Raw genomic sequence first — 67,489 nt, 5'->3', positions numbered from 1 at the left:
CAGCCCCGGCCCCTCCACGCACGCTCTCCCCCCCCCGGCCGCCCCCACGCCGGCTTTTATGGCCTTCCTCGTCGCTCGGAGGAGTTGAGCCGGGCTACAGCGAATTGCCACACTTTCTGCTGGCTTCCTGTTTGTTCATCGCAAGCGTCTGTGGTAAAATTTCCATTACACACTGGACAGACAGGGCGGCAAAGAGAAGTGAAGAAAAAAAAAAAAAAAAAGTATTAAAAAAAATGCAGCCCCTGTGTTTCGGTGGTTCTCTCGACCCGCCCGAAAACGAGAAAGCACGCAGCCGCTGCCAGCGAGGAGGGGAGGAGGATGCCCGGGGGTCCCCAGCTGTGGGAGCTGCCGAGCATCCTCCGGTGCCCGCGCTCAGCCTGGGCACGGAGCTGCTCCGTGTTCCCCTCCCTGACCCTGGGGGCGCGGAGGGGCCTCGTTCAACAAGCAGAAGACCTTCATTTCCATCCCCACCACCAAAAAAAAGTGCGTTTCCTAATTGCCACCTCTCTGAGTGGAGCCGGAGCACAAGGGGAGGCTCCGTCCTGACCGAGGGCTGCGGCACTTGCCTGCATCCCCTCCGCCAGCAGCTCCTCCACAGGGCCAAAACTGGAGCGAGGAGCAGCTCCTGCATCTCGCGGCTTTACGAGTGCAGATATGAAGGGGAGCGACTTATTTCTCTCTCTTGTCGCCCGCTGGCAGGCCCAGAAGAGCAGTTTTGGCTGTAGAACTTACGTCCTGTGGATGGAAAACAAAGGGGAAGGTGGAAAACCACCTGCCACGCAAGCGCTGGTGCTCGCCAAAGATCCCCGGCCGCGAAGCAGCAGCCCTTGGCCAGAGGGGCACGGTGTGGTTCCTGCGGAGCTGCAGCACCGTGTCTATACGGGGGACACAGTGCTGCGGGCAGCTGTGGTCCTGCCACCTCTGCAAAGGGGCATGACCCTCGGCTGCTGCACTCTGGTCTGCTCCAGCCCCTATTTCTCCCTTGGCCCCCAGCTGGCTCCTGGCTCTGCGCTGAGCCCTGCCTTAGAGCACGTAACCCCCCCCCCACCATGCTGCTTTCTGCAATGGGGCTGAATGGTGAGCGGTGTTACTGGTGGAGGAAGGCACCCGGGGGCTGAGGGACCCGTGCTGGATGGGCCGTGGTTTCCTCGGCACCCCCGTGCAGGACACCCCGCAGCAGCACACCCCCGAGCTCGGGGGGCAATGCCACGCTGCCCTCGGGCAACGCTGGGTGTCTGGGACCTCGCTGTGGCACCACCCGCAGTGCCCATAGCACGGCCACCGTCCTGCTGCTTCCCGCACGCTCTGCCCCTGCAGCCTCCCCTTTCAGGGGCTGTGGGGTTTTCTCTCCTTTCGGGGCAGAGGAGCGAGTTGCCCCAGCCCGGGCTGCTCAGGGGCCATGTGGTTGCAGCCATGACCTGCTTGGTGCGGCTCAGCGAGCTGCTCCCGTCTTCTCTTATCACAGCTATTGTTGGCACGAGAAAGGATGGGAAGGGGGGGAATTTGCATGTTTTTTGCTTTTTCTTCCCATTCCCAAAAAGCAGAGAAGGAATACTCCAGGTCCAAGGTTTCTTTCTCTGCTCTGAATGTGTGCAGTTTAACACCCGTGCTTTTTCTCCAAGCGGTGCCCTGGTTTTGGCTTTGGTGCGATGCACCCCATGGATCCGGGGTGCAGGAGGAGCCTTGTGCCCTTCGCTGCTGCCCACAGGGAACCCCACGGCCGCAGCCTGCAGGGATGGGGGCTCTGCACTAAACCTGCCCTCCCGGCACGGCTTGTGGTGCAGCAGGGGAAAATAACCGTCAGCTAAGCAATCCGGCTCTCTCAAGAGCTACCTGCCTTCCTGGCTACGGTTTTCAAGCCCTAAGACTCTGCTAGTTAGCAGTAAAGTAAAAATATAATTTCTTCATAATTAATATTAAAACAATTGTAGCAGCAAGGAGGACAGACGAAACAGGACGGTTTTGCAAATATATTGCTGGGCACTGGGAAACGAAACAGCAGCTGAAAAAGTCCTGCCACATTTTGTGGATGCTGTACTGCGTTTCAAGGCACATTGCAATTTTACTGGCTAATGAACCACATAAAACACTGCAGGATGAGGTTTGGAAGAAAAAGCAGATTAGCTTGGACCAGCTGCTAAAAGCTACGAAAAGCGTGTGTGCAAGACCCCGTGGCAGTCTTTAACTAAACGCTGCACCTCCTGGACCGCCGTGGCCGATGCCGTGGCCGTGCCGATAACGGCAAGGCAGTTGTACAGCCCTCCTCTGAACGGGATTGGGAAACTATCTGTGGGGATCGTGAAGGAGTCCCAAAACAAGGAGAAGCTTCCCAACATGCAGCACCGTAAAATCCCAAACGATCAAAGCTTGTGTCCCGGGCACTGGGGAGGACTCCAGGTTTTGCTTATGCTTCGGCTCATTTTATTGCACTCTTGCCCAACCCTTTTTCTTCTTATTGCAATTCTTTTTTTTTTTTTTTTTTTTTTTTTTGGCCAGTGGGGTCAAATGCATCTTCAGCGTATGTTTGTTGACATCGAGTAAAGTATTTTAAATGTCTTTGATTGTTATAAATGTCTCTGCGGTGAGTGAACATGACCAAGGGTTGCTTTCAGTGGCAGACAGAGTTAATTCAGCTTAAGGTGTAACTGAAAAGTTTCCAATAATTCTCTGCATCGGCACCAGCTAAAGATGTTCCTGCATCATGTATCACATACATTGTCTGATCGCTGTGCTCAAACATTCCTCATACAACAGCTTCAAAATACACCCCATTTTCCACTGCCGTTTTGATGCTGACGTCTGAAAAAAACGCCTCTGTGAGCAGAGCGGTGTTTTCAATGCACTACCAGAGGCTGTTCGCGACAAATGTCCTCATTTAGAATACACAGAAATTGAGCTTTTTTTTTTTTTTTTGCGATTGGCTGGGGCTCTGCCCTGCTTCTGGATGAGGTTTGAGGCCTGGAGCCCCGGCACGCTGCTGGACCCCAGCGCCGGGCAGGAGCCACGCGATGAGCTGCTGAGTTTTTGGATGGGTGGCGGGGGGGAGTGCGCGGGTTTCAGCCCACAAGTGCTGCCTCTTTCTGTACAAATAGGAAACCAATGGGTAGACAGCTCGAAAGGAAAATTAGTCGTTTGTTCTGACCTGAGAGAGCACTACTGGCTTTCCAGCCCCACCAAGCCCACAAATGGGGCAGTAGTGGAGATGCCTCAGCCCAAGGCTGGCAGCTGTGAAGCATTTCCATCTCTTTCAGAAAAACCCAGGCCTGCCTGCTGCAGAAAGAGAAAAATATAACCTGAAAGTTCTCCTTGCAGGTGCTTCTGCCTCAAAATGTGCGCTTTCTCTTTGATGGTCAAGCAGACCTTTTTTTTTTTTTTTTATTGTTCTCTGGTTTTGTGTGGTTGTTTTTTTTGTTTTGTTTTGTTTTGTTTTTTAACTGCTCTGGTCTATTTTTAGTGCCTAGGGGATAGCGTTGAAGAGCCTCTGCTGCTGGTCATGTCACCTGTCGTTTGGGTTGCTCCCAGAGCAGGGCCGGAAGCCAAACCAGCCCCTGGGGCTGCGCGGGGTCTGCAGGCGCTGCAGAGAGCTGGGGTCCATGGTGGGGTGGGATCCAGTGCTGGGGGGCTCCCCAAGCACCTTGAGATAGCAGGAGGTGGCAATAGATCAAATTCCTTCAGGGGATTTGTTGGCTGCTCTAATTAGCACACGAAAGAGCTGGAAGTGTGGCATTATCGTGATGTGTAATGAGAAAAAAAAGTGGTGTTTATTTTTTTTCCCTCTTTCCTCCAGTACCTCCATGCTTCAGGAGGAGGCCAAGGGGCTGTGGCTGCCCAAGTGGCTGCCCTGCAAAGCGTCCCCCTGTGCTGCATGGCTGCAGGCAGGCTGGTTAACAGAGGCAGCAAGCTGGAGCTGGAGCCCTGCATGACCACAGCCCTTGCTTGTCGCCTTCAGGGTCTGGGGAACACTTGGCCGTGGCAGCTGGACACCACACCACATCTCAGGGCCTCTCATTGCTCCCAAAAGCACAAACCAGCATGTTTACTCTTTCTTCCACTAAAAAAAATAAATAAAAAAAAAGGGTGGTGTGACCTTCGCAGCGCTTTTTGGGCTGTCGAGGAGGGCAGTGCTGCTGAGGGCTGCAGCAGCAGTGCGGGCAGCACCAGCCACCCCAGTGAGGTGCAGCCTCGTGGCTGGGGCTGTCTAAAGAAGCGTTAGATCAATATCTTGGCAAAAAAAAGGTGGTTTTGTTCTCGCTCTCACTGCCCAGGCCCATGAGCGGCCATCACGGCCGCCCTGGTGAGCGCGCATGCCTGTCGGCCGGGCGGACAGAAAGGCAGAAGTGGGGAGGGGAGCAGTCCGCCGCCCACGCGGTGTTTCCGAGGCGGTGTGTTTGCCGCCGGCAGTTTGTCGCAAACAGAAGAAAGTCAATCTCAAAGTGCTGGCAATGGCGAGGCGGGGAGAGGGGGCCCAGCAGCCTCGCCAGATGGCGGCTGTGGGCGGCTGAGGGGATCCAAGATGGCGCCGCAACCTGGTGGCGAGGGCAATGGCAGCAGGGATGGGGCTGCCAGCCATCGAGGCCTCCCGCCACGGTGTTTTTTGCTAAATTCACCATTGCCACCACAAGCAGGGCAGGGTTAAGGCGGGCAAGGTTAAGACAGGCAGGGACGGGGAGGGAAGGCGCCATGTCCTCAAGTGGCAGGAGCAGTCTGCCCAAAGGGGAAGCGGTGGCATGGGTGCACCGCCAGTTTGCTGAGGTAAAAGTCAGCTCTGTGGTGGCAAAACACAGGTTTACGGGGCTAAATGTGGGTGTGCTGAGGAAAAACGTGGATGTAGTGAGGTAAAACAGATCGGGTGAGAAAAAATATGGATCTGCTGAGGACAAATGCAGATATGCAGAGCAAAATTATGGATGTACTGCAATAAAAGTGGGAGCTGCCCAGGGGGCAAAGGTCTCCAGGACCTTTGGCCTGTGTGATCCCCGCAGCCATGCCTGCGGGACAGGGTGTGGGTGCTTGGCCCTGAGGCCATAGGGCGCCATGCCGTGCTCTGCTGTGCTGTTTTGGGTGTGCCAGCTGCCGTCCATGGGTGCTGGGGCTGCCCGGGTGCGTGGGTGGCACGCAGCAGCCTGGAAGTGCTGCAAAACAAGATGTGGCAGCCCGAGGCTCTGGTGATGCCTCCTCCCCTCCACCCCAGGTTTGTTTTCCCCTCCCATGGCGGAATGTCCTACAGGTGCTGGCTATGTTCATCACAGGCTTCCTGAGGTCACGGGCCAGACCATTGGTACAGGAATCCCTTTGGTGTTCCCCATGGGAGGTCACAGCCCCACTGCACCCAGTTCTTCTCCAGTCACACAGCTCTATGGGCTGCTTCCTGCGTGCTGCTCGTCTGGGGCTGTGATGAGAGACCCAGAGCCACAGCACCTGTGAGGTTTTGAGGAAGTTGGGATGAAAGATGCTGAGTGAGAAGGGGTGCTTTGCTCCCCACCGGGGAATTGTTGTGGGCTCTTCACCCCCCATGATCGACCCTGGGAACAGACCCTGCTCAGGACCCACATGTGGCCTTGTCGCCCTCAAGGAGGCCAAGGGCAGTGCTCAAAGCTCTGCTGGAGCTTTATGCATGAAGAATGACAGGGCATTCATTCATGGGGTTGCACATCGTGTGGAAAGCAGACACTGGGCTCCTCCAGCACTGCCCTGCGCAGCCTGGAGGCAGGATGGCTGGTGCAGACATGCTCCTCCACGGGCCTGGTGAAGCTGCAGTCCCTTGTCCCACACCTCGTGCCATTGCTCACCTGGTGCCCCAGCCCAAAAGCCCTGTGTCTGCCTATCCTCCTGTGTTTGTGCTTATGAGCTCTCCTTCCACCTACGCAAAGAACTATTTTTAGCAGGCACTAATCAAGTGTCAGTGCTGGCTCTGAGCGTGGCTTTCAAGAAGAGGGCTCATGCTTTCACTGAGTGCTTGCAGGAACTTGGGCGTGTGCTTTCTTTTAAATTTAGTTGAGAATTTATACAACGTGCCACAGAGCGGTGGCAGTTATTTTGGGCTCCTCACACCTGAGCCCACACTGAGCTGGCACCAGGAGGCTCTGTTTCAGCAGATCATCCCCCTCCTGGTCCCATTGCCCTGGCTGCTTGCCTTGCCCTAGCCCCGAGGGGCCAGCTCCGAGCTGGGGTGCCCAGACGAGGGGTGGGCTGGCTCCTCTTGGCCCGTTTACCTCCAGCACAAGGATGTCGCACTGGTACTTTGAATCAGGCAGGAAGGGAAAATACTCTGCGTTCAGCCACAAGGGTCACAGCCTGCTCTGACTAAATCCACCTCCTGGGGCTGGCTGTCTCCCTTCCGCTGAGGTTATGCTGGCCTGCTAACAGCTTCCTGGAGACCGTTACGAGACCCATGCCGCACCGCATCTCGAGCAGCTCTGATTCAGCAAGAGCAGCCTGGTGCTTGCGTGAGCTGTTTCAGTTTGGCTGCTGAACTGAAACAAGGGCTTGGTGCTTTTTAAGCTGAAGTGTGACGTGATCCAAGCTGAACTACAGCTTCCTTGCAGAAAGGAGGAACGGCTGTTCCTCTGGTACCAGCCCTTCACCTGGATCTGGAGCACAGTATTTCTTCCCTGGAGCAAGGCAGCAAGAAGAGGGAGCTGGGGAATGGGGGTGGTGGGTTCTCCTCCTGCCCCAGCTCTGCTTCAGGAGGAAGGCCTTGGTTTGAGGGGTGTTATCCTACCCTTGCAGCAAGGCCACAAAATGCTCTCTGTCCCTACCAGCTCTGAGGAGGCTCAGAGCAAGCAGGACTGAGGGCATGTGCTCCACGGGGCTGCAGGGGTGTAAGGACTTCCGTGCTTACTGAAGGGATGCAATGAGCAGCCTGCTGTAAATAGCACAGCCAAAAGACACAGCTGCAAGAACCTCTCTATGGCTGCAGGGTCAGCCTCCCTCAGCAGCCTCCACCGCTACTTGCAGCATCTCCCCTCCCAGGGTGGCAGTCCTGAAGGGTTACGACTTCTTGTCAACCCCGGGGCTGTGACAAGCAATGGCTCCATTCAAGAAAACCAGAGAAAAAATTTATTATTTTTCTTTATAAAATATCTCCAATAAGTTATATAGGCAAATATTTAAATTAAAATAAATTAACTCCACTCTATGCTGGGACACGCAACTGTCCACAAAGTCAAACTAGGATTTGTGTATCTTTGAAAAAATATGCCCTAGATCTCCAATGTAAGATTTGAAAAAAATATCTATGCTTGGTGAGGAGAAAGGAGAAATCTTTGCAATGGACAGAAGGGGTTAAGGTGCGGTGCTGAAGCTGCCTGTCACCAGAGGCACCTCCACATCCAGCTAAGTGCTAAGAGCGTCTTCATCATCACTCCAGTCAGGAGGAGCGTCCGTTCCGAAGTACCGATCACCAAAATTCCCTGTGGGGAGAAGAGGAAAGATTGCAACCGCGGTGCAGCTCTGCAGGGAGCCTTGGACCAACCCCCTCCAAGCTGCTGGCCGCCCAGCAGGCGAGGAAACAAAAGCAGGTTTATCTGACAGCTTGAACGGCACTAAAATTTGTGTAGCAGCAAAACTGGAGCAGCCTGGAGGCTGTTTTAGCACCCCAGAGGCTGTTTTAGCAGGGTTGCTTCCTGGCACAGCAGAGGTGAGGACAGAAGAACACGGTGAGCTTGTTCAGGACAAGCTCGTTTCAGGTGGCAGCTTAGGAAATGAGGTGGGCACAGGTCTGCCCCAGCTGCCCCAGCCTCGCTTCTCCATCTCGGGCTGGATGAGGCTCGTGGCACGTGGAACAGCTCCCTCTGCTCACGAGGCTACGGCTGCCTGACAGTGCTCAGCGTGCACGTTGATCCCACCACCCTCACGGCAGCAGGACCTGGGAGAAGCCCTCAATAAAACAAGGCCAGACTAAAGCAAGGCTAAGCTGCTGCTGGCAACCAGGGCTTCACCTCTTTGGGGAGTGGGCCAGAAACACCGAAAATTCCTCTGAAACTGCTCATTTCTACCCCCAGGTACTCACCAATGCCAGGGATTATCCGGAAAAGGTCATTCACCTTCTTGTCCACAGCTGTGGTGATGATCTTCACCCGGGGGAAAGCGTAGGCGACTGAGTGGACACCCATCTCTGCCATAAGCAGGGAGAGGAGGAAGATCTTGTCTTCTGGGACATCGTGATCCTACAGGAGAGGCGCAGAGAGAGCACAGAGGTGTGTGGGACGAGGAGCCAGGGTCAGGGTGCTTTCAGAGTCACTCCAGCTCTTGCTGTAACCCACAACACCCTCCTTTGCAAGGATGGAACAGCTTCAGTGAAAGACCCCTCAGAGGGGCTGCAGCTGGCCCTTCGAACTTTGTCTGGGGGCAAAGCCCACCTCCGGCCCCGCACCCGCCTGATATCCCCCGTACCAGCAGCACCCGCACTGCCATCATGGCCGCTGCGCCTGTGGAGACCGTGCAGTCCATCAGGATGACGTGGTCTTCGCTGATGTCCTTCGGCAGCCGCAGGTAGTGGAGCTGGGCAGGGGGGAGAGAGAGACGAGATCAGCTCCGGGGCTGCAGGCTGCAGGCTTCACGCAGGGATCTCTCCTGATGCGCAGAGTGGAGCAAACGCAGCAACCCCAGCCCTTCTTTTAGAGGAGGGGAGGATCTTTCGTGCCCCTCCGTCCCTGGGACCCAAGCTGCCAGCTTTGGGCCGGGTGCTGGTGCAGACACGTGGGCAGCAAACCAGCCCCCTGGCGCACAAACGTGCTGGCAAAGCCCACTTGGGCAGCATTCAAAGCACTCGCTCCCTAAGCACTCACCCCCAATCCAGACCAACTCTCAGATCCCCGAAGAGCTCTCAGAAAATACCCGAGCCAGCCCCTGCGTGCACCCCAAAGGGCAGGAGACGTCTCGGCAGCCCAGGCCCCCGGGGCTTACCTCCGGCTCGCCCGTGTTGCAGTTGGTCTGGATGAGAATGGTCCCGATGCGCACGTCCTTGCAGACAGCTCGCAGCGCTGGCTCCATCGTCTCGCCCGCCCGCAGGATGGACACCCCGGTGATCTGCAGCACGGGAAAGACGAACAGGAAGGCACGATGCTGTAGGTACACGCGGCGTGCCACTGGGCCTCGACACTGGGGACCTCTCACGGGCAACCCCAAAGCACTCCCGGAGAGGGCTGTGCTGCTCCTGGCTCGGGCTGCCTCCCAAAACGCGATGGCAGCGGTGGCACGGTGACACTGCTGATACACGGTACCGTACTCGTGGCAGCAGGCACCAACCCCAGACCCTGTGGAAGCCCTGAGAGGCCGGGGCTGTCCTTCCCCTGCAGGCAGAGGGCTTTAAGCGTAGCCCCACCTGGCACTTTGAGTACACAGTACCTTTTGCTTCCACTTACTTGCTTCCCACTGTATGTCCTCCCTTCGTAGTCCTGTCCCTGAGGGGTCTGGACTGTGCAACTCTACAAAAAACACACAAAAAGTGTTACCAGAGGCACTGACACGGCTCTCAGACGAGCTCTGGTGCCAGGGGGACAGCCAGGGGCTGGTCTGGCCCCTCGGAAAGCAAGGCTGGACAAGACGTCGTCACCCAGGTACAGCCCTGAACCCACCTGGAAAGGGAGAAACGAGAGCGCGTGCTCAATCAGCAACCGCATCAGCCTCTTGGAGTAGAAAATGAACTCGTCCCTGCTGGTCTCCTTGTTTCTGGAGGGGAAGGAAAAGAAACGTAAGCTGGGGACCAAAACGTGTTCCCCCCAGCACATGGCAGGGGCTGTGTGCAGGAGGGCAGCCCCTGCCACAGCTGGCTGTCGGCTTCTTGTTTGCACGGGGCCCACAGGCTGAGGTTTAAGGTGTTTTAAGTTAAAAAGTTCTAAGGTGAAAAGCAGAAAAATCGCTGGCAAGATGAGAGAGCGCTTTCCAGCCAGCGAGTGCTTCTGAGAGCACCCCCAGCAATGCTCCTGCACCCAGGCCCCACTCCCAGCTCCCCTGTCCCATGTCCCCAAGCCCCGGGGCAGGGCACAGGTTGAGCTCTGGGGGTTCGGGAGCCCAAACCGAGCCAAGCCCACCCCAGCCGAGCCCCATCCTGCCCCGGGGGAGGGCTTTACCTGATGATGGTGTGCATGCCCCTCACCTGAGGGGTGCTCTTCAGCACGCTGAGGGTCTGCGGAAGAGGGTGGCACTGGTGGGCAGAGGCCAGGGCGGCCCTGAAAACCAAACACCCGGTCAGAAGGGCTCTGGGCGAGGCTGCCCGAGGGCTGGTGCACAGCACACGGCCGGAGCCATCCTCCCAGATGTCAAGTCTCCTGCAAACGCACACCGAGGCCATCTGGCCGAGCCGAACCAGCGGCCAGCCCTGCCCGGGACCCCGCGGTGGCGGAGGGACCCGCTCCCGCTGAAGGGGCAGGGGGCGGGTGCTCAGAGTTCACCAAGAAAACAAAATCCGGACGTCCTCCTGCTCGGGAGCCGGACCCGGCGGTGGATCCTCGACCCACGGGGTGAGGAGGAGCCATCGCAGCGGTCCCTGTCCCACCAAAACAAGCGCCAAGCATCGGATGCGGGCCAGGTGAGCCCCGGGGGGCCGTGCCCCGGCTCGCTCGGGGCCGTGCCGCAGCGCCGGCTGCACCGGGAGCTTCCGAGCGCATCCGGCCTGCTAAGGGCTGCTCGGGCTGATACCGAATTGGGAACAGCTTCAAGGCTCTGCCGCCGGCCAGGGCTGGCTGCGTGTGACTCATCTCCACATAACTAATAGGGCCGGGAGCTATTCTGGGATCAAGGGAACACCATTCACGGGGAAGCGCACAATGGAGCCCCATTAGTCACCTCTCGGTTTGAGAGCGGCAGTAATGAGCTGAAGGTCACAGCCATTTGGCTTCCAGGAGGCTGGGCAGGATGGGCAAGCGACTTTGTCTGGGAGGAGGGCTGGGGTCACAAAGCCACACGTCACACCACAAACGTGCCAGCGGCCGCGTCCGGTCAGAGAGATGTCGGGGAGGAGGAGAAGAGAGCAAACAGACAAAAGCACCGGGTGATTAAGATCTCCAATCAAGCAGAAACCTGGATTAATTGCCCACACACGCACACAGAGGCACACAAGCGGAGAAGGAGGCAGAGAAGATGACTGGGTAGGAATGGAGGAGGGCAGGGCTCGATGGCTTGAGGCCTCCATCCACAGAGCCATCTCCCGGTCGGTGCCAAACGAGACATTCCCAAGGCCTGGGGGAACTTAAGGGCTCCTTCTTGCTTTTGCCAGCCAAGAGCCCCCACGCGGGGAACGCTCCTGAGAGCTGAGGCAGCTCGCGGCCACCGCGGAGCACACGGGGCAGGCTGTGCCCCCACTGCGGGTCTGGAGAGCCCGGCTCGGGGGGCTCCCAGCCCAGCATGCTGCCTCGAGCCCCCCCTGCCCCTCTGGGACCAGCAGCCCTCAAGGCCCCACACCAGCCGTCAGCGAAGCGAGCTCACTCCGTTAGTCCCCAAAATTCAGGTTAGCCGCTCTCGGGGATACGCCCCACGCCGGGACCGCGCTGCCAGCAGCACCGTGCAGCTCTGCCCCCTCCTTCCTCCTGCAGGACCCGGCCCAGGGACAGGTCCTGGGGACACGGCCACCACCCAGCCCTGCCGGACCCCTTCCTGGCCCCAAAAACACTGACCCACGCGGCGTGAGCCGCCGATGCAAGGGGTGAGCGCTGCTGCCTGCTCCCGGGGCGGGGGGCAGAGTTCAGCCCCCGGCACAGCACCCGCACCCTCCTCTCTCAGCCCCAGCGGGGTTTGCTGGGCTGGAAACCGCTGTCCCCAAAACCAGAGCAGCCCCGGTACTGGGGGCGCAGCCACCCACCGCAGCCCGTGCTGGGGCTTGTGCCCGAGGAAGCGCCGTCAGCGGTGTCTCGCCGAGCCTCCCGCACCATCCTGCGACACCCGCGCGGTGCTGGTGCTCGGTGCGGGCACCGCGAGGTCTGCGCGCAACCCCGTTCCCTGCGGTGCTGCTTAGCGGCAGGGCTCATTTATGGGGTTAGAAAAAAAAAAAAAACTCTTGGGACCTCCACCCCCCCCACCACCCCCCAAGCCCCGGTTTGGCCCGCGAAGCCCCCCAGCAAAGCGGGACCCTGTGTGCAGCCCGGCCGGAGACCCCCGCCCGGGTTAGTGACACGGCTCCCACTGCGCAGCCCTCGCCCCGCTCCCCGCGGTTAGTGGCACACCCAGAACACTGCCGTGAGCGTTTTGTCTCCTCACATATCCCAGCGCAGCTTCCTCTGGTCACCGGGTGGGAGGGACGTTCGGGGAGACAAGACGGGAAACACCAGAGTTTTAAGGGGAGAGGGACAGGCACAACATGGAACAAAGGAGAAAGCACCGGCATTAGTCAAAGGGGGGAAAAAAAAAAAAAGCCCTAAGTGATCTCTCGGAGCTGCCCAGTGCCCGGGCCGGCACCATACAGCCTCCAACGCCCCTTCCTCGGTGGCCAAGTCACGTCATCGCCGCTCTCCATGCCCCGGCTCCAAGTGATACGGCCCTGTCCCATGTCACCACCCTGGTGCCACCGCAGGGACTGCCACATCCCTATCCCAGCCGGTACCGCAGCTCCTGGAGCTGCAGGGCGATGCCTCCAGGGCTCCTCGAACCGCCGCAATCCCAAAGCAAGTGCAGGAGCTTAAAACCAAGCCTTGTCCCACCCGCCCCGCACGCCAGCGGGGCTGCCCCGCTCCTGGCACGCGGCGGGGGGCTCTGCCCCAGCCCCGGAGAGCCGAGAGCACTGGGAGCACTGGAGAAAGGCAGCCCTGAACCCACCACCAGCAGCTGGAAGACCTTCGGGACCTTCACCCGGACCTGCCATCCTTGCAGAGGGGCTCGCGGGCAGGGGGCTGGGGGGGTCTCAGCCCTGCCGGGGGGGCTGGAGGCGGCCGGTCCCCGCAGCCAGCGCCCGCAGCCTGCCTGCGAGCTTCCTGCCCCCACCCCCCGTCAGGGCAGGACGGCGACGGAAAATTCAGACAGGCAGCCCATGAGCACGTCAAGAAAACGTCTCAGTTTGGAAACTTAATTTTTTTTTCCCCCCCAGAACAAAAGGTTTGAAGGTAAAAAAAAAAAAAAAAAAGAAAAAAAAAGAAAAAAAGAAAAGAAGACGAAGAGAAAGAGAGAAAGGGGGTGACCATCGCTCAGGAAGGCTTCAGGGAACATCAGCTCTTTGTCGAGCACGCTATCAAACAGGAAGCAGACAAGAGACATCCAGCTACAAAGGAGCTGATGCAGTCAAGGCATTTCAAACACGTACAGCAGCTGGCTTTCACGGCTGACATTTCAAACAAGGGCTATTAAAACTGCACCACGGGCTGATATTTAAAGACACAATTGGCAAAGGGCATGCCAAGCTGATCGAGACCTGGAGCGGAAGAAGGATCGATCGGCGAGGGAAAGGCAGCTGAAAAGAGCAGCGGCTCCGAGAGCCGGGTTTGTTGCTAAAATGGTAGGGCAGGAGGGACAGAAAACAGGCTGAGGGACCCACGGGTCCCGCTGCTGCTGCTGGGCACGAGGAGAAACACCCGGGCATGGGTGGAAAGTGGGCATGTGAAGGTAATCACGCCTCCTGCACCGCCGTGGTTAAACGTGAGGGAAGCTAGATGGGAGGCATCCCAACTGCAGAGCCACCGAGACCCGGCCTGCTCCCTGAGGGGACGCACGGGGAGGTGGAGGTGCTCCTGGCAGCCAGCAGTGGCCGAGGAAGGCCTGCAGGCTGCACCATCCTCTTCATCTCCTCAGAATTCACTCATTTCACAGAGCCACAGATCGGTTTGGGCTGGCAGGGCCCTTAGAGCCCACCCAGCTCCTGCCCCTGCCATGGGCACGACCCCTCCCGGCACCCGCAGCTCCTCCGGGCAGCCTGGGCCGGGGCCTCGCCGTCCTCAGAGGGAAGGATTCGACCTGCTGGGGTCAGGGAGAGGCACCCCCTGCCCGCCCAGCCACCCTCAGGACCAGGACAGCATTTATCCTACCAGCCACAAAGGCCCGGCTGCGTCCCCACGGCCACCAAAGGGCGGTGGCATCGGAACGACGAGCGTGACATTTGGATGAAGCCATTCAGGACGGGGAATTGTTTTCGATGGCACCCCAAGAGCATGGAGCCCGGTGCCCACCCCTAAATCCACCTCGCTCCCCTCGCCAGCGCAGGGCTGTGTGGGGCCGCCGGGAGCTGCACCGGCTTCGAAAGCACCGGGATGCCGGGAGCAGAAACTGAATTTTGCAGGAATTTTTTTCCAGACCCTCTGGCAAAGGCATAAATGGAAACCAGGAGCCTGAAACGGAGCATACACATTTCTGCGGCCTTGATTACCACAGAGGTCAGCGTTATCCTTCCAAATTTGCTATCGTTACACTACTCACATCGTCTCAGCTATCGCTGAATACTTGGTTTATAGGGTGCACAAAAAGTTCAAAGATCACCTCTGCTGAGTGCCAATTTGATAAAAAGGAAAATCAATGGAGAAAGGAAATCATATATATATATATATATATACACACACACATATGGGCATATATACACACACGCTAGCCTGCTCTCTGATGTCATCTCTGCAAGTTTTTAAGTAACAGACTTGTCTCCGTGCTAAAGAGCAACTTCCCACCTGAACTTCCAGACACCCGAGGAAGCTTACGTAGGGAACGGCAGCGTTTGTATGGAAATGTCAGGCCCCGTGGTGTTAAACAAGCAAACAACAAGAGATAAAATAAAACGTCCAGTCGCTTAGTCCAGGAAATGAATGGCTTAAGCAGAAATAAGTAAAGCGGAGAGCCTTTTCCTGTTCATCTTAGGTATTTTAAAAGCTTTTTGTATGCCACATGTAAATCTTGGGGTTACTTGTGCTAAGTGTCTCCATAAAACGATGGAGATCTAAATGGAAACCCATCTGCAGAACCGCATCCCCTCCGCTTCCTACAGAAATACCCATAAATTTAGCTGGCTGCCTAATGGAAGTAAGAGAGCCTCAGTCCCACCCGGATCCAGACGCTGAAGAGGCTAAGTAAATCGCTTTATACTCTCCAGCATCCACCTGCTGATACTGGGAAATGAGCAATCCTGCTGGATTGTGGCTGAACTGGCCGCCTAGTCCCCCGGTGAGGGCTGCGGTGGGCTCAGAGCCCGCACCCGGTGAGGCACCCCGGGCTGTCACCTCCCTCCCGTGGCTTCGTCCCCAGGGCTGGGGAGGGAGAGCGGCTCTAAAACCGCTCGTCTTGGAGGAGGAAGGGAAATGAGAGCAAAACCCGGGACGCGGAGCCCCCCCTTCCTGCAGGGTCCCGGCTACAGACCTGCCCTGCCCCATTTTCTCAGGCTGGCGGCACCCCCGCAGCACGGACACGTCCCCGAGGACCGGCCCCGTCCCTGCTGGTCCCAAAGGCAGGGACCGGTGGCCTTTTGCCATGCGTTTCGTGAGCTGTCGGTCTCGCCAGCGGGTCAGGGTTAGGCCAAGCAGTGCCTGGCATTGGAAATGCCTCGGGCTGCACAGACAGGACAGAGTGAGGGGCTCTTACCTGACACTGAGTTCACGCTGCGGCAGCAACACAAAGACACAACGCAACCGGTATTAAGCATTGTCAACACCACACGGTCGTTTCAAGACAAAAGAAAAGGAAAAATAGGAATATTTTCCTGCATTCCCATGTAGCTTTTTCCCCCTTCTTCCCCTCCCCAGGTAAACGTAAGCCCCCCATCCAACCCCTCACCTGGCTGACAGTATTTGCTGGCTACAGAGCTCTCCCTGCCACGTCTCGGGGGCTGGAAGAAAACTTCCATTCCCCCTGCCTGGCCCGACACCCCCCTCAACCTGCCGCCAGCGATGATGCCAGGGCTCTGGGCTTTGCTCCTGTGCCCGAGGAGCAGGGTTTAGCAAGAAAGCAGCTTCTCGAGCTCTTGCCAGAGTTCAGCGCTGGGGTGTCCCCAGGGGAACCTTCCACCGTGGTTTTGTGCCGGAGCAGCCGCCCCTGGGCAGGCACAGGAGGCACGGTGCCGTCACAGGCACCAGAGGCTGCACAGCTCCTGCAGGAACCGAGCCCTTGGCTTTCGAGTGCCTCCGTCCCCAGGCTGCGCTGCTTCCACCTCCTGGAGCATCGCCCCGAGCATCTTCACAGCTTGAACATGAAAGCTGCAAACCAGCCCGGCACCGTGGGGCAGGAGGGGGCTGCGCTGCCCAGGGAATGGCAACGCAGCAGTGTCCTTTGATGGGAGGGTCCCAGCCTCAACCCCCTGGTCAGGACCAGCCCAGGACATGGAAAAGATGACTTGCTAAAGCCAGCGATGGGGAAGGGCATGGCTCAGGCTGGGATTGAAACAGGACAAGACTTTGGGTTTTGCTACCCACGGGATGCACCCAACGAGTGGGAAACGGGGCTCTGGATTGGGAAGAGTGCAGCAGTGGCTGCAAGGGGCGAAGAGGAGAAGCCAGAGCCAGAGAGCAGGAGTGCTGCAGGGCTTGGCGTGATGCTGGACGCAGGAGGGCGCATCCCTCGGGTCACTCGAGGGTGGCTGCTTTGTCCGTGGACGACTTGCTGTCCCGGGGAGATGGACGCTGCTGCAGGACCGCAGCGTGCAGCGTGGCTTTGTGCTCACCAGAGCACCGGGACGAGGCAGACTCCTCCGGCCTGGAGGAGCAGGGCTCAGAGGAGTTCATGGGGACAGCCCAGGAGCACGGAGGGAAGCCAGCCCGTTCCCCACCTCGGCACCCACCGCCCCGCTGCGCAGCGAGGGTCCCCCCAGCGCTCCCGCACGGGCAGCAGGCTGCTCTTACCTCTTCCAGCTGGCTGTGGACGTGCTGAACGATCAGGTCGATGGCCACCGTGTTTCCACTCCCTGAAGCAAAAGCAGAACAGAGAAGGCCTGGTGAGGTCCATGGTGCTAACCATGCCTCAAACAAGCTTCTTCCCCAAGTTCCCCGTTATGTTCAAAGATAAACCCTACCCATTTCCCTAGCAGAGCATCATCCAGCAGGAGACAATCCTGCTGTTACTACATTGCTGTTTGGTAATCTATTAGTGAATATCTAGAAGTCACCTCTATATTTTAAATTGCTAAGCTACGGGTGCTTGCAGAGCAGGACTCGTTGAGGGAAAAGCAGCACGAATTCCCCAGGAACCTGCTTTTGGCCAGTGTCTGGGGACACTCGCCTGCAAAAACCTTTGCTTTGCCATGGGACAGCCACCCTCCTGTCCTCGCCCGCTGGTGGCAGAGCTGAGGGCAGGGGGACGGCGTCTCCCAGGTCCCGCTCAGGACCCAGGCACGTGGCAGTACCTCGGGGCACGACGATGTCGGCCAGGCGCATGGTGGGCTGGATGTACTGGTCGAAGGCGGGCTTGACGAACTTGTTGTACTGCTTGATGACGCCCTCGATGTCACGGCCGCGCTCGCTGATGTCCCTGCGCAGGCGGCGCACCAAGCGGATGTCCGAGTCCGTGTCGACGAATATTTTCAGGTCCAGGAGCTGGAACGAGAGGGGAGGGAAGAAATCCCACCGGGCTGAGCGTGTAACAGGAGCTGACCTCCAGCAGGCACGGCCAGGAGGCTGAGCCCAAGGCACAGCACGGCTCCGACCGAGCTGGGCTCTGCCCTGCACGGCTCCGGGCTGCGGCGAGCTTTGCCTCCGCAAGCACTGCCAGTGCAGACGCTGCCACTTGCCCCCAAGGACCTGTCCTGCTCCAGAGCATGTCTCTAAGCACCCCCAACGCTTTGGCGGGATGGTATTTAAGAGCGAGGAGGAGATGGAAGGACAGAGACCAACGGGTTAACCCGGGAGCCGCGGCTCGCTGCTGCTGGAAGGGAGCCAGGCACAGCAGGTCAGCTCTGGGGCTGGGATCCGTGACACTGCCCCGAGCCTCCAGAGACAGAGCTGAGGGATATTCGGAGGAAACGCTCCTCGGGGATTTACCCAGCTGTCCACTGGAGGTCATCGTTGCTCCAGGAAAGCGCAGCGCAAACGCTCACTTGGCAGGGGAGGAAACTTCCTAGACTGAGCTTGGCTAAGCTTGTGCATGGCTCACTCCCCCCTATAGCATTTTTCATGTATCCAAACACTTCCCAGGAATGCCTGAAGTGCTGGATGAGTCCGCCCTGGGAACACAAACCCTTGCGGAGCAGCAGCTCAGCCAGCTTTGCTTCTGGCTGTGCAAGCTGAGACGTGCGGCGCGGAGGTGTGCTATTTCTGGTCGTATTTACGCGCCGTCGCTGCCAGGGACCAGGTCACCACTTGGCTCCGCGTTCCTGGACACGAATGGCAGAAACCAAGGCCTCTGCTTAAACCCTGGGGCTCTTCCCCTGCTGCTACCAGAGCCCAGGCCTATTTCTCCTGCACGCTGAAGATGCGGCAGCTGGGCTCACCTGGATGAGAAGGCCACCTCCCTGCCGCTGAGCCTCAGCATTAGGGAGGACAGGAGCCGTGGGAGGACAGGAGCCCCCCAGCAGCACACAGGGTGCTGGGACTGCCTGCCACGTGCTGTGATACACGACTCACCTTCAGGAGCTCCTTGTCCGCGAACGCCATGATGCCTTCAAAAATAATCACGTTGGCGCCGTACAGGGTTTTCTGCGGAGGCAGAATTGACGTGGTTAGAGTTCAGAGATATCCCATTCCAGAAAAAAAAAAAAAAACAACAACAAAAAACCAGAAGAACGACAGCTCCTTCTCTATTTCCAAGGCTTTGGGGTGACTAGGAGTACCCAAAAAGCTGCTGGTGGGATACTGCACATGACACAGGCAGGATCCCTGCAGCTGTCCTCCTCCACACAGCCCGCTGCCCTTGCAACGTGCCAGCTTCTGCCAGCAGGCTGTAGGGACCCACGAGGACACGCAGTGGGGTGGAGGGGTGCCAAGAGCACCCTGCTCTCGCCCTGGCAGTCCCCCCGCCCCGTCCCACGCCCCTCGGTGTCCCATACCCATTCCTTCTTCCGGCTGTGGGTGGTGAAGTCGTAGATGGGGATCTTCACGCTCTTGCCTTGCTTCAGCTTCTTCAGGGTCGCGATGATGAGGTCGAAGTCGAAGGCATCAGGGTGGTCGAAGTTGAAGTCGTTGCTGGCCGCCTGCTCCTGCTGCTGCTTGGTCAAAACCTGTCCCCAGAGACGAGGTCAGGGCGCGTGGCCGTCCCCCCCCGGCAGCCTTTAATCCTCCTGCCCCAAACACCCCGGGGCCAGGGGAAGCAGGAGGCTGTCGCTGAACCCACGCCGCGTTTCCCCATCGGGGGGTCAACCCGAGGAACCCGGCAGCCTCACCTTGTAGAAGGAGTCCATGGAGAGCAGCACCACCCAGGGGACGTCGAGAGCCTCGATGATCATGGTGGCCACCGTGGTCTTCCCAGAGGCGCTGCCTCCTCCCAGGCCTGCCAGAGAGAAAGGGAGGAAGCCAACGAAGCCACGACCTCCCTTCCGACCCCAGGCAGGGCCCAGGGGCTGCTCTGATGCACCGAGCTGGGGGCACGTCAAGAGGGAGACGCTACGAGAGGTTATCCTTGAAACGCCCGACGTGCTGTAACTGCCGGCAACGTGCATCGTTCACGTGATGCTTGTGTAACAAGGGGACAGCTGGCACGAGACCCAGCCAAGGGTAAATCCCTGGGAACTCGTGACAACTCAGGCAACAAGTACGGGAGCTGTGAGAACAGCCAGGAGGGGCTGCGGTCTGCCCAGCTCTAATCCATCCCCCCCACCCGCAAGCTCTGGGAATAACCGCGAGGACTCTCCCCGAGGCTGAGCAGCTCAGGACGGAGCCAGCCTCCAGTTTCTGAGCAGGTTGTGGGAGCGTGGGGGAAGCAGAAACCCCCCCCCCCCAGGCCTCCAGGAGGGCAGCACCGACGCTGCCGGAGCAATTTGAGCTCCAAAGCTAACACGAGGGCGCTGAGGCACAGAGGTGGGACGGTGCCGGGCCAGGCGCTGCCTCTGCCTACCTATGACAAAGGCCTCCTTGGACTGGGTGCCGTGCTCGTTGTACCAGGGCGGCCGGCCCGCCGTGTAGATGGTCCTCTTGCTGGTCCGCAGCAGGGGGGGCTCCGACTTGCACTGGCTCGTGGTCCGCTTTCGGGGCGGCTTGGAGGACCCCACCGCCGGGTACAGACGGTCCAAGGACTCGGCGCTGCTGTTGCTGGGGGTGGGAACAGGGGGTTAAATAAACACCGCGAGCTCTCCTAAGCACCGAGTGCCATTGCAGAGGGCAGCGAGGTGTCCCGAAGGGCCAGATGCCTTTCTGAGGGACGGAGGCCAAACACGAGCTAGAGCTCAGCCAGCTTCTGCCGCGCACCCCGTGCACAAACCCTCTCCTCCCCGCTTGGAGCTCTCCAGCCTCACCCCAGCTCCCACCCTTTAGGGCTGAGCCCCCTTGGGACCAGCCTGCGAGCTCGCCAAAGCCAGATTGGGGCTGCAGGGACGAAAACCCTTCCCGGGGCTGCAAAGCTGTTTGTGCCTGCTGTGCAGCGTGGGCAGGGCAGGGCTGGAGCCCTGGCGCTGGTCAAAAGCCTCTCCCCGATCTGTCCTCCCACGGCGGGGAGGGCCGGGAGCAGGGGGAGCCCGGAGGCTCTGCGCTTGGCAGCGGGAGGCGGCGGCCGCGAGGCGATAAAGTGGCGGCCGGCCAGGAGATAAAGCTGCAGCCGCACCGGGAGGATGATTTCCACCCGCTGCGGCTCCCCCGGGGCACCAAGTTCTGCACAGCCAGGCTGCGCTGGAGGAGGACGGATCCCGGCTGGGAAACGGGGCTTTTTCCCCCAGACACCGGGGGCTCTGTGAGGCCGAGGGCTGCCCTCCAACGCCACCCCCCCGGCACGACCACGAGGCGCCTCGAGGAATCACCAGGTGGGGATAGAAACTCTGCCAGCTCAGGGAGCCCCGGCGCCGAACGGCCAGAAGGGCTTAAACCGCAGGGCTTTATAGATTTTTTTTTGCTCGGTTTTAAGCCGTTTTGGTACGAAGATTAGTCCCCTCCTCTCCCGCAGCCCTTTTTAGGATAATTCCAGATAACGACCAAAATTCGAGACCGGCCGTCTGTGCGCAAAGCCGCCCGGCGTGCCGCCGGCACCTCGCGGGGGGACGGCCGTGGTGTGGCCCTGCGTGATCCTCCCAGCAACGTGCAGCGCCTTCCCCAGCACCGGGAGCTCCTGCAGTGGTGCCAGCACCACGAGCGTCGCCTCCTGAACCTCGCTCAGCACCCCTGGAGCCTCGCTCAGCACCTCTGGAGCCTCGCTCGTCTCCCCATCGCTCGTACGAGCCCCCGGCCTCCAGCTCGCCCAGAAGCCGCGCACGTCGGAGAGGTCACGTTATAAAAGCAAGGTCCCGGGGTGGGACCTGCTGGGGAATCACCCTCTGTGCGAGGCGAGAGGGCTCCATCCCCGGAGCTGGGGCACTTCGCTCTCCTCTCCCCGCTCTCCCCTCCCGCTGCAGCAGCCCCCAGCCGCCGCGCACTGCTCCCGGCACGGGGCTGCCATCAGCCGCCGGCGCAGAAACAAAATCGTTTGGGCTCGCTGCAAGCAGAGGTGACAAAGGCACAGTTGTTTCCCAGAAAACAAAACCGCTCCTTTCATCCGCATCCCTGCCCCGCTCCGGGGACCGCGGGTGCTCGCGGGCCGTGCCGCGGCGATGCCGCCGGGGGGGCCGCTTCCCTCTCCCGTTTTCCTCCGGGGCTGCAGGCGTTTCAGGGACGCGAGGCGCCGGCTCCTGCCCCCGGTGTAACGCAGCACCGAGCCCAGCCCGAGGATGCTGTGGCTGAAAGCACGATCCCCAAGCCAGGCGCAGCCACCGACTCGACCCAGCCTCCGAAGAGGTTCCTGGTTTCGGAGCCCGCGCGGAGCGGAGCGGCAGGCTGGGCTCCGCAAGGCGCGCTGCCGACGCCTCCAGCTCGGATCGACGTAGCTCAGCTCCTGGCGGCGACAAGGAGGCTCTGCCCCCGTGGCTTCGGCCGTGCCCAGGATTCCAGGCCGCGGTCAAGGTTTTCCTCTCCCCGAGGTGCCCGCAGCGCACCCAGGCTGCTGGCACCGAGGGCACAAACAGCAGATCCGTCCTCCCCTCGCCCTCCCCGATGCAAGGAGCGCTTTAATCCCGTTCCCGGCACTCGCCCGCTTCGCCTCTTCTCCTCCAAGCGCTTCTGGACCTTTACATAAACTGTGCCCCACCTCTTAAACCGACGCCCCCCACGATTTATCTCAGATAAACGTGGCTCCGGGGGCAGTGACTGCTCTGGACTCCTGCAAAGGTCACAATTTTTCTCCTAATGCCAACTTCAGGCTTTGTCCTCGCTCCACGGCCCCCAGGGCTGCCTTTGCCAGGCCGGGGCTCTCCCCTCTGAAGGCCCAGCGGCCCCCGGCCGCCTCTCAGTTCCCTCGCTCCACTCCTTGGTTCTTCTTTTGCTTTGTACAGCTCCCCGCAGCAGGGCCAAAGCCCGCTCGCTGCACCTACTGACGAGGGAAGTGCCCGGAGAAAGGCGACTATTTATAGCCAGAGCCCCTGGGCTGCTTCGTGCGCCCGGCGGCGAGCACGGCCAGACCCCGCCAGGACGGCTGGAGCGGAGCACAGCCCTCGTCCTCGTCCTCGTCCTCTGCAGCCCCGCCGTGCGAGGAGAGCACGTCCCTGTGCTAGAACAAGGCAGGTACAGACAGAAACCTCTCCTGGGCTCGGGAGCCCCCTCCCGCAGCGCCTTTCTGGGGGCAGCCACCCCCGTCTCCCCCAGGTTTGGGGACATTTCCCTTCCTCGCTGCAGGTGAATCCTCCCCGGCGTCACCGGCGCTGCTTTGCCAGAATCCCAACTGGGTCGGAGACCCCCCCCCGCCCCGTGCCCGCTCCCCACCCGGGTGAGTGCAGTACATCCAGGTCCCGGCACCCCCGCTGCAGCCAGCGAGGAAAAACCCCAAACCTGACCTTGCCACGGCGCAGGGGAGCTCCCCCTTGGTCCCACGCCCTGCAGACACGGCGCCAGCCTCAGCCTTCCAAATCCTCCCCCCGACCCCCCCCCCCCCCCCCCCCCCGCCCCGGGGAAGCCGATCTTTCCCCCAGCTGCCGCCTGTGATTTCGCAGCCCCCCCCCCCCCCCCCCCCCCCCCCCCCCAACCAGGACAGCTCCAGGAGAAAAAAAAAAAAAAAAAGGGAAAAAAAAAAAAAAAAGAAAGAAAACCCCAAACCCACCCCAAAAAGGGGCAGAGGAGGAGCTCACCTGCCTTCGGGCCCGAGGGCCCAGCAGCCCGATATGCGGACGCTGGCGTAAGCCGGGGGGCTGCTCATGGCCGCGAGCCTCGTGGGGTGAATTTTGGCTCGGAGGCTTCGGGACGAGCCATGCAGGGAGCGTCCCCGTGTGGCTGGGGGGGCACCGACCCCAGCAGGACCCGGGGGTGTGGGGGGGGACGGGGGGCCGCGGGGCCGGAGCCCGGCGGCGGGAGAGGAGGTGTTTTGCTGGGAGCCGCGGAGCGGCCGGCGTGCATAAGAGGATAGCTTAACCCAGAGCTTACGTTCATTACCTGATATTAATAGCACCGGCTTGATTAAAGAAAAAGCCGGGGGGGGCGGACAGGAGGGTGGGAGGGGGGCGAGGTGACACCTCCTCGAACCGCCCCGGCGGCGGACGAACGACCTCGCTTTGGGTCCGGGGCTCCTTCAGCTGCTTCTGACACTCAGCGCGCGGCCCCGGGGGCAGCGGCAGCTCGGTGAGCGTGCGGCCGGCGGCGGCGGGGGGGCACCGGGGGTGGAGGCGGAGGGGGGCCCGGTGGGCAGCGAGGGAGGTCCCCGGGGGTGGGGGGTGGCACCGGGATGGAGCAGGCACCCCGGGGGGAACCGACGGGGCTGCACAAGGCTCGGTGCTGCCCGTACCGGGGCTGTCGGTGGGGGTTTGTCACCCTCCTGTAGCCCCCCCCCAAGGTGGGGGCCGGCTGGATCTGAGCCCCCCCCTTTGCGGTGCCCGGCTGCTGGGGGGGGGGGCGGAAAGCTGCCCCTTGCCGTCCCCGCGAGCTCGGCAGCCCCGGAGTAAACAAGCCCTCGAAACTCAACACCCCGGGGTGGCTAAGAATAACGCCGCCGCCGCCGCCGCTCGGGATTTGTTTTCCTGCGGCGCCTGAGAAATCGCCCACAAAGTCACGGCCACCTCCGTGCCCAGCACGCAGCGGGCACGTTTTTTGGGGGACCAGGGGCAGCGGGGACGACGCTCGCCCGGCGTCAAGCAGGGGAAGGCGCGGAGCTGGGGCAGGACCTTCCTCTGGCCCCGAAGCACCGGGGGCACACTCCGGAGGTGCGGGGGACGCCGGTGTCCGTTCGTCCTGTGCTCGGCAGTGGAACCGAGCTCCCCGGCCGGCAACGGGACCGCCACGGGAGAGCCAGACACCGAACCGGGTCTCAGCGGCTGCCTCCTCGCCCTACAACGCTGAGCTGGCCCCAAAGAGCAGGATTTGACCCAGGGGAGCGAGAGGTGACGCGGCCCCGGCTGCTGCCCCGAACGAAGCCAATTAAACGGGCGACGATCAAAGGAGCCGTTCCCATCCTGCGATTTTAGCGCGAGCTCCTCTTTCTCTGGAAAAGCGCTTTCAGGAGTTTAAAAATAAAATCCTCTTCCGCAGCGATTTCTGCTCTTCCTCAAAAAGAAGAAAAAAAAAAAAAAAAAAAAGGGGGGGACCAGAAATTGGAACCGAAGGAGCCCTTGCCCATGTGTCACTGCCCCTTATCGCACGCTCCCTGGTGCCTTTTTTTTTCCTGCCTTTGTTTAAAACCTCCGAGCGGCGGCACCGATGCTCCCAGCGCCTCACTCGACGTCCCGGCCCAGCTCCCAGGTAGGACGGGAATTACCCGCGCCGACTTTTAATCCCAGCAGCAAACAAAAGCCCCCGGGGCTCGGCGTCCGACCGCGGGCACCGGGCGCTGCCGCGGCTGCCGGCACGGCGAGGGCGCTGCGGGCTGGGCCCTGGGCGTGCTCCTTCGCTTCCTGGTTCCTGAGCTCTCACGCAGGGCGAATGTTTTCGGACTTTTTTCTTCCTTCTAGAAGATTTTTTTTAAGCGCAAGTCCAGTCTGTAATCACAGGGCTCGGGGAGCTGGACTTAAAATGGCGAGGAAAAGCGACGTGGCGATGGCGGATGAAGGTGTGCTGGGGCGGCCGCTTCAGCTCCCTTCGCCCCGCGAGGAAGGGGCTGAAGGAACAGAAGGCTGAAGGTTCAGTTAAAAACCAAACACCTTAAATAAAAGAGCAAGCGCAAGCTGGTCCAAATGCATAAAGGTTGCTGCGGGGGGCAGAGATGAGGACGTTCTCCACGAGAGGCGGCGCAGACCTCGGGACCTCGCCTCTCCCGGGGTGCTGGGATGAAGCAGAGCCGCAGGCGGCTCTCCCCCTGCTGCTCACCGCAACCCAAACGTCGCCATCGGGTCCCTGGGAGAGCTCAGGGGGCGCCCAAGCCGAAGACGAGCGGTGCTCGCAGGAGGATGGATCGGCTCCGGTGCCACCCCTGGGTGCAGTTTGCTGGGCTCTGCCTGCCGGCACGGGATGGCTCTGAGGCTCCTTGGGATTTGGGGACGGGCCATGGCAAAGCATGACGACTGAGACGGGTCCAATCTTTCCCACAGGGAGCTGTGCCGGCCTCAGGGCACCGCTACAGCCTGGCGCACGGCAAGGACGCTCGCCTGCACCCCGCGGGGCTGCGCTGCCCCAGGACCCCCCTTGTCTGAGCGCTGAGCGGGGCTGGATCCCACCTGCCTGCCAGGCTGGGGAGCAAACCTCTTGGAGGGAGCACGCAAAGAAAGGCGTTGGGAAGCCCAAAGTGCCGGGACAGAGGCGGCAGCGTGGAGATGGAGGCAGCTGAGGAACGGAGGCAGCCCCAGGGGCACGGGGTGCCCCTGCAAACCCGAGCAGCACCGAAGTTGGTGCCCCCACCTCACCCCACGTCTCGCACAGGGATGGACGCAGCCCCCCGCGCTTCACGAAGGACCTCATTTACCCAGCGGGGCAGGGGGAACACCTTCCTCTTCCAATCCCATTAGCTCGCCGCTATTTATACCCGGTGCAGGCAGCTCCACCGCAGCCCGGCGGTCCGTACCGGTGGCTTACACAACCCCACGGTGCCCTGTGGACATCTTGTCCCAACCCATCCCATCCCATCCCATCCCATCCCATCCCGTCCTGTCCTGTTCCATCCCATCCCATCTCGTCCATCCCGTCTCGTCCCGTCCCATCCATCCCATCCCATCCCGTCCCGTCCTGTTCCATCCATCCCATCCCAGTCCCCATCCCCATCCCATCCATCCCATCCCGTCCCGTCCCATCCCATCCATCCCGTCCCCCAGAAGGGCACCGCCACCACCCCCACATTCGGCCCCACACCCAGGCAACCACTCGTACCCCAACACACGCCGACCCCTCGCTCTTCCCCAGCCATGGGGCCGGGGCCAGCCGTAGCGATGCCGGGAGAAGCCCCCCAAAAACTTTGGACCCCCTCCCCCCCCCCCAAAAAAAAAAAATTCGGGACCGCCGCAGGACGGACGGCTCCGCACCCACGCCCCGGGCCGGGGGCACCGCATGCCGCGGGCACCTCCCGCACGCTGCCGAGGCCGCGGCCCCCCCCCGCAGCCCCTCGACACCCCCGGGACGGGAACGGAGCCCCCCGGAGCCCGGTTTAGGGCCGGACCCTCCCGCTCCCCCCCCCCCCCGCCCCGTGCCCCGTTCCCCGGCGCTGCTCTGCCCCGGGAGGCCCCGGCGGGGCTGGGGCTGCCTCGGCTCCGCTCCCCGCCGCCCCCAGCCCCCGGGCTGTTCCTCCCCTCCCCAGGCCCCCGGTAACCCCCCCCCGGTGCCGGCCGCCCCCCCGGTACCTGCCGTCCGGTGCCGCCGGGGCCCCCTCGGCCGCCGGGGCCGCGGCCATGGCGCTACCGGGGAGAGGCAGGGCCGGGAGCGGGGCCGCGGCCGGGGCCGGGCGGGGCGGAGCTGCCGCGGGGCTCCCCGGGACTTGTAGTGCGGGGGGAGCGGGGGGGTGAGGGGCCTTGGGGTGCTGAGGGGTCCCGATGGGTGCTGAGGGCACGGGTGGGTGCTTGCTGTGGGGCCCGGGAGCTCCCGGGTGGGCTCCGCGGGGGTTCTGAGGGGGCTCCTGTGGGTGCTGTGGGGATCCAGTGGGTGCCGAGGGGCTTCGGAGGGGGGTGCTGAGGGGCTGGGGGGTGCTGAGGGGCTCCGGGGGGTGCTGAGGGGCTCCGGGGGGTGCTGAGGGCACGGGTGGGTGCTTGCTGTGGGGCCCGGGAGCTCCCAGGTGGGCTCCGTGGGGGTGCTGAGGGGAGCATGTGGGGGTGCTGAGGGGGCTCCTGTGGGTGCTGTGGGGATCCAGTGGGTGCTGAGGGGCTCGGGGGTGGGGGGTGCTGTGAGGCTCTGGTGGGTGCTGTGGGCAAGGGGGGGTGCTGTGGGGCTCCTGTGTGTGCTGAGGGGTGCTGAGGTGGGTGCTGAGGGGTGCTGAGGTGGGTGCTGAGGGGGCTCAGGGGGGTGCTGAGGGGCTCTGGTGGGTGCTCTGGGGGCATGTGTGGGTGCTGAGGGGCTCAGGGGTGTGCTGAGGGCACGTGTGGGTGCTGTGAGGCAGGTACGAATGCCGTGGGCTCCAGTGGGTGCTGTGGGGCTCCGGTGGGTGCTGAGGGACTCGTGTGGGTGCTGAGGGCTGATGGGGGGGGTGTGTGCTGTGGGACTTGTGTGGGTGCTGTGGGCACGGGTGGGTGCTGTGGGGCTCCGGTGGGTGCTGAGGGCATGTGTGGGTGCTTTTGGGACTCGGGTGGGTGCTGTAAGGTTGGTATGGGCGCTGTGGGCACAGGTGGGTGCCGTGGGGCTTCAGTGAGTGCTGTGGAGCCCAGGAGGGTGCTGAGGGCATTTGTGGGTGCTTTGGGCACGGGTGGGTGCTGTGGGCAGACCTGGGTGCTGTTGGACTCCGTTGGGTGCGGCGGGGCACAGGAACGCAGCCGAGGGGCGCAGCAGGCGATTCCCGCACCCTGGGGTGCACGTTAGGGTGCCTGGGGGGTGCAGGGGAAGCGCCGCTCAGGACCCCCCCCCCCCCGTCACGCTTCAGGGTGGTCCCTCGGGCTCTGGGAAACGCGGGGTTAGCGGTCAGCAATGAGAACGGGCTGCGTCTGACGTTCGTTTGGGAGGCTGCCAAAAGAGACATGAGGAAGCGCAGGGGATTTGTTCCCACGCCAGGAATGCCGGTGGGGTGACGGTTGCGGGGCCGCTCCTCGCCCCAGGCCTGGTTTTGGGGGGCTGCCCCCTGCCGGGGGGCACCGCTGGGCCCCTGCTCTGCCACACAGAGGGCTTGAGTCAGTGGCACAAAACCCGTCCGTCCCTGGGGGTTTCCTCGGCCGGCCGTGCGCGAAGGAAGGACAAAATGGAGCCGATCCTCACCGCGCCGCTGGGAACGTCGCAGCTGGATGCGTTCTGCTTCCAAGCACCAGCACAAAGCTCCTGGGGTAAAAGCAGGAGCTGAGCTTGGAGATCGCCCACCACATCCCCACCTTCACAGCTCAAACCGGGAGCAGCAAGTCCTGGGACTGCCCCATGGGGTCCGAGCTGCCCCATGGCAGCCCCGCAGCTCCAGAGGGGCTCCGGGAGCATTGGGCGCAGGACATTCCCCTCCTGCGGGGCTTGGGGTGCTGGGGCAAATGTTTTAAGGTGATTTTAAGGTGTTGGACGCAGAGGAAACTCAACCAAGGGAGCCCCTTCTCAGCAGCGAACCTCCGTACCCGTTAGGGATTTCATCACCCAGGAGGGGAACGGCAGCGCTCGCCTTGCCCGCTTCCAGCAGACCCTCACACCAAACTGCAAAATAACGATGATGATAATAAGAATAAAAAATCAATAAACATTTATTCGATACAGCTGTTTTTAATACATACAGTACATAGAGTTATCCCTCCTCGGTGCTCAGCGGCGCTGTGGTTAATAGCTGCTTGTTACAGTACTCTCAAACTGAGGATTTGTCAATGATTAACAAAAGAACAGATCGTCACAAATCGGGAGTTTATTATAAGATAGTTTACTGTTAAAACAATTTTATTTTTTGCAAATAAACACTTTTTAATATATATATTTATATATTTATATATATGGTTACAAGTGATAAATTGAAAATTCTTTTTTTTTTTTTTTCCATTTTGCTTTTTTCCCCAAAATACACTTATGCACTAATAACTGGCATTGACGAGAAACATTCGGATATGCCGTGGGATGGGTGTCACGAGGAGAGAAAGAAAAGAACAAAACGGTCCCGGCGTTCACGTGCGCCAGCGGCCTGGCCCCGGGGGATGCTCGGTGCCCGGCGGGACCCCGGGACCCGCAGCGATGGGCGCGCGTGCCGGCGCGGAGCCGACCTCGCCGGTGCGCCGTGTTTCACGGCAAATTCCGGCGCTGGATGCTGCCGGAGCCGTTTTCGGGGCCGGCTCCGTGCGAGGGATGGGTCAGAGCCCGCCCGTCCCCAAGCACGCGGAGGGTTTAGCCCTTTCCTTGGTGATGTGCGGGTGCGGGCGGCGTGAAGATGAATTTGGGCAGCCGGTGCCACCCGAGCCCCAAACTGACACCGTGTGCAACCAGGGCAGCGGGTCGGCCACCTCCCCGGCCCAACCACGTCTCCAAATCCCAGCAGGAAAGGGGATGAAATGGCCGAGGCCGAGCTCACCGCTGCGCCAGCCTCGCCCCACCACCCTGCTGCCCCCCACCCGTTCGGTTTCAAGCACCCTCCTCCTCCGGGGCACCCACCAAGCACAAAGCGGCGGCACCGCGCGCCCCGGGGCAGGCAGGTGCCGCTGTTCCTGTTATTGCTTTGGAGGTGGGCAGCGAGGGGCGAGGAGCCTCCCCCGGGCAGGCAGTGAAAGAGAGACGCCCACGGCGAAGCAAAGCAAAATGCCCTCTCCGCCCTTGTGGGAGGACGGCGCTCGGGCGGACCCGGGACACGAGGGACGTGCGCTCACTTGGCTTTGAAGACTTGGACACAGCAGGCCGGGGGCTGCCGCACAAACCCATCTCCTTCCATGGATGCTCTGCCCCTCGCCTCCCACTTCAGCCCCATCTCGCTCGGGGTCCGAGCCCCAGCCGGGAGCTCCCGGTGCCGGGCCGGGTCGTGTCCTCACCGCCGGCTGCGTCGGCGCGACCACGCTTGAGAAGAAATATATCCCTACGCTTTTATGGCCATTAATGCTTTTCGCAGTTCTTTATGGAGAAGAAAGCAGTGGGAGAACTTATTCCTCACCGAGTAATGACTAGTGGGGGGGAAAAAAAAAAAACCTTCTAAGGGAAAAAAAAAAACCCAACCCTGAAGAGTTCAATTCCTCATCAAAATTTCCTTCAGACTGGGGAGCTGCTTTCACGCGGGGCTTTGAGGAGTTTCCCAACCAGCTCGGAGGCTGGCAGAGGCCAGCCCGGGACCGGGACCACCATCCCCACCACGCGGCACCCCTCGCGTGCCCCGAGATCCCCAGGTCCCTGGCTGGGATGCTGGCATCCCGATGCTGTCCCTGCTCGCCTCCCACGGCCCCAAATTTCGGGGCTGGCCGAGTGCTTGCCTTACATCCCCCGGCTCCCCTCTGCACCTCGCAGGAGCAGTGCGGGGAAAGGCGTAAACATCCCTCGTGGCCAGCACGCCAAGCTAAGCTAAGCTGCACCTCCGGAGGTGGTTTTCCTTCCCGAAGTGGTGGGGCAGGGACAGCGGTGGGGGCTGCAGCCCCCTGCCCAGCTCCTGTCCCCCCTCCGGGCAGGCTTCGGGCCGGATCCTGCACGGCCCCGCAGTGCAGCCCCCTGCCCAGCCCCTGCCCAGGCTCTGCGGGCTGTGGCTCGCTTTGGGCAAAGCGCTGCGTGCCGATCTAATCAATGGGAATCAAATTAATCGCGTGTTAATGAAGGCGAGCCCTGGGATATTCCCCGGGGCAGGCGGTGGGGATTGCAAGGGGAACCTGGAACCAGCGCAGCCGGGGCCGTGCGGGTGCCCCCGCCCTGGCCAGGACACGGAGGAGCCTTCTCCAGCGTCCCGATGCCACCTCCCGGCCTGAGAGTTGCAGGGGCCTGAAGAAATTCACAGCAATTTTAGCCACATCCCTCCGGGGAAGGCGGATTTCTGACGAGAAGGGATTAATCCCTCCTGGAGGAAGTCTTTGGACTTCCCTAGGCATCGCCCCCGCCGCTAGCACGCCGGTGCTTTACGGCCCTCCCAGAGAAGATTTGGAGCTTGCTTGCTTTTTGCTGTGACCTGGGCGAGAAGGAAAAGCATCACCCGAGTCCCCCGGGAGGGACGGGCTGCCCGAAGCGAGGCTCAGCAGGGCCTGGAGAGGGACGCGTGCTGCCCTCCGGTTTTGTTGGGCTCCCGAGCGCGGTTTGGCACGTCCTGCCTCGAGGCGCGCAGCGGCCCCACGGTCGCAGGCCAAGTGGAAACCACGTTTAGCTCCCAAGTAAGCACCCTGATTTTCGGATCCAGCAGCTCGCTCTGACATCGGCACAAGCTGCCAGCTTCCCAGCCCTTCTGGAGGCACAAACCCCCCGAAGAGCCCCCCCCGAAGCACCTACGCGGGGATCTCAGTGCAGAACTCTGTGCCTCGAGCTGCCAGCTCCTGCCAGCCTCGTGTGCTCCCCAGCCCTGCCCTCTCTCCCTTTCCTGCCACCGCTAAACCCAACCCCAGCCCCACCAGCCTCTGAAATGCAGAGAAAACCCGCGGGACAGCGGGACAGCGTCCCCACGTCCCCACGTCCCCGCCGACCGAGCCTGGGACACCCCAGGTCCTGCAGCTCCTCGCAAGCCCCGCGGAGATCAGATTTGCACCGGCGATACCATCAGAACAGAGATCGGATGAAGCGCAAGCAGCAAACAGGATGAGCCGCCGTGACTAATTAAGCTTTCTCGCTAATTGCTTCGAAGCCCGAGGCAACGGCAGGGTTCCCTCACCGTGGGACGGCCGCGGGGCCAGGCAGGTGTTGGCATCCAGCTGCCGGCGGCTGGAGCACGAGCGCCAGCTCCCAGAGGAGCCACCCCGGCCTCGGACATCGACGTCTGTCCCCGTCATCCCCCGGGGGCTCTAAGGATTCATCAGCAGAGAAGGGTGTTAATTACCGAACGCTTCCTCGGAGCGGGGGGAACGGGGCGCTGAGACGGCGGCGGGCGGAGGCCGGGCTGCGAAGGGCGGCACAGGAACCCGAGGGCTGAGATTTTCACTGACCGAAAAAAAAAAAAAAAAAAAGCAGAACCTCTCCTCCTCCCCAGCCACCGCCTTCCCGAGTCCCAGGCAGGGGAATAGAATGGAGGAAAACCCGAACTGAGGTTTTCTGTTCCACTGCCAAGAGAAAAGCGCTGCGGGCGCCCCGGGGGCGGCAGCGGGACGTGTCCGTGTCCCAAGGACAGAGGTAGCCTGGTTTTTGTCTGCGGACGGACACCGCTTGCCCTGGGGGCCCTTTCCTCCAGGCCAGAGAGAGGTGTTAGGATGAGACCGGTGCGGGAAAACACAGACACGAAAAGAAAAGCAAGGAAGGGAAGAGGCGCCTTGCGGCGGCTCCCGCTCCCCGTCCCCGTGCCCGGGCTCGGTGCAACGCGCCTGGGCCTCGCCCGAAGGCAGGACCCGTGATTGTCACTCCATGCTGACCCTGTGTCCCCATTGCAACATCCCGCGGCCCAGCCAAGGAGCCGGGTGCCCAAGCAGCTGCTCCCCTCTCCCGGGCCATCAGCACCTTCGGGACGGGGGGCAGGATGGGACCCCCGAGGTTCGCAGCTCGCGCCGCCCGGCGCACGAGTCCTTTGGAGACGCCCGCTGCCGGCTCCCCGCAGGGACACGACGCCGTGGCCGGGCACCTTTGGGCCCTTCCCTCACCGCTCGCAGCACTCCCGCAACTTTCTCTTAAACCCACGACCCCTCCGGCGACCCCTCTCCCGCCGCCATCCAGGGGTCTGTGCGTGCTCAGCACCTCCGGAGCCCCTCCTGCACCCGACGCGGGGACGGCAGCACCCAGGGGCTCCCGGCTCCGTGCCACCTCCCTGCTCCTTCCCCCACGCCGGGACAAAAAACAAAAAACAAAAACAAACAAAAAAAAAACCCTTGCACCGCTCCATCGGAGCCGGCCACGAAGCTGAGGCACCACGGAGCAGGTCCCCCCGGCTGCGGGCAAAGTGCCACCAGGTCCCCCCCCAGCACCCCGCTGTCCCCCCCCTCCCCGTCCCTTCCCACCCCACCCGGCCGCTCCCGTGGGTCCAGCGTCTTTGGGAACGTCCCCCCGGGGGGGCTGCGGCCACGGAAAGGCTTCAGCAAGGGCAGGGGGGGCTCGGGGTGAGGCCCCCGGCACGGCGCAGAGCGACCCCGTCCACCGGGGCCCTGCTGCTATTGCACTTTTCTTTCACTCAAGCGTCACCAGTTTCACACACGGGGTTAGAAGGGGAGGCAGGGGGATGGGGGGGGGGGGACGGCAGCAGGGCCCCGTCGGGCCGGGGGGGGGTATGTACATGGGCGGGGGGGGGCGAGAACGGTCCAGCTTGCTCGGTCCTGTTGGTTTTCCAGTGTGAAACAAGGTCCATGATTTGCTTAAAGTGGTTAATTGGTATTTGCGGTCTTTTTTTTTTTGTTGTTGTTCTTTTTCTTTTTTTTTTTCCTTTTTTTTTTTTTTTTTTTGTAAAAAGGGGGGGTGAGCGGAGGGTGGGGGGAGAGGAAGGGAAAGGAGGGGGACAGAAAACCGGGAGCGCCCCCCCCACCCTGTTACCCTGGGCTGTAAACGAATCCTCGCAGACGAGTCTCTGAGCTCTCACTTCTCGGGCACCTTACTGGCTCCCCCCTTGCGGTGGTGGCTCGGGGGCTTGGGGACGCGCTCGTCCCCGGCGGGGCTGCAGCGGGAGCCCTCCCAGTGCTCGGGGCTTTTCTTGTGATTAGTCTTTGCTGCCACGCTCTCTCTGCCTTTGGGGGATATTTCCGGAGGCCTCTCCTTGGGTTTTCTCCCCCTCTTCTTCCCGTTTGTGCTTTTCTTTTTCTCCTCCTTGCTGGAAGAAAGCTGGTCCCTGCTTTTCTTTTTCCGGCTGGCCTCGGCGGCGGTTCGGAACCAGTTCTGCATCCACGGGGTGATAACGGGGCTGGTTAGGGACCTGCCTCGGCCCGGGCAGCCCCATGGCACGGCACGCACCAGCCCAGGGCTCTCTTGCCCCCTTTTCCCAAGCCCCAGCTGCCCCATGCCCTGCTGGCATCACCTCCCCAGGACACACAGCCTGGAGGTTTTGGGAACCCAAAGGGGAGCAGTGAGGCCCCGCCAGGCTGGCACATCAGGTCCGTGCCTTGCCCAGAGGCTGTCACAACACTGCTGAGCTGCTGTGCCCTGCTCCCGGCAGATCTGAGTGGATGGAGAGGGGCAGACCGAGCGCGGGCGCGTGGCAGCAGGGCCCCGGAGCAGCCCCAGCTGCTTTCTTACCTCCGAGTGAGCCTTGATGATGTGGTACTTGACCCCGCTCTCGGAGCTGAACTCCTTCTGGCAGAGGAGGCAGCGGTACTTGCCCACCGAGTGGTCCCCCTGCAAGACAGAGCATCCGCGGGCAGCCCCAGGCAGAGCCCAAAGCTCCCCGGGCGTCCGAGTGCCGGCTCCTGCAGGCTCGGAGGGCAGCGAGTGCCAAATTTTGGTGCCTGTGCACTACCCACGCCGGCTGTGACGCTGCACCGACGCCGTTGTGTGTCCAAACACCCCGTTCCCTCGCTGTCAGCAGAGCTGTGATCTACCGGGACCGAGTCCTCGTCTAATTTACGTCCGACAGACTCACCTCATTTCCCTTTTACGCTGTCAAAGAGCTGCAGCTACCGCTGGATTCCTGTCATTAGAGCCCTCGTGGGCATGACTGATCGCCCGGCTCTGCCGCAGTTCACGGCACGGGGGAGATAATGTGTTCTCTATTGACGAGGGGTTTATGGATGGCCCCCTCAGGCAATACATACGTAGCTCCGTGGGAATTTCTCCGTGGCTGGCTCTGGGCTGTAAATCTGCAGTAAGAGAGAGCTCTTGCGTTTTGGAGACGGGCAGGACGCGGGCAGGCCTGGCTCTCCGTAAATACTCGAGCAAAAATCAGCTCAGCTCATCGATCCCCACCGAGGACGGGGCACTGCCCGGGAGCCTCTTCCACTCTTGGTAGCGCTCGACGTGTTTTAACCAGCTCTGTAGGATTTTCTTTGAGGGATCGCTGAGGCCAGCTACGGAGGGACTCTGTGGGTTACTCCGGATTTGGCGGTGCTTGTACCCATTGCAAAACTCACACAGGGCAGAACTGGTGGTGGCAGCACACGGGGGACACGATGCAGCAGAGGCCACCAGCACGGTCTGCAGCTGGGGTGGGCAGACCCAGCGGGTCCGGGACCAGCAGCCCCCGAAGCCAACCGCCAGCACCTGGCTCCAGTGTGGGCTATGCCGGGCTTGCCTCTCCTGGGCAACGCAGCTGTGCATTTAAAGAAAATGATCCTGCGACCCCTGGCTACCTTCTGTGCACAGGCACCAGAGCAGTGACAGCAGAACCAGCCAGGAAACGTCTGGTTTTCTCTCAGAAACCATTTGCTGTTGGGTGCCCGGTTCTGCGCGCTAGCAAAGGAACTGCTGGAGCCTCCTGCATTTGCACTTTTATCCTGTATAAATTCTGCTTCTTCTGCCGGATCTCTGCAGCCCATTTTCTAAATGATCTCATTAGGGGTTGATGTTCCAGCTCGTGTTGGAGGAGTGCGGGAGTTTGTGTTTTTAATAACCACGGGGTATGTGTTGGAGCTGCCTCCTGGAAGCTACATTCAATGGAAGCTGCAGCTGGAAACGTTTCAGGGCATAAAGCTTTACGAGCTCACTCCGTTCCAAGGCGAGGGACCTACGCTGAGCTCCCGATCCCTCCTCCTGCGGCAGCTGCAGGCCACCGGAGCCCCCGGCGCTCGGCAGTGCCACTGCTCTGCCTGCCCACAGCCCTGCGGTCTCTGCACGGGGCCACCCTCGGCTCTCGGCGGTGCTCAGCGCCTGGCTGGGAGAGGTGCTGGCCACAGCTGCGAATAAATCAGGGGCTGCAGGAGCTGTGCAGGGGCTGCTGTGGGTTGTCCTTGGGTCAGATGTTCGTACAGGCGAGGGCTCAACTCCAGGAGATAAAAGCTCTCCACGACGCCTGCTGGGCTGCAGCCTCGCCACCTTCGGCTGCGCGGGGCTGGGGGTTTGATCCTGCCCAGGAGGACGGTGCTGAGGGCGAGCGGCCGGGCCGGAGCAACAGGCTGAGCGGTGACAACTCGACGGCAGTGGCATGGCTCGGCCAGCCCTCGCAGCAGGCCTCCTCCCCTGCCTCCAGCCGGGTTGCCACAGGCTGGTGCGCGGCCGCCGCGCCCCGCGGGCAGGATCCGGGGAGCGGCCGCAGCATCTTCCGCCTCCCCTCAGCACTGGCTGGCAGCCACAGGAACGCGGTCACGCGCCTTTAACCCACCTCCTTTTGCCCCTTGGCCTGCTGCTTCCAAACGAGCCGTGGGGAGAGAAGGACAAGAACAACCCCACCTCCAAGCCGAAGGTGCAACAGGCGGGACCTACCTTGGTGCAGTTGGCCAGGTGAGCTTTCAACCCCGAGACGCTGGAGTAAATGGCTTCGCAGCACTGCGGAAAGAAACACAGGAGGGTTGGCCACCATTCCCCCTTGTCTCCAGGCCTTCCTCCATCCCGTGGCCAGGAGCCTGCTGTGCCAGCGGGGCCACCGGTCCAGGCTGAGCAGCAGGAGGTTAATGCTGTGCGAGATGCCGAGGGCTCTGGTCACACGTTTCCTATTAGCGCTAATGGGAGTCATGTGGCCACATCCCTCTGCAACGGGCTGAAAAATGTCTCCCCTAAACGTCTCCGTGGAAAACGTACATTTGCGAGCAGTCAGGAGGCCCTGCTGGGCTACAGGAGTTCTTGGAGCCACAGCAGACGCTTAACGGAGAAGAGAAATCACCAGGGCAGCAGCATGACCAGTTTCTGAGCAACGTCTTTTCAAAGTGCCTGTGTATGACATTAATTAGCCAGTGCGTCTCCCCCGGCCTTGTGGTAACAGCCCCGCTCAAAATTCCCATTGCTAAGGCTTTGTTTCACATTATAAATCAATGGCCCAGCACAAGGGTGGAGTTCACCTCCCTGCGAGCTCAGGCCAAGGCTGTGTTTTACAGCGAGATGAAGCACACACACCATGTCCCGGAGGCCTTTGCCTAACCCAGCGCTTAAAAAATAAAAAAAACACGGACAAAAAAAAACAAAAACAAAAAAAAAAAACCAACGAAATGACTTAGAACCAGCCCCAGCTTTACTCAGGGAAAAGCAGGTTCTGTGCATAAAAGGGCTCTTAGGCACAGACCACGCAGCCTTTGCCCTGTGCTGGTGCTGGGAGCTCCCAAAAAGCAGCCCCAGAGCCCGCTGCAGGCGGTGCGAGCTGACCTGCCTCCCGCCAGCACCCAGGACAGGGCGGGGGGCGATGCCCGAGCCCCCCGCGTGCACGAGAGCACTGAAAGGGGACGTGCTTCCAGCCCGCGCTGCGTGGGGAGAGCAGCTGAAACCCGGGGCTGAGCAGCAACAAAAGTGCCGCAGCCTCGGTGCCCGGGGCCAGGAAGAACCGGGGGTTTCTGCCCCCGAAATTCCCCCCGCCTCCTGCGGGGTGAAAGCAGCCCGGCGCGGGGAGGAGAAGCGGTCCTTACGTTGTTGGGACAGTTGATGTGGCCCTTCTCCTTCACTTCGTTCTTCCAGTTTTCCAACAGCCTCGGGTTGAGCTTTGGAAGTCCCGGCCGGGTGTAATTGAGCTGCAAACAACGGGAAGCCGTTAGCAGAGCGGCGCACACCGGTCCTGTCCGTGGGGGAGCCCCTGGTCTCCAAAGGGGTTTCGACTCCCTCCCATTCCCCCTGGAGAAGTGAACTGGGGCCGAAAACGAGCTGGGAAGCTTCCCCCAGGGACGTCCCCCCTGGGGCACTGTGCAGCACGGGGGTGGCTCTCCCGCCACCAGCCAGGGGGCAGCGGGGATGGGGGGCGGTGGGGACGGCAGAGCAGGGCAGGAACCGCGGCCGCCTCCAGGCAGCGACACGAGGGAAGGCTCCAGCTCCTGGGGCACGCTCCCCACGGCTGCTCGGGGCCAGGCCTCGTGTCGGAGCAGCCCCTCGGCCACATTTTGTAACCTGCACGCTGGGCAGAGGGGACAGAGCCAAGCTCGAAGAGCCCCTGTGGCTGCCTTCCACCGGTTAACGGGTACGGCCCCTCGAACAGTGAAAGGCTCTTGCGTCTCTGCCTCTCCTTCTGGCAGCGCTGCGCCTTCCAAGTGCTTTTAATTACTGCTTTATTAGCGACTTGGAGGGTTAGCATAGCGGGCTGGGCCCTTCCAGCTCCGTTTCTGCATGTTCAGCACACGCAAGCGCGTCCGTGGGCACCTCCTGCCCGGCGCCGGGGCGCGTGGCCCTACCTGCAGGGCTGGCGCAGCTGCAGCGAGTCCCGCAGGGCACACGGGGCTGCTCCTCCTTCAGCCGGAGCTGCCCTTGGCCGTGCGATCATGCGAGCAGGAGCTTGGCAAGGACCAGGGGATGCTGCTCACGTCCCCAGGCCCTCGCTCGCTCGGTGGGTGCAGGGACCCGTGCGGTTTTTTGGGCCGGGGCTCCTCCGGCTCATCGATGTAACCCCGCTCGGCGGAGAGGAAGGAGGCTCAAAGCACGCTTGCGGAGAGGTGCGGAAACCGGGCTGTTCCTTCAAAACGTGCCCCCAGGGCTCAGCGCTCACCCTTCGGACGCCGCGGGGTGGCCGCCGGCTGTATTTCTTTCCCAGCTGTGACTTTTCTCCTACGTGCTGATAAGCTGCGGATTTGCCTTTGCCCGGCTGGGTCGGGGTAACGTGCCTCCCCCCGGCAGGCTGCTCCCAAACCTCCTGCTCCCTGCCAGCGGAGCTCCCACGGAGGCTGCAGGACTTGTGCCGGGGCGGGCTGGCCTCGGACACTCCGCTTAATTTCATGCCAAGCAGGGAGGGCCCCCCCGTGCCCCCCAGCACGCAGCCGGAGAAGGGAGGAGAGGGGAGAGGCTCCACACGAAGGGCAGGGGCAAAGGGACTTGCAAAACGGACGCTGCTGAGGACGGATGTGGAAAAATCCCCCAAGCCCCGGCGTGCTGCTGTTCTGTCATGCTCTGCGGCCGCCAAGATGCCAGCAGAGCCCTTTGAAGCGCTGGGATGGGGCATCCACCAACCGGCCCCCGTCCCCTGCCCGGGGAAGGCAACGGCACCTCCAGGGGAGAACACAGGAGGCTCTTTTTTGTCATTGATACTGAGAGCTGGGATGCCAAGCGGCCTCCTTAATTAAAAGCCAATCAATCCCATGAATGAGCAAACATTAATGGTAACCGCACGCAGCCCCGGCAACAACCTCTCCCCCTGCGTGTCCCCGGGGAGGAGGCGGGGGGGGATGTTCAGAGACGCGGATTCTGCTGCTCCGGCTTCCCACTCCGGAGAAAAAAAAAAAAAATCCCTCCCCGCTCTGCTCCAACAGGCACTGCACAATAACATGCAAATCCCATGTCTTCCTGGGGCGCTGCGGTTCTGGGAATGTCAAAGCCATCTTTATGCCTCTATTAAGAAGGAGCCCCGGGCATGGAATATTTTATTTTCTTCCATTTATTTTCCTCAAACAGCCTGTAAGTGAAAATCTTCGGGGCCAAATCATTAAACAGCTACAACTGGTTTTGGCCGCGGCCCATCTCCTCGGAACAGTCGAAGGATGCTGGGGTGGGAAGGCTTCTTTGCTGTGTGACTGGCAGTTTTATTTCGTTAACTTTCAGATTCCAGTCCTCTCCGCTCCCTAGACGGCTCTCCCCTTCCCCAAAATACACCGCAGCAAACGAGAACCACGCACGCCAACACCTCCCGTCCGAGCCGACCTCCCGCACCACGGAGGGCCCTAGCACGGGGCACGGAGCTCCGATCTCTCCGTGGTCCTGCCCCGTGCGAACCGCAGCTAATTCCATCTGGGAGGCAAAGCCAGAGCACGGCCAGGAGCTGTGGCCCAGCCAGGGCTCCTGAGCGAGGGCAGGGCAGGAGGAACGGTCCCCGAGGGGCCCTCACCTGAGCCCCCTGCTAGGAGCCAGCTCGGCCACCGCTGAGCCGAGTCCTCGGGGCTCAGCCTGGCTCCAGGACTTGCCGGCTTCTGCCCGGATCGCAGGGCCATTGTGTTGGGGGACAGACCCGAGCCAGATTTTTCTGGTCTAGGAATGCGTTCCGCTTCCAACGTGGGGTTTTCTTAAAAAACTCAAGCCCGCGGATGACTTTTGCCCTCGAGCTTGCTGACTGGCCCGCGCCAGCGCTTTGCTGCGAGCTCCCCTTCCGTCCTGCCGGGCCGCCCCGACCCTGCTGGGCTCAGCACCTCCGCCCCTGCTCCTGCAGGAGAGCAGCCGGGCCCCCAGCACCGTGCGGACCCCCAGACCCCCAGGGGATGGGGGACAGGGTGTGTGCCTCCAGCCGCCGTAAATCAAATGCCCAGCAGTCCAAAGCACCGTGAGCAGAGCAGGCAGGCAGCGCTCTCCAGGAGCAGGCAGGAAAGCAAACCGTTCCCTAAAAAGTGCTGGAGAGAGCAGGACGGACCGTGGTACCCGGCCAGAGCCCGCTGGAGCTGGGCTTGTGGCAGCACGAGATATCCTTCCCTAAAACCTCCGGGAGCACAAGCTGCTCCACGGGGGAGCACCGAAGGCATCAACCCATCAAACAGCCGGATTTCCAAGGTGTTTTCTCCCGGCTCACCTCTTCCCTCCGCTCTAGGAGGCTGTTTCTCCCACGCCGGCCTCCAAAAATGGGTCAGGGCACCCCCGTGCAGAGCCGGGAGCCCACCGCCACCTCCACCACGGGGTCCCCCTACCTGCCAGCCTCTCACTCCCCTGCCCAAAGGCTGAAGGCACTGAGGCAGAGCTGGGCCTTACTGCAGGTAGGGGATGGCTCCAGCAAAAGCCAGAGGAAGGTCGGAGGATTGGCACCATCTTCACGGAGCTTCTGGAAAGGAGATTTTTCCCAGAAAAGCAGCAGGGGTGTGCCCTTCCCCATCTGACATCCTCAGCAAGCGGCCGTTGTGAAATACCTCATCTGGTTCAGCTTATCCAGAGGCAAATAAAGATCGGAGCGAGAAAATAAGACTCCAGTGTATATTTAGAAGTGCTGGATTTGGTTAGCGCAGAATGGAGGCATTGCAAGGCCTGGGATCCGAGCAGCAATCGTTTATTCTGATGCCATCGCTTTGGTGAGAAGGAATCCATCCTCCCGGGGGAAGGCGAACGCGTCCCACCACGGGCCACCAACAGGATCCCAAGCCAGCATCCCAGCCCGGCCAGGGCCGGCTGCGGCACGGCCACGGTGGGCAGAACGTGGTGGGGGGAGCTGCAGGGGGGCTGCGCCTGCCGGGGGGCACCCAGAGGAGATGGGGGAGAGGCAGGATGCTGCCAACCCCCGCGTCCCACCGGCTGCTGAGGAGCTGCACGCCCTCCCCCGAGGAAGAGCTTTGCTGCTTGGAGAAGGATGGAGCAGGGGGTGGCTTTCTTCATCGCCTCCCTCAGCGTCCCCACTGGCTGCTAGGACGGTGGCGTGCCACTGGAGAGCTCGGGGACAGAGCAGGTCCTGCTCTGAAGCAAACGGTGAGCGGTGTGGGTGCTCCCGGTGAGGTACTGGCTGGAGCTGGAAGCATCGGTACCCTCTGGGGCCCTGCAGATCCCCAGGGCTTGCTGCGAGGTGCGGCTGCAACCTGCCACTGATCCCCGACATCTCACCTCTCCCGAGGTCCAAGCCAGTGAGGGGGTCTGCGGGCCCGGCAGCACGCTCCAAACGTCTGGAAACTTCTTCTTCGTGGGAAGAAAAGGTGCTGGGGGGCCAGCTTTTCTGGGAACCATCCGCCCTCCTGCCCTGGTCATGGTTAAGCAGGATTTGTCTTTTTGCAGCCCCAGTGTCCGTGGGTTGCCAGCTCCCTCGGAAGGATGAGCACCGTGGGTGCTCGGCAGGAGCGCCAGGCGATGCGCAGGGATGCCGGGACGCTGCCCCCTGCTCCCACGCTGCCCAGAGCTGGACCCGCTGCAGAGCGGTTCTGCCAGCACGGCTGAGACTCTGAGGAAAGGGCCATTTTGGGGGGGTTATTTTTGTAGCTGGGTATTTGCCAGCGTGTTTGAGTCCCTCGGAGCTGGGACATTTTTTCCGTACCCTTAACCGAAGCAGCTCCTAACTGCGGACCAGTCCCCGGGGATGCAGACGTTACCCTGCAGAGCAGCGCGGGGCCCAGCAGGGCGTGCTGAAGTCAGCGTGCTGCTCCCCCTGCCTCCCCGGGCAGAACCTGCCTCCTGCCAGCGCCGCGCCTCGAGAGAAAACGTCACAGACTGAGCAGATGAGATTTCAGAGAGTTGTCAAGGGAACGTGACAGCCGCTGCAAGACGTGCCCACAGATAAACGCTCGCAGCTCCACACGCGTTCGCTCGCCGCGCTCTGACCTCCTCTGAACTCATCTGTGCAGCAAAGCCCGGTGCAGCTGGGGCCAGCGCCCGGCTCGAGGTCCCCGTTCTCCGGCCCAAGAGCCTCATCTGCCACCTGGGACCTGGGCTAACTCCCCCCCTTCTCATCTTCAGCGCCAATCTGCTCCCACCAACCTCACAGCAATTCTGTTTTCTTAGCGCTGGGATGGAGCTCACGCAGGAAACTTAAACAATTAGACCATGAACACAAGAAACGTCTCATAAAAAACACAAAGAGAAGTTCATGGAGCTGTTATGCCAGGGGCTGAAACCTTTACGAGCTCTTTGTATGCCGGCTTGCACATGGGCCTGCTGTCCGGGCCCCTCCCTCAGCTCAGACACAAAATACCCGAAGTTAAGAACGAGGAGGAAAAGAGGAATGAAAATACCGAGGGGGCGAAGAGAGCACAACACCTCTCCTCCTGGGAAGAGTCTCCCAGAAATTAAGCAGGAGAGACGGAAGGGACGAAATTCTGCCTGGGGAGTCCTTGCTCTCTGTCAAGGTGACTGCTTTAGACCCGACCTGCTCCCTCTTTTCACATGCTCCTCGCTTGTCAGCCTGCACCTTGCCACAGACAAGGGACCTTCCTCCATGACATCCTCGGGGCCAGACCCCGATCTCTCCACTGCTTTTATGGAGCCTCCAGATCGTGGAGGCAGCTCCGGGGCTCAGCCTGTGCTGGGCGGGCCGCTGAGCAAGAAATTTGCCATCTCTGCTAATTCACTGCACGCACCGAACACGAGAACGTGAGGCCTCGGCCACCCGGGGCCTCGCTGCCATGCGAGGATCTCTGCGCACAGCTAGCTCAAAGCGAGGAGGAATAAAAGCCTCTTACCCGCTTCGTTTCAGGTACCAGGTCGTCCTTCATCCTCCGCTTGGTCCAGTCCTTGGCGAGCTCATCCTCTGCTATCTCCTGCAGGTGGAAGACGGCCACCTGAGCCGACGTGCGACGGATGCGGCCGCTTGGGGTCCTTTCAAAATCTTCTACGGGGCTGGGCTCTGGCTTCACCTCTGGCTCCTCTGGCGGCTGCAAAAGAGACAGGAGCTATGACTAGGGGAGAAGAGGAGAGCTCTCCAGCCCTGGGATGGAGACACTCAGGTTTGGGCTGTTTGCAGACCTGCTGCGTGCAGGTGTGGGGCTGCAGGGGCACCAGCACCCCAGCATGGGGACCCCAGGCACACACCCACCTCCTCCCACAACCACACAGCCCAAGCGTTGGGCTGATTGTGTCCTTTCGTACTCCCGGACTTCCCACGTGTATAAACGCCTCCGGTTATTAGAGTTACGGGGTTATTAGAGTCAGATGCACTGTCGGGAGGGATCAACAGCACAGAAAAGGATGCTCCCCAGGGACGCATCCTGCCACCCCAGCAGTGGCAAGCAGCCGACGCTTGCTGGCTGCCGAGGGAGTGATCTGATCTCTTTTTCTTTTTTTTTTTTGCAGACCATGGCTGCAGGGAAGGCTGGAGCACAGCCCTGCAGCCCCGTGGGTGCTGGGGAACACCGCCTGCCACTCCCCTCGCTTAAATACAGCTCCCTGCTTTTTGGAATGAGCTAAGGGGGCTGTCGCCCGTTCCCCACCTACGCTGCAAGGTACAACGCACGCGTGCGGTGATGAGAAGGGAGAAAACAACATCAGTCCGACGTCTGCACCTGCCTTGCCCGGCCCGGCCCTGCCCGGCTCGGTCCTGCCCACAGGCTCTGCAGCTCTGCAGTCCCCCACAGGGAGGGATGGCCCCGCTCCTCGGGCTGCGGAGGTGTCCGGGGGGCTCACCGAGGCCGGGTGTTCTGACCGCACATGGTAGTCGTGGCCAGCCTTGGATTTGTACTTCTTCCCGCAGTGTGGACAGCTGAAGACGGGCTTGTCGGCCTCGGCGAGCTGCTTGCCGCAGCGCTTCTGGTGGTACTGGTAGCCCATCAAGCTGGAGAAGTTGGCTGCGCAGCCCTGGGGAGAAAGGGGGGAAGAGAGGGGTGAGGGAGGGCTGTGGTTTCGGGCACCCGTGCTGAAATGGTCCCGGTGCCGTTGCTCCGGGCACGGCAGGAACACGTCCTGCTCTGCAAACCCCTCCGACACACAGGGGACCCCCAGGCAGCCGGCCAGCCCCACTCCCCCTGGCTTCCACGTGCCCACGGCGGTGACACGGAGAGGCAGAGCGAGCAGCCCCGGTCCCCCTGAGCTACCTTCCCTGCTCTGACACACGGCCAGGGCTCCCCGGACGGACAGACGGCAGGCAGGGAGCAGCGAGAGTGGCGGGCACGTGCTGCCATGCGCACTAAGCAGCGAGCAAACCACCTGCAGAGACAAACCTCAGCCACACGCCCCCGTTACCTGTTCGTGACTTGTCTGCAACCGGCTGGGCACCGTTTCGGTGCGGTTCGGTTTAGTTTACGCTGTGCTTGGGGCGCCGCCAGCAGCGCCGTGCCCCTTTTTGGGTTCGAGAGGCTGAGCTCGGCCTTCGGCCCTCCTCACCCTGCCCTGCTGCCACCCGGCTGCTAGGACAGCCTTAGAGTTAGCGGGACGGGGACGGGGACACGGAGTGCTGAGCTAAGGCGGAGTGGTGTGAGAAGTCGAGAGCGCACCGAGGGGTGCCTGGAGAGCACGCATCCCCTCTGCCTCAGGGCTCACTCCTTCCACCTTTTCACAGAACAAGAAACAGGAATCGTTCTTGTACCTCATTGGGGCATTTCAGTTTTCCCATCTGCTTTAGCACTTTCCTCAGCCTTTCCCGCTCTTCCTGTTCACCAAGTCCAGCGGTTTCCACAGGAACAGGCTGGAAACAAGGAAGTAACAGAAGCGACAGAGTCAACCATTTACTCATGTCCTCTGTGCCAGGAGTGGGTGGTCAAGCCCTGCCTCGCAGCAGCTGCCCTGGCTGGGCGGCAAACCTCGCGTTAGACAAGCTGGGTCTCCCACTGCTTCGTGGCTTCGCTGCTAAACGCCAGCTTTGCTCACGCATTTCCCGTGTCTGCACACAAAGGGCTAACTGAGAAATCCATGAGCAGTTCCTGCACAGAGAATTCACCAGCCAGGCTAAAGAGCGGGAGATCAACGCACAGGTAAAAGACAAGTCACAACTGGTAAACACAGGACATGTAGAAATAGGGTTATGCCTTGCCCTGCTATCTCAGAGGCGTACACAACTGGCTTTTTAAGAGCAGCACCTAAATCGCTGCCTGCCAGATTTTGTTCGTGGCAAATTTTGCAGCTACTTCTCACATGGGTGGTGGAGAGCAACACGTGGGATTTTGAGATTTGTGCAAAGCAGCACCCGTCCGTCCCGGATTTGCGGGCACAGGTTTGGAAACAGAGCTTTGCCCCTCAAAAGCCGCCTCACCACACTCACTGAACCTTCCCCCATTCTGGGATTTGAAATCCTGTTTCGTTTTTCCAGTCCTCTGCTCTACGCTCAGGGATGAACACAAAGCTAACTAGCTGCCTGGGGATGCACGGCTTTGCTCGGCAAGGAAGGGGAAGGCTACCGCCCGCACTCAGCAGTATGCGAGACGCTGCAAAGACGGTCGTGGGAATCCCTCCTTTGAAAAGACAAAGGAAAGCGAACTGTCGATTGCTTCGTCTTCTGCATCTGCGTCTTTGGGGAGAGAGGAGAAACAAGGTGTGAGGTGAGAGCTTCGCAGCTCTCTTACCTTGCTGACGTGTTCAGCCATGGTGTGGTAATTCAGCCCAGCTTTGGACTTGAACTGCTTTTTGCAGTGTTGACACTTCAAGGCATCCTGCAGCTGGAGGAATCAGAAGCAAGTCATCACGGAGGCTGCTACACCTTCAGGTTTCCAAGGGCTGCTCGTCAGTGAGCCCCAGGGGCAGCTGTTGCTGCGTCAGTGCCCCGTGGTGGGACTCAGCAGGCAACTCAGCACCCCTGTCCCCCCGACCCCATCTGAGCCTGCCGCTCGGTTCTCTCTGTATTGGCCTGGATACCGTTATCAAACCCACGTGCCCCAGTTTTTGGAAAACATTCCGTTTTGGATGTACATTTAAAGCCCCACTGGCTGGAAACATCTGGAGCTGGTGTCTTAGTCTTCCTGTTAGAGGGTTAGGACAGAGAGGCAGCTTTGATCTACCGACCTGTCAGCAGACTGTGCTCTGTGCCCTGTTAACCAGGACAGATGCTGGAATACGATGTGCTTTATGGGCATCTGGACTGCTTGGAATGGAGATGCTGCTGGACACAATCACGCAGAATACTTCCCGCCTCACTCTACTCTGCTGTCTGACCCAACTCCAGCTCGGTCTCTTGCATGACTGCAGAGATGCACACACTGATGCACCAGGGGAACTCGCCAAGTGAGCAAGCAGATGATGTTGGGGCTGGTACAAGAAGTTATTGACTCAGGAGGTGAATGCTCTGAGCACCAGGAGACAGGATGCCTCGACAGAAAGCTGGTGCCGGGATGGCCATGGCCATTCCTGCTCTTCCTGCCTGGGTGATCCTCCACTTTCACCACTGCCCGTTCCCTCAAGTCTGGACTAGAAGCTGGAGAGGGGATGCAGATGGAGCTGTGAATCCCTCCTCGTACTGGAGCTCTTGGAAAACGAAGAATAAACTCACAGCAGCTAATTGGGAATGACCTACTTGTACCTGTGCTCTGATGGGTTAATCTTGTTCCATACCCCAGCACCAGTCCTAATAAGGTGGGTGCTGAAAGCTCCTTGACTCACCAGATGCCAGTGCCAGACAACGTGGGGTTTATTACTCTGGTTAACACTGAAGAACATCAAACGTTCATATCCTGACAAGCTCTTCCAGCTGGGATGCTGGGAGGATACACCTGCCCTCATCTCCTTTGGGCTCAAGGATGTTGCAACCATCCCTATCCCTTATTTCCTTTCTGCAACCTACGGAAACGGGGCAGACTGCTCAGTGACAACAGGCGTGAGCAAGGAAAGCAGGAACCAATTTCAGTCGTTTTACAAGAGTTTCTGGAGTCTGCACATCCTTTTCCCATTGTCCAGCTAAGAAATACTTCAATCATTAAAACAGAGGGCAAGCTGAGAGGGTGCCTGCGCTCCAGGGTCACTTCTGATGGGAGGATCCCAAGGGTAAGACCTCGCTGCAGGCTCCCTGCAGAGATGCTGCTGAGGGGTGGACCTGCAGTCACACACCCAGAGTCTGAGGACTGTCCTTGCCAGGCCACAGGCTGCTCTGTGAAGCACTTTAGCTCCTGAAGTGGCACGGCCACCCGGGAGGGACTGTGCCTCATGGGAAAGGGAAGAACACACCTGCTCCTACAGCTGGAGCCTGCGTGCCCACTGGGACCAGCGTTTCTGCTGTTGCAGACGGAGAGGCAGGCATGTCCTCTTGGGCAGGCGTGACTCGAGGCCATGGTAACTCCGCTTTGTCGTGAGCTTGGCAGGCTCTGCGAGCCCCGATTGCTTGGCTGAACACCCACAGGCCTATTTATAGAGGGGAAGACAGGCCTGACGGCTCTCACAGACTTGCACTCGGGGGGCTGGCTGGCCTCGCAGCCCACGCGGAGCCTGCCTGGCTAGGGAGCCGTTCGGAAAGCGCAGGAGATGAGGGAGCTGATGGCCAAGATCCCCACTCCACTGAAGCCAGGACGCTAGTGGAGGCAGGATTCTGCCCGGCATCGATGTAATAGAGGGTTTGGAAGGGATAAAGAGCCTCTCATTGCTGTATAAATAGTGAGGCAAAGGCTGAGGAGGCATTTACAGAAAATGAATGTGGAATCAAAGCTGAGCCATGTATTTTCAAAGTGGGAGGCATTGATCCCACGTTGGCTTTCTGGGGCAATGGCTCTGCACCATGCCAGGTGACAGATGAAGATGTAATCCTTTGCTCTGATGGATGGCGGTGTGGCAGAGGGACAATTTTTCACTGTGCCATTACTGAACTCCTACATCGTGACAGTCTGCCGGAGCACATCCAAGCTTGGTGTCTCTCTGAGACGTGCTCTCATTCAAACACAATTTATCTGGCCTGATGCAAGGCATGGCACGCAATGAAATCCCACAGCCAGGTCTCTGGAGGAGGCCAGATTAGAGACAACCCCAACAACCTCTCCAGCCTTAAAAGTATTCATTTAGCTACTAGAAATAACTGACTCTGCTGGATATACGGGGACAAAGGGCCCAGACCACAAAGGGATTCAGAACTGATGAGAATTAGGTGTCCAAATTCCTCTCTGTATTTGAAATAAAGTGAGGCAGCAGCTCTCTGAAGACGACTAGCAAGTGCTCTATCAGCCACAGCCCAGAACTGCTTTTAGGAGTACCAATATGCATTTATGAGCAGCGCATGCACGTGGCCGTTGCCTTCCGACATCCAAACGTGTGTGATTGAACACGGCGAGCCCTTACTTTCTGGCAGACGTCCATGTGCTTTTTGAGCCCAACGACAGTTTTCCTGGTTATCACGCTGCAGGTTGGACAGGCAACTTCTCCCTTCTCGCTGATCTCCCGCTGCCACTGGTCCTCGGGATTTGCTGGGGAGAGGAGAGAAGAGGGGAGGCATGACACCCAGTCAGAAGCAAGCACCCGCCTGGACTGTTCAGCAGAGAACAGCCCTTTGTTATGCTGAAAGTCCTTTAAGCAGGGAAGTTCCCAATGTTATAAAATGGAGAGAAACTCACAGGCATGTGCCAAGCCAAAACTGCACCCAAACCATGCTGGTACAAACCATGCCTGCCCCACAGTTCCTGCAGCAGCCTGAGCAAATGGTCACTGGGCCACTTATGTGGGGCTACCTGGCCTGCTGGTGTTTCATGGTGTTTCACCCTTCCAGCCCCTGCTGGTATCCTGCATAGTTCAAATATTATGATGCCCCCGGCCACCTGAACTTGCCCTGCTTGGAATAACTCCCCCCCGCCAAACAAAACAGTTAGTGGGAGCAAAACAAAGGTGAGCGTCTCGGCTCCGTCCGGACGCGTGCCTGGAAAGCTTCCTTGGCATTCCTCTTCCCAGCAGACACACAGTCAGCTAGGGGAGCGTTGGCTTCCAGGCACGTGTTTATTTGAATGGCTGTGACCAGCTTAAAAAACACCCAAAATAAAAAGATACACGTGACCAAAACGTGTTCCCAGGTCCAGAGTTCATGCCGCGTTCTCAGCAGAACAACACTAGGTTTCCAGCAAGGGAAGCCCGGTCTGAATGAAATCCGCCAAGTCTGTTTATTTGGAAGCGTTTGCATGGCTGTGAGATCAGAGAGTCATTTATTTGAATTTGAAACCAGTGCAAGGCATTGCAGCTGTGTTTATCTCGTACATCCTGCGCTCCTCCTGCTGTCAGAACTCCCAGGGAAAGTCAGCAACCTGTGCTAGGATGTAGGCTGCGCCCCGGAGGCTCCACAAAGAGACAGTCACAGCTAGAATTACACACCAGTGTCATTTGTGGAGATGACATTAGGAAAATGCCATCATCCCAGAGGCTGGTCCAAACTGTGGTCACACCGAAGCCAGGTGGAACCAGGATTTGGCTGCCAGCTCCCAGCACTTGCAGTAAGCCGATCTGTCCTGACGGTGAAGCAGAGCTAGGATACCCCTTTCAGGATGTCGGCTGTGACTGCAGCAATGTTTTACGGTCAGCATGCTGCACCTCAAAAGGGAAGGAGCTGCTTGCATCTATTCCTTGTCGCGTGCTGTTTTTGGCTCCTGCTTCCACAAACTGTGGAAGTGGGGCTTGTGCAGGCTCAGCACAGAGAACAGGACCGAGCCGGTAAGCAGTGAGGCTGCACGCAGAGCTGCTGCCTCCCATCTGCCTCCACCAGCCCTACCTGCTGGGAGATGTGCGGCCGTTTCCTTCTTCACACCCGCTCCTGGAGTTTTCTTTTTCAGCTCCTCCATGTTGGTGTTCCCCTCCAGCTTCTTGGCTCGGTGGGCTTTTGCCTTGTCCTCCGCTTTGACGAGACCTGAAGAAAGAAGGGACGCTTATTCAGCACTTGATTTAATACCATCAGACCAATCTGCATTCAGCAGGGATCCCTCTCAGAAAACTGGGCAAACTGGGATCCCAGACACTAGATCCCACAAGGTCTCATCCCGGGCTCTGTACACAGCCGTCATGACGGATGCAGGCCTCTCCCCGTCCTGCCGGCTGCCGGGAAGGTGAGGAAGGACCGAAGGAGAGGGAAGGTGACCAGGGAAGAGGAAACCCCTGGGCTGCTGGCAACCGTTCTCAAGCCGCCTGCAAAGCAGAGAGGTTAGGAAGTGACGGGCTGGGAGAGGGACTTGAAGGCAGGGCTCTCCGTGCACACAGAGACAGCATCCTGTGACACCGGTGGCACCCTTGGCGACTGCCTCGTGGTGTTACAAGTTGCACGTTGAACCAGGGGGCGCAGGCAAACGCCAGCTCTATCTCACTCTGTTCGAGGCAGCAGGTCGCGGGGGGACCAGCTTATTCACGAGGAACCCGCGGCAGACATTTCAGTCCGTAGTGGTGCCTCTGTGGGGAAGTTACGGGAAACGACCCCAGACTTCCCAGGAGCCAGAGGACAGGAAATCGCAGCGCCCACATCCTGTCTGCTCTTCAGTGAGCGTGTTTAATTCCTTCAGAGCCATTAGTGCCTCTCCCCCAGGACTTGTACTGGAAGGTGCTGCCTCCTCCTGTGCCTGGAAGCCCATGTTTAATTTCCCAAGGTGAACAAATTTCAGAGGCAGTACAAATCCAGTCGCTCTCATGCTGGGGGTGCTGCAGGTTTTCTCCCTCCATACCCCGCTGGGTGTACTGACGGAGCATGACCACGGTCCCAGACAGCTCCGTCAGGCTTAAGCAGCCAGCTCCTGAGTCTCCCCTCAGCAAACATCCCGGGAACACGTCTCTTCCCCCTTGAATTCATTTTCTGTCATGTGGGCGCTGCACTGAGGCAGTCTGAGGGATGGATGCGTCACCCAGCCTCCCTAAGCAGCAGAAATCCTTCTCAGCTCCACAGGAAATAGCGTGACATCCCAGGCCAGCGTTTGCCTGTCTCATGGCTCACTGGTGTCAGCAGCTCATTATTTTTGTTTTATGGCCTTAACCGGGTTCTTCCCCCTCCTCCCTCATTCTCCAGGACCGGGCTCCTGAGCAGAGCAGACGGGGTTGTGACCAGTGCCAGCAGTGCTACTGCCCTGCAGTTCCCTTCCGACACCTTTATGGTCAAAGGCACCAAATCCTCCAGAGAGATGTTCCTGTGGCCCAGGTGGCTCCCACGTTATCTCCACCACAGGGAGGGCTCTTGGGGAAGGGACTTGCCTGAAGTGTGGCAGGGAAAAGTTACAACCCTACAGCTGACCGTGGCCATCCCGTATTACCTTTCAGTCCAAACGTCCCCGAGATGGATGGCTGCTCCCCCGTAAACTTCTTAGGAGTTTTCTGTTTCCTTCCTGACTCAAAAGAGAGAAACAGAGAGAGAGATTTGGTTAAATACCCATACTGCCGGGTGCATTTCAGCAGTCCCGGGGCCAGGGGTGCGCACACGTTCAGTGTCAGGAACGGGCAGAGGGATTGCCCCAAGGTGGCCTTCACCTCGATGAAATAAAGGGGGTGCTGAACGAAACAAGCAGCCCAGCAGCCACTAACAGGGTGCTGCTTCCCACACCACAAAACTAGAAGAAATAACGGTATCCACGGCCAATTCAGTGACTGTAATCATGGCTCTGCCCAGTGCCAAGAGCCTCGTGGTTTCTCCAGCCTCACGAGCTAAGGTATTTGTTGCTGGTTCACTTTGGAGGTGCAAGCAGTGTAAACCCATGCTGTGACGGGGATAACCAGGGCCCAGGCAGTGCTAATGGAGACTCCTTACTCCCCATAGGCAATGAAAATGTGTTTGCCAATCACCCTGGTTTAAACTGCCACGCTCAGGACGGATGAGCTGACAAAGCAGCTTGCTGTGCTGCAGGTAATTCAATCCATTTCCAGCTGACGGGTCCTACGGAAATACCTCTGCCACAGCTGCAACCCTTTTTTTAACTCCCAGTGGAACTCACTGCTGCAAGAACCCGTGGGGGCAAATTCTCAGGATGGGGAAAAAAGGCTCAGACACATCCAGAGAGAAAGGTTCAGCAGCGTTCACTGGAGAATAGCCCCAACCCTTCCCGGGGGACAGCCCATCCCGGGCTCCTGACCCAGCACAGCCCCAGGCTCTAATCTTACTGTGCTTCATCCTCTCGGGGTCTTCCTCCTGCAGCGAGGCCTGGCTGCCCCCCTGCTGCCCGGCGTCCTTGCCGCTCGAGGACTTGGCCGTGGGGGTCGCAGCCGCGATCGCCTCAGCCGCTGCGATCTGAAACTCCTTGCTCTCGCGGCTCTCCGCCAGGCACTCGCCGTTCTCGGCATGGTCCTGGGCCATGGCTTTTTCCGTCTTTGCCTGTTTGGGATGGATGGTGGGGCAAGCTGAACTCTCAGCAGCTCTAGGGCAAAGCACAGAGGGCTTGTTTAAAGAGGGGTTGAAAGACAAGATGTCCTGACACCTCTCCCCACTCCCTGGCCCAGATCGTGGGAATGGAGGTGGGGACGCTGCCCTCCTCCCGGCTCCCAGCCGGCCGTGTGCCACCACCACGCAGCCCGGCCGCAGCCTGGTACCTTTTCTTGCCGCCGCTCTTCCCAATGGCCTTCTGCACTTTGTTTTCTGCTTTGCTGGTTGGCACCGGCCGGTCCAAGTGATTCCAGAGACGATGCTTTTCTAGCTGGGTTTTGGAGGTGAAGGCAGCTTCGCAGTGCGAGCACGAGTACGTCAGCTTCTCCGAGATCGCACCCTGGGCAGGGCAAGGAGAGACAGGCAGGCAGAGATGTTAGGCCCCAAAAGGGCCAGGCTGTTTCTGGTACAGGTGGTGTGCAACACCCTGCTCCTCCCGACTCTTCCCAGGGGTCCACACTGCCTCCAGACCACAGGTCCCGCTGTGCTGCAGGGACCTTGGTCCCCCCTGTATGCACCTCACACTGTCCCCGGCCCGTCTGTGCCCTCCCCATTTTCATCTCAGGTTTCTCCTGGGGTTTGCAGCCCGAGAGGAGCTTTACCTGTAGGCAGTAACGTAAAAGTTGGCCACCAGGAGGGACACGCAGCCCTCAGGTCTCCTTACCCCTTGGCAGCGCTGATAGTGGTACTTCAAGCCATAAATGCTGGGGAACTCCAGCCAGCAGCCGGAGTTGGGGCATTTCACCCTGGAGTGGGCTTTGAATTCGTCCTTCCACTGGTTCATCAGGGGGAGCTGGGAAGGAGAGATGAGAGACGTGGCTGACTGAAAAGCGTCCCGTCCCCTGGCTGTGCACTGCTGTGTCCTGGGGGCTGGGGTCACGCGTGGGACCTCCGCCCACCCCCGCCCACCCGCAGCCCCCTCCCCACCACCCAGAGCTGCGTTTCGGCAGGCTGGTGACAGGACCTGGGATGGAGCTGCACGCTGCAGGCTCTGCAGGCTGTTAGTTCCTCCGGAGAATTTACCTTGCTGTGCCTCCCGAGGCGTACAGCGTGCTCCCAGCCAGGCTGGGGAATAAATCAGGCCAGAAGCCGCCCGGGTGATTTAACCACCCCACATTTCATCCGGTCGGTAAATCACCCCCCATGCCCACGCTCTCATGACAAACTGCTCTGCGTGTTGTCCACGCTGGCAAGCTGGAATTAAACTGCACAATTCTAGGGGGAATAAATCAACCAGCCCCTTGTGCTCTCTAATCATCAGCCAAACCTGATGCGGCTGCAAGAGCTTATCTGGGAACAACACGGGGAAGGGGAGGTTTGTGGAGGGTCCTGATCCCCACCAGGGCTTTTGTAGGGTGCTTAGTGATGCTGTACACCCACACGGAGGGGATACAGGGGCCAAGATCTTGCTGAGCCGAAGAAAATGCTGCTCTGAAGACTAAACCACCTGAAGGGCAGGTTTAACAGAGCGGGGCTGGCTGGGGTGAGCGGTGGAGCAAGCTGCGGGGAGCAGGGCAGGGGCCGGGGCCGCATCCGGAATCAGGGAGCGCGAGGTCTTACCGGGATGTCTTTCAGCGCCTGGTTCTCCGCCTTGGGTCGTCCTTTCTTCTTGCCCTCGGTTTTGTCACTGGTCGCATTTCCTGCAAAGAGACGCAGCGCACGTCACCCGCTGCCCCAGCCCCAGGCTGCCCTGCCAGGGGTGGAGATTCCCCTCGGAAAGGGGATTGCAGCTTCCCACAGCTCGGTGCGCAGCCCGCGTACCTGCAGACACCTGTATGGGAGATGGCTGCGCGCCGCCCAGCTTCTCCTGTTTGTTTTTTTTGATCCCTCTCCTTTCATTCGCAGGAGCAAAGCGGAGCAGTTTCCGCACAGCTGGGGCTTGCTTTGGAAAACCGCACTTCCACTCGGGTCGGAAGAAACCCTTCCTTAGCACAAGAAATCCGTGCGGGGCAGGCGCGCTGGGGCAGCTGCTGAGCACAGAAATCCCCCAGCCCCTTTGCCCGGCCGGCTGGAGACCTCAGTGAGACCCCGTCCCCTTCGCCCAGCACCATCTGCCCCAGCAAAGGGCAGGAGCACCCTACAGATGGAAACGTGGCCCCGCAGAACCCGGCACAGCCTGCTCGGAGGCAGCAGCTGGGCCTTTTTGCTGCGTTCACTCACGCTGCTTTTGCACGAAAGCGCTTTCGGGCACGGGATCTGTTTGCTGGGAAGATTTCCAGGCACACCGGAGACATGCTCGGGTTCGTCTCCGTCACCAGAGGCCTGGCAGCCCGCTCACAACCCCCACCAGGCTCAGGAGAGCTCTGGCAGGTGCCGAATGCTTCCTGCCTCACCTGCAGCTCTCGCTCTGCTGGCCGCCTGGGCTTTGCAGGTTTTTCATCCGCTCCCTTGGGCGCAGCCCCACGCCGGGACGTGCTGGGGGCGGCGAGCACACCCAGCCATCACGGCCACCGCGCCGGGTCCCTGCTGGCCCAGCTTGGCCACAAGCAGCCTTCCCCGGAGGCTTGCAGAGGGCTGCCAACCTCAGCAATCTGCTGCCTTCGTTATTTTCATCGTGCTGTTTGCTGCCCTTGGGACCTGGCGGCGCTCGTGGTGCCGGCTCCGTGGGTGCTCCGCGCCGCGCGGTCCCTCTGTCGTGCTCTGGTTTTTGAGTCTAACAATTGCTAGGAGAAACATTCCAAATCAGGGCAGTTTCTGAAAATACAGGTCAGGCAGCAGAGCTGAGGTGATGGGAGCGCAGGGAATAGAAATGGCAGTTTTCTGCCATGCATTCTGGCTTGGTTCGTAGCTTGGCTGCAGCCGTGCCAAAGCCAACGCCCTGGCCAAGGGAAAGGCACAGGCTCCTGGGCCACGTTGTTAACCCTGGTCCATGCTGGGCACGCACAAACCCGCCTGCACAAGCGCTTGTTGGCACAGCTCGAAAGGGGGGAGCAAAAGCAACAACCGAGCGGAATGGAAATCGCCCGGTCGAAAGCAAGGCGATCAAAGCGCTGCGAACTCCTCCTCTGGGTGCAAAGCAGCGAGCGCGCGCAGCAGCAGCGTGGCCGTAGGAGAGGGCAGCCGGCGGCGGAGGAGCCGCTGCAAAGCTCCTCAGACTGAGTGTCGAGGGCTAACGCAGAACTCTGAGCGATGCTGGGAGTGACACAGAACATTCAGACTGAGATCTGGGAGGGCTTTCCTGGCGAGAATCAGATAAAAGGGACTGGAAGCTGAGCCGGCAATCCCCCCAGCTCCCGAGAAACCGCAGCTCAGCTCCAAGCCTGTCGCTGGCTGCACTCAGAAGCCAACGCAGGATTTCTGCACAAGTGAGAGAGATTGAGCACAAAGCCATCCAGCTACCTAAAGAAGCACTGCCAAAAACATACACTCTCTCCTTTTTCACGCCTCCTGCCCCAGCAGCCAGGGGTAAAATAGCAAAGCAAGACAATTTCCTCATTTATTTCCAGCCCTGTGAAGTCAGGCCGGCTGGTTTGCCTCACGTTGATAGCCATGAAGGCGTCGTTTGGAGATCCTGCATCCCCTGGGAACTCCGCTAGCCCAGAAGGCCTGCAAGAGGTGGCTCACGACACTGCCGCTACCTGCCATTCCTCCCCTTTTTTTTACTTCTTTCTCTCTTAAATGCTTCAAAGTATCCCGAATACAAAAGATCCCAGAGCAGCAGGAAGAGCACATCCCCATCCAGGGGCTTGGCACGCCTGGGGCCACAGCTCGCTCAGGCTCTAGCGACAGCTCGCCTCTCCTCTTCACAGCTTCCGCAAGTTTCAAAACTTTTGGGGATGCTTCACCCCAGACAAGTGCAGGAGAGCTTCCAGTCAAGGCACCTCCCAATGCCCTCAGCGATCAGCTGCTGGCTGGGGTCAGCAAGGACAGGCACGGAGAGCAAGCAGGAGGAACAGAAAATGCTTCTCCTCTCGCAGCACGGTGTCTGCGGTCGGTGTGGTGAGCCGTGGTGAGCCATGGTGCGCCGTGCTGGCATGCAGCAGGCACCACAGCATGCTCGCTGCTGAACCCCAGCCTTTACAGGCCCTTGTACGAGGCACAAACCTGCCCTCGGGTGTTTCCAGGGCTGGCACCGTGGCTGTGTCCCCGTGCAGCGGGCTGTGCTGAGTCAGCAAGGTGGGAACGGCGTGCTCTTTAAAAACGGGGACTGGGGATGGCTCACCAAGAGATTTAGGGTTTCTTTGGACCAAGACCGAAAGCACAGCGTGGGAAGCGTCCTCCCTGCCCTGCCCTGGCCATGCTGCGTCCATGGGGTCAGCAAAGCAACCACAGGAGAGGCTCCTTTCACCCCAGCCTGCATTGAGCCAAATTTGCCCTGGCACAGGGACCCCCGAAGATGCTTCCACCCCCGGCACCTTCCCAGGTAGAGCAAAGGAGCATCTTCACCACGGAGAGCCCTTCACCCCACCGCAGCACTTTCAGCCCATGTAAATGAGAGGGAAAGGCTGAAACAAGGGCTGCTCTGCCTTGCAAGGTGTTGATAAGATGTGGTGCAGGCGAAAACCATGCCCCAAACGCAGGTATGTTCGTAACACAGACTGCTGCAGCTCACTCCCCTTAGCGATAAATAAGTTGTGCTCCTCCGCTGGCCATCACAGCTTCAACCAGCACAAAGAAAGAACATTTGGGAAACGTTTCGCGTGCACATCTCCCCACAAGGCCACTGAGTTTGAGTGCCTGGTCTGAGACACATCGCCGGGCTCTGGCAATGCCCCGACTCCTGTCCCGGCTGCCCGGACCCATGGGTGCAGGCACCCCGCGACGTTCGGGAGCTCCGGCAGAGGCACCGAGAGCCTCGCTGCGTCCCAGAGCGGATTTACCCAGCAGAAACAGACAGGAGAAAAATCTCCTCGGGCTCAGAGATTCCTGGATAGAGAAATCAGCCATCCATCAGCGCCGACAGCCCTTAGCACGCGGGTCCCCCAGGGCTCGTGCGCTGGCGAGCTCCATCCTGGGGGGCGCGACACGGGAGGCAGCAGATGGTCTGCGCTCGTTTAAAGCCTTTCATGTAACACTTAGCTACCGACGTGACAAATAGATGGCGAGACACCCAGCTCGTTAGACAGACACATGTTCCTCTAAAGGGAGAGACCTCTAAAGGGAGAGACCTCTAAAGGCAGAACCCGTCCCCTCCTTCCCGACCGCCTCCACGGAAAGAAAGGCCGGTTCCTTACCGAGCTTGGGGAGCTCTGCCGGGGGGTTTATCCTCGCGTCTGTCCTGCTTTCTTTGCTGGCAGCGGGTTTGTTGGAGCCTGCAGTTTTCCTTCCACCTTTACAGGCATAGGAATCCGCCATCTCTGCAACAGGCAGGGGATGTGTTAGAATTCACGCGCGGCCCCTCGGCGCGCCGCGAACGACACATGCTAGAAGCGAGCAGAGCTGCTGGGAGGGAGGGAGGGAGGGAGGGAAATTAGAAAAGCGTCCGACAGCTGAAGTGTTCCCACAAAGGGGAGAAGCGGGGCAGGTTTCTGAGTATTTGTTCTACGGCTGAGCAGTGCCACAGGCATGGTTGAAAACCTGCTTTTGTTATCGGCTGGTTTCCTCTCCGCATGCAACAGCAAAGACTTTATTAAAAATTATGGGCCGGCTCCGTCCAGAGAAGTAGCGAATAAATGGCTTTTCCTCCTCGTTTATTTCTATGCTTTCATTTAAGACACCAAAAGGAAAAAAAAATAGCGAGTTTTAATGAGCAGATGTAGTGATAAATTTCCAATTTTCCTTATTAATGGGAAACTGTTATAAACCGAGAATTGTTAATGTTATCTAAATTTTCCGTATTAATAATTCAATTTGGCTTCTCTATAAATAATGAACATCAGAAATTCTCGCAGAAGGCCCCATCTTGCTCCCAACGGCAGCAGACGGCAGGACACCCCTCAGCTCCAGCCGTGCCGGGATGAAGGCCGTGGAGTGGCCGCTTCTCGCCCGAGCTCATCTCAAGCACCCCCAGACGCCGAGCCCAAGCCCTGCCTCGCTCCGGTTAACGGAGGCACAACGCGGCTCCAGCCGGAGCAAGGACAGACCCTTGGTCCCACACCGCTTCATTCATTCTTGTTTTTCAGTGCCTGGGCCCATCTTCAAACCTGCTTGCACCCATGGGTGCCGGCTGCCGCGGTGCCTCCTCCCCGCCAGACGTCTACAGATCCCTGCTGCCGAGGAGCAGTACTGCTCCGGGCACCATCCCCTGGGCCACGGGGGAAAAAAGTGCCCCAGACCTCTGCAACGAGGGCGTCCGGCCCTCGGGAGCGAGCCCTGCCGACCACCGAGGCTGCGTCCATCCCTGAGACCCTGGAGGGGACGTGCCGAGGAACCGACGCCGGTGCTCAGCCAGACACCCGCAGCGTGACTGAGGGAAGCGCCAGCTGCTGCCTTCTTCACCTTCCCTTAACGCTTCCCTCCCCCCGCACCCACAAGTTTTTTAACACACGCATTCGACTTGTCACCCCCAGTCCCTCCCACAAAGCCCTGCTCGCATCATTTAACTCAGCCGGAGCCGAAGAGGCCGCTCCGAGCATCCCATCTCGTGCCGCCTGCCCGAGCAGCCCCGAGGCGCCCGGCGCACCCAGCGGGACCGCGGCACCCCGGGGAAAGGGCACGGGACGGCAGGGCTTCGCAGACCCCAAGCCCCACCTGCCCTGCCACCAGGTGTGGGACACCAGGACGTCCTTTGGAGGTCCAGCCGCCCTTTCAGAGGCCGCCCTGGGGACTTGCTGTGCTGGAAAGGGGAACCGCGCGTCGCGTGCGGACCAGATGCTCCCGAGACGAGCTGCCAAACCCTCCCGGCACGTGTGCAGCCGGTGACAAATATTTGGTTGTTTGCACGGACGCAAAGGTTAAGCAGATCAAATGAGAAATTCCAGCCTTGGCAACAGGTTCTCTGGCACTTGGTGCTGAACACAGGAATCGTTTATTCAGCTCGTTTGGACCCGGCGGTAGGAGGGCTGGGTAGGAGCTGCGGCTCCCTCCCCGAAACAGCTCCTCCACGTGTGCACCGCCACTGTGCCTGCTCCCCGGGGACAAATGTGCCAGTCCCCGTCCTTCCCTGCCACCTCCTAACACCTCCGCTCCCCCGAGCGATCCCTGCGGGCGAGCTGCTCACAGAAATAAAAGACTTGAGAGAACCCAGCTAACTGAAAGCTGAAGAAGTCCAAATCTCAGGGAAGACCCCGCTGTGATCCAGGGCACCGACGTCCTGCTCGCTAACACCCAGCAGCGGCGTGCACCGAGCGCCAGGAGCCGGGGCTGGAGCTGAGCATCCCTTCCAGGAGCTACAGCTGCGTGCCCTGCTCCCACAGCTGTCCGATCCTCCCTCCCTGTAGCACATCTGTCCCCTCAAAGAGGTCCTTTCTGGCCAGCTTCGGGGGTTTTAAACTTCTTTGTTTTCCGCACCAAATGCTACTTTGATTTTTTTCCCCCCCCTCTTATTTTTGACTACACGAAAAATAAAAGCAAATAAACCACTCAGCGAGAGCCAAACTCCACTCCCTGGCCACCGACACAACCCCAGGGATCCCAGAGGAATTGCCCCAGAGCCGGAGAGCAGAAATCAGCCCATTGTTTCCTACGATGTCCAAACTTCTCACTTGGTTTTGAGTAACACACGCTGAAACCAGAAAACAGCCTGCGCCGTGCGCCTCGCCGCGCTTTCGCTGCGTTTTGGTGAAAACCCTTCTGGTTTTCGGGAGCTGGTGACGGGAGAACAGATACCGGCAGGTCTGACTGCGAGGGCACACGGGGAAGGCTGGGGCCGGCCCCACGACAGCCGAGGACACCCTGGCCACCGACCTGGCTGCTGCAGCACCTCCGCAGATCAAGCTCCCAGCTCTTCTTTAGGCACCTGGCGCAGAAGTCAGCAGCGGCGTTTTTTAAGCGTCCCACTCCAGCTCCGGAAAAAAGCCAGTGCCAACCCGGGAGCCAGCACGGGATGTGCAGGGAGCAAACCTGCAGAGCCTCATGAGCTAATGGGGAGGAAGCACACGGTTGTGGAGGGTGAGGAGTGAAGTTTGGGAACCTGTCCCACGAGAGGCGCTGGTCCTGCGCCACGAGCAGCCCGCCACACGCTCCTCTGCTGGGCTTCAGCAGGGACAGCAGCGTCACCGCCACTCGCCGCCCTGGCAGGCTTCTTCCCCTCTGTTAGACTCCTCCTGCAGAGGTGTTGGGCTTTGCGGGCTGAGCACAGCCCAGCCGCCGGGAGATCTGGCGCACACTGCAGACGAGGAAGTAACTCCACACAAAAATACCTGCCCGTCACCTGGGGCCAGGTCAGCGGGGCACACACGCAGCGAGGAACGCTGCGATGCCCCCGGCCCCAGCGCAGCCGTACCCCTCCGAGGGGGAGAAGTCACCGGTCGATACGCTCCACTTATCGTGAATAATTTATCGACGGCTTCGGATGGCCCAGCGCGATGTAGGTCATGCCAAAAAAAAGCAAGAGCACTGCCCACCCCTGCAGTGCCCCGCTGCGAGAGGTGCGCCAGGGCAGGCAGAGAAGCCACCGCAGGTGACGGTCACCAAAGGGAGCTCGCTGACCTCAGGCTGCACCTTCAGCTGCAGCTGAAGAAACTTTCTGGGGGAAAAGACGACGAAGTGCTGGGAGAGACTTCCTTGGAAGGGAGGGGAATCACCACCACGGGAGGTTTTCCAAGAGGGAGGTGCCCCGTGGGTGACAAAACCCCAGCGGGACAGGACAGCCGCACAGCGCCCTGCTCCTCGCAGGGCCAACGGCGCTCCCGGGACAGAGCCACGCATGTCCCTGCCTCCCCGACGCCTCCACAGACCTCCAGCCCCAGCTGGGGACCCAGCAGCTACAGGGGACGTCCCTCTCGAGGTCCTTCAGCCCCGGCTGCTGCACCGCAGGAGCGCCGTCACCCACAGCGAGCGGCACCCAAGGGCTGGTGGTTCCCCCACGAACACCCCCAGCAGGGCTCTTCTCCAGGAAAAGAACTCCCATCAAGGAAAAACAGCAGAAAGCCGACCGCATTTCAGCCGAGTGACTATTTCTGGGCGTGGGTGAAGCTTTTTGATGGTTTAAAGTTTCTGTTTGAAACACATTAGCAAGTCCCTCCCCCTCGCCCATCCTCAGGCACAAAAGCAAATGGGGAAAGCACACACACACACACGCACACACACACAAAAAAAAACACCAGACAATGAGCGGCAGCGGCCCCGTCCCCAATCCTGCTTGGCCTCGGAGCCTGGACAGCCTGGACAGAGCCACCACCCTGCCCTGCTGCGGCCACCGGTGACAAGCGGGGACGTGGGGACACGGTGACCGAGTGGCGGCGGGTGGCCGTGGCGGTGACCAGGCCGTCCCCGTGCTCTGGGCATCCTCGGAGTGAGTGGACACAGGCTCTGTCACCTCGCTGGGCTGCCCCGTCGCCTGTCACCTCGCCGGGTCGCTGCCTGTCACCTCCACGGCCGGTGCCATCCTCCAGTCCCCTAACCGGCCCTCGTCCCCCATCCTCCTGCCACCTGGCCACCCCGCCGTCCCGTCACCTCCATACCTGTCACCCCTCAGCACCTCACGCCCTGTCCCCTTCCCACCCCATCGCCGCCACCAACCCGCGTCCCCAGCGCGTCCCCGCGCCCTGCCACCTTCCCGTCACCCCCCCTCCGGGCCCGGACCTCCCCCCCCCCCCCTTGTCCCCCGTCCCCCCGGGGCCACTGCCACCCGCGGGGCCACTGCGGGGACCGCAGCGAGGCCTCGGGGCCGCGGGGGACCCCGAACCCGGGCTGCTCCCGGGGCCCGTCCCGCCGCCGGGCCGCGCTCCCCGGGAGGGGAAGCGAGAGGCAAAATGGCGACGCGGGCTGCGGCGGGAGGAGCGGGAGCGCGGGGGGTCCCCGCGCCGGGGCTGAGCCGGGGGCCGGGCCGGGCCGTACCGAGCCCGGTGCTTACCTCGGCGGCTGGCCGCGGTGCGGGGCGCTAGGGCCGGCTGGCCGCCGAGCGGCGAGGCGCTGCCTCCCGCCGCCCCCTCGGCTGCGGGCCGCCGTGCGGGGCTCCCCGGCGAGCCGACACCCGCGGCGCCGTGCTCCGCTGCCGAGCTCCCCGCCCGCCGCCGCCGCCGCCGCCGCCGCCGCCGCCGCCCTTCGCCGCTCCGCCGCGGCTCATGCGCGCTTCCCAGCCCGGCCCGGCCCGGCCCAGCCCGGCCCCGTGCCCGCCGCCGCCGCCGCCGCCGCCGGCCGCACCGGCCCCAGCGCCGCCCGGTTCTCGCGTGGCTCCGCTGCCGGGCCGCGGCCGCGGGGCGGGGGGGTGGCGGCGCCGCCCCGGTAGGGCGGGCCCGGGGAGCGGCCCCGGGACGCGGGGCACCGGGGTTGGGGCAGGGAGGAGGCCCCGGTGCTGTCCGTGTCACCTCAGGGTGGAAGAGCCCCTCGTAAAAGTCGCCCTCGGGGCCCGCCGAGGCCTCCCCGGGTGCCCCCGGGGTTGGTGGCGGGGGGCACCCGAGGGAGCGCCTCGAGCCCCGTGTTGGGTGCTGGCGCCGGAGGGCGAAGGGAGCAGCTCCAGCACCGACCCGTCGGGAGGACACGGCCTCCCCTGGCCCTGTGTCCCTGGCTGAGGTCGGCGCTGGCGGCCCGAGACAAGTCGTCCCACTCGCCCCCAGCGCAGGGGTGGTGGCAGTCAGAAACTGGGGTTCAGGCTCTGGGAGCGGTGCTGCTGACCATCACCGCTGCCCAAGGCTTTAACCACCCACCCCACACAGCCCCCGGCTCCTCAGGGCTCTCCCCTCCGAGCCACGGCTCTGCCCCTGCACATAAAGCTCTCCTGCTGATTTTCCCAGCCCCTGTGTCACCCCACAGGGCTGGTGGCACTGGGACAGGTGTGACAGGCGGAGCCACCCCCGGTTATTTGAGCTGGACATGCCAGGATCCAGGGTTCGCTGCGGCAGTGCTGCCGTCTCAGTGTCTGCCCAGAAATCAGGGGAAATCCGACAAATTTCGCCACGTGGGATTGAAGCCCAGTGTGTCCATCATTTCCAGGGCTGCCCCGAGCCGTCCCGTGCCTGTCCGCTCATGGCTGGTGGCTCCGCTCTGAGCGTCACACATCACCGAGACAGCTCTGGGCACGAACCAGCAGCACATGACGAGGCTCCTGGCTCCATTCCTGCTCCATTTCCCCTGTCCCCAAGGCCACGTGGGCGAGCAGCCGCAGTCTCTGGGTTAAAAAGGCTGCAGAACACCACTCTGCTTGGCAGGACGGGGATTTCCCAGTGCCGCTCGCACCGAGCAGGGACCCCACGATGGCATCGCCAGCGCATGGGGAGGGTGATGAGCGTCTTGCAGCCGGGCTCCTCTCCCAAGCACCTCTCTCCTGCTGTCTCTGGCAGCTCGCAGGCACCGTGGCGTGGTCCTGCAGCGGATCTGTGCCCCACCAGGGTCGGCTGTGCGGCTCCTCGGTGCCACCGCCACTCACCAGCCCGTGCAAGCAGGGTCCGGCCGCGCTGCACCATCGCAAGCAATAAAACGCAAGCTGGGAGTTCCCCCACGGTTCCCCTCTTTGTCTCCGTTGAGGGGAAGGAGCTTAATTAATGTCTGCGGAGAGCATGTAAAGCTTTGTGTAATTGCTAGGTATTATTATCAGTGGAGCAGAGGGTGAGCAGCGGGGTGGGAGGGAAAGGCACAGCCCACCTCCTTTGTACAAAACGCGGCACATCCGAGGGAGCTCCGCTTCCCAGCCAGCGGCCTGCCTGCGAGCAGAGCTATTAACCTGCAGCGGGGCTGGCAAGCGCCTTCATGTGCCCGGGGGGACCCGGGAGCATCCTGAACACGTTCAACATCTCCTTATTGTACGGCTTCAAAGTGTGCCTGGATGCCCTTGGATGCCCCCACGCATCCTGCACGTGGTCCTGCCGAGCGTGCAGAGCTGCGGCCCCAGAGCCAAAGGACATCAAAAGTGAGCTTGGAAGGGGCTCCTTATCCTGTCCCCATCCTGCCACAACGCTCCTGCCGAAGGCTGCGCTCGTTTTCTGCATTTGCAAAGCGTGGTTTTACAGCACAAGGTGCGGGGTGGGGGTGAGAGGGAGAGGCTGGGGAGCCCGGCGGCCTCGGAGGTTGTAGATGGGCTTGGAGAGCGGCCAGCTGCGGCTGGTCGAGGTACAGAAACTACTGAATAATGCAGCATAAAGGCGACCGCAGTTACTATTTTCAGGCCCCGCTGAGAGGAGGGGAGGGGGCCAAGGAGTGAACTTGAAAAGAACAGCAAATGCGGAACAGATGCGGAGAAGTGCTTCGTGTTGTTGTTTTCCACGCACAGGGTTGCGGCGGTGTGGGAGAGCCCGGCTGGGAAGGGCAGGGGCGGCGAGGAGGAGGAAGAGGAGGGGAAGGAAAAGGAGGAGGAGGACGAGGAAGAGCAGGAGGACGGGAGAGGAGGATGAGCACTGCCATCCTTGGCATGCTGGAGGGAAAGCACCGTGCTTCCTCCTGTGTTATGGTGCTGCCAAAGGGGTGGTTTGTGGAGGGGAGCTCACCCACGCAGACCAGCCGATGGTGTGGGGGCGTGGGGGGGACACCCGTGGGGACCTGCAGTTCCCCAGTGCTCTGCCCTGCGGGTCTCCTTTTCCACCCCACAAGGCAGGAGGAGGCAGAGGAGAGGCCATCCGGTGCGCGCTGCGGCCGTGAAGGTGTTTGGCGGTGGGGGATGAAGCAGTCAAAGCCGGCAAGCATGGAAATTAAATTGATACGGACCCCAGGAAGAGGAGAGGGGGGGAAAGCAATTACAGAGCAAGGATCAGATAAATATTTGTGCAGAGGCCTTTTCATTTCAGGTCTTGCTCCGGTGGGGATGCTCCGTTGGTGGGGCTGGGCTGAGGGTGAGGGCGGCAGCACCGGGGTGGGATGGGGGGGCTCTGCCCCCTCCGGAGGGCAGGGGAAGCTCCAGGCAGCTCCCGCTGGGGCTGGGCACGGCCTCATCCTCTGTCAGAGGCAGGATTTATTCAGAGGCAGGATTTGTTCAGAGGCAGGATTTGTTCAGACACGTGTGGGTCCCCTCCTCTCTCCATTTTCTGTATCTCAGCTAGGGCTGGACGTAGGCGGTGGGGCGCAGGACACAAGGACAGCCCTCCTGCCACCGGTGACCCCGTGGCTCGGTGACCTCGGCTGGCTGTCACCAGCTTGGGACGGCTGCAGGGACACCAGAACAGCGACACATTTCATCCCCACGTCACCAGGAGGCTGCATCCTCATCGGGACAAATCCACGGGGCTCGGATGCCCCTGGAGCAGCCCCGGTCCCGGCACGGTGGCGGCTCCCGAGCCCTGCAGCAGGAGCAGCGGTGGCGGAGCAGCAGTGCAGCGAGCTGCTGCCATCCTTCGTGCACTTCCCACACTGCTCGCCTGGCCGGGCCAGGAGCGCAGGGTGGATGTCCCCAGAGCCGCCCGTGGCTGGCAGGGAACAAACAACAAGCAGGGTGACCCCCCCAAAAAAATCCCATCCTGGGGCTCAGCAGGGGCCAATCTGACCCGAACGACACCTGGCCAGCAGATTAAAATGTGCAACCCACCCCCCCCTCAGACGAGAGGCAGGAAATAGCCCAGTAATCGGTGGTTTTTGGATGCGGGTCCTCCCCAGGTGCAGATGGGCGTCGAGGCAGTTGGGGACTGGGCGCTGTTTGTCCCTGAAGCCACCTGTTTGTCCCCTCACCCCAACGGGGCTGGCTGGTGAGCGGGCACGGCCCCGGCGGATGACTTTGAAGCGCGGTGACACCCAGCAGGCTGCAGCAGCGCCCTTCAGACCATTAAATCTGCGGAATCAAGTTGGCACTGGACTTACGGAGCCGCTTTCATCCGCCGCCGCTCTTGGGCATGGCCGAGATGCATGCAGAAAGCTGCCAGCACGGGGAGAAAGAGCCTGGTGCCAGGATGTGCGCCCGCGCCGCCAGCCCGCACCAGCCTCAGCTCCGACGGGGCACTGGGATGCGCGGGGATGGGACTGGGAGGGACTGGGAGGGACTGGGAGCCTGGATTTTGCCCGTGCGTGCTGAGCAGGGCAGGACCAGGTGAGGGGAAGGGCACGACCACGGTGTCTGGGTGCATTTTGGGGACACCCACGTCTGCCAGAGGTGTCCCCAGACTGGTGCTGCCGGGCACGGCGCGTGCAAACCCCCCTCCCCGCTATCCTCGCCGGGGGGAGCAAAGCCCCACAGCTCCTCTCCGCTCTCCGCTACCCACAGCGGAGGCCGGGCTGTGCCGTGGCTGGTTTTTGGCTGGAGCAGAGCGATCCCAGAACAAAGGGAGGATCGCTGGTGGCTCGCGAGGCAGCATCCGGGCCATCCCCAGCCTCCTTCTGCAAGGCGCTGGCTGCGCAGCGTGGGCCTCTGATTGGAAACCGGAGCCTGAGCTGAGATGGCTGCGCGAGCTATGAATTATGCTGATAGCTTTTTTTTTTTTTTTTTTTTTCTTTCTCCTCCCGTGCTTGAATACATCCAGCAAATATAAGCAAAAGGAGAGGGGAAAAAAAAAAAAAAAAAGAGCGAGAGAAAATCCGACCAGATTTAATTTCAGATATGGCAAGGAAGCAAAATGGCTACGGTGCAAAGAGGGGAGGTTAATGGGGAGAAGGCTCCTGCCTGAAGAGAGGAATGATGCTCCCAGAAAACCTATGGCTGTGCTTGCTGCTATTAATTATTTAATTATTAATTATTTACATGGCCTTATTGGCTCTGGGGGGAGCTTGCCCCAAGCCAGGGGGTCGGGTGCGGGGGCTGCCCGCGGAACAGCGGGGCAGGACGGGGACAGCGGGTTTGGGGACAGAGCTACGAGGCGTG

General features: G+C 60.7%; 2 protein-coding genes and 1 long non-coding RNA gene across 17 annotated transcripts; 1 reads left to right on the top strand and 2 right to left on the bottom strand.

Moving 5' to 3' along the window:
• Positions 1-7,041: 7,041 nt before the first annotated feature.
• On the bottom strand, positions 7,042-26,863 carry UCKL1 (uridine-cytidine kinase 1 like 1). 3 transcript variants are annotated; one of them, XM_040575395.1, is made up of 15 exons: positions 26,747-26,833; positions 19,879-20,072; positions 19,208-19,314; positions 18,875-19,045; positions 18,453-18,524; positions 17,237-17,426; positions 16,737-16,798; positions 15,484-15,500; positions 10,074-10,172; positions 9,579-9,672; positions 9,366-9,428; positions 8,908-9,030; positions 8,395-8,502; positions 8,012-8,168; positions 7,042-7,412 (listed from the first exon to the last, which is right to left on the bottom strand). In XM_040575395.1, exons 1-15 carry the CDS (start codon positions 26,794-26,796, stop codon positions 7,336-7,338), a joined length of 1,584 nt encoding a protein of 527 aa, XP_040431329.1. In that variant the 5' UTR covers positions 26,797-26,833; the 3' UTR covers positions 7,042-7,335. The 3 variants fall into 3 exon arrangements, with proteins under 3 accessions (XP_040431329.1, XP_040431328.1, XP_040431330.1); XM_040575394.1 differs by lacking the exon at positions 15,484-15,500 and adding an exon at positions 12,196-12,215; XM_040575396.1 differs by lacking the exon at positions 15,484-15,500 and having other exon boundaries at positions 9,579-10,172; positions 26,747-26,863.
• Positions 26,864-27,386: 523 nt separating this feature from the next.
• On the top strand, positions 27,387-35,182 carry LOC121078990. Its single transcript, XR_005824818.1, has 3 exons — positions 27,387-29,853; positions 32,557-32,560; positions 35,171-35,182. It is a non-coding gene; the product is annotated as an uncharacterized LOC121078990 (long non-coding RNA).
• Positions 33,540-62,786, bottom strand: ZNF512B (zinc finger protein 512B). Of its 13 annotated transcripts, none has more exons than XM_040575771.1 (17): positions 62,630-62,786; positions 57,909-58,031; positions 54,295-54,374; positions 53,399-53,527; positions 52,902-53,074; positions 52,476-52,729; positions 51,635-51,712; positions 50,119-50,253; positions 48,708-48,832; positions 46,019-46,111; positions 45,046-45,144; positions 44,148-44,318; positions 43,208-43,399; positions 37,565-37,666; positions 36,435-36,497; positions 34,317-34,415; positions 33,540-33,959 (listed from the first exon to the last, which is right to left on the bottom strand). In XM_040575771.1, the coding sequence occupies exons 2-17, from the start codon at positions 58,027-58,029 to the stop codon at positions 33,663-33,665; spliced, it is 2,211 nt and encodes a 736-aa protein (XP_040431705.1). In that variant the 5' UTR covers positions 58,030-58,031; positions 62,630-62,786; the 3' UTR covers positions 33,540-33,662. The 13 variants fall into 13 exon arrangements, with proteins under 13 accessions (XP_040431705.1, XP_040431699.1, XP_040431701.1 ...); XM_040575765.1 differs by having other exon boundaries at positions 44,031-44,318; positions 62,630-62,785; XM_040575767.1 differs by having other exon boundaries at positions 44,031-44,318; positions 51,635-51,706; positions 62,630-62,785.
• Positions 62,787-67,489: the final 4,703 nt, after the last annotated feature.

The sequence above is a fragment of the Cygnus olor genome, chromosome 16, assembly GCF_009769625.2.
Source record: "Cygnus olor isolate bCygOlo1 chromosome 16, bCygOlo1.pri.v2, whole genome shotgun sequence".
Lineage (NCBI taxonomy): Eukaryota > Metazoa > Chordata > Aves > Anseriformes > Anatidae > Cygnus > Cygnus olor.
The sequence above is the reverse complement of the archived record's forward strand: the minus strand, read 5'-3'. Positions and strand labels throughout refer to the sequence as shown.

Bases quoted from the DNA above. Each gene is read 5' to 3' on its own strand.
- UCKL1 (XM_040575396.1), bottom strand. From the start codon at position 26,796: ATGGCCGCGGCCCCGGCGGCCGAGGGGGCCCCGGCGGCACCGGACGGC. The intron at 20,073-26,746 runs GTACCGGGGGGG...TCCCACCCCCAG, and splicing joins CCGGCGGCACCGGACGGCAG to CAACAGCAGCGCCGAGTCCT. The intron at 19,046-19,207 runs GTGAGGCTGCCG...CTCTGGGGACAG, and splicing joins CCATGGACTCCTTCTACAAG to GTTTTGACCAAGCAGCAGCA.
- ZNF512B (XM_040575761.1), bottom strand. From the start codon at position 58,029: ATGGCGGATTCCTATGCCTGTAAAGGTGGAAGGAAAACTGCAGGCTCC. The intron at 48,833-50,118 runs GTAGGGCTGGTG...TCCTCTCCCCAG, and splicing joins GGCCGCACATCTCCCAGCAG to CAAATCCCGAGGACCAGTGG. The intron at 45,145-46,018 runs GTAAGAGAGCTG...CCTTGTTTCCAG, and splicing joins TGGCTGAACACGTCAGCAAG to CCTGTTCCTGTGGAAACCGC.